Source organism: Nerophis ophidion, linkage group LG01 (genome assembly GCF_033978795.1).
Source record: "Nerophis ophidion isolate RoL-2023_Sa linkage group LG01, RoL_Noph_v1.0, whole genome shotgun sequence".
In the NCBI taxonomy this organism is placed as follows: domain Eukaryota; kingdom Metazoa; phylum Chordata; class Actinopteri; order Syngnathiformes; family Syngnathidae; genus Nerophis; species Nerophis ophidion.
Window position 1 is genome coordinate 70,887,703 of NC_084611.1, and position 72,089 is coordinate 70,959,791.

Consider the following 72,089-nt stretch of genomic DNA (forward strand, 5'->3'; position numbering starts at 1 on the left):
CGGTCATAACCCAAAGCTCTTGACCATAGGTGAGGATGGGAACGTAGATCGACCGGTAAATTGAGAGCTTTGCCTTCCGGCTCAGCTCCTTCTTCACCACAACGGATCGATACGGCGTCCGCATTACTGAATACGCCGCACCGGTACGCCTGTCGATCTCACGATCCACTCTTCCCCCACTCGTGAACAAGACTCCTAGGTACTTGAACTCCTCCAATCAGATTCGACTATGAAAATTATTTGTCCAAGGCAGCCTTACGCTGGCGTCTTCAAAGTGATATTGTGTAAAGCAAACACTGTGCAACAAAGTAAGCAAAACAATTAACAACGCATCAACACAACACTTAACGCAACTGTGAATTCTTGTAGAGTCGGGATAAAATATACCAAAATGTTATGTTCCATGAAAAAGGAAAACGTTTCCTCCCAGTTCATTTAGAAATCAGCCCGGTCTTGTTATGTTAAAAGACCTGGTCGGAGGTGTTGCCAGGAGGGCTGGCCAAAGAAATTGTTTAATAAGAACAATTTGAAAGTCTTGGTTGGTGGTGAACATGGCAACTGATCAGTCGTACAACCTCACATATTCAGTATTTAAATATTCCCACTAAAACAACATCAAACGATCAAAACCATCTGCAATGTTTAATGACCCCCATGGTGGTCCTGCAACGTGAGACGAGCTGCACGGTTGCTTTCAAAGAACCGTTCCTTAAACATACACACTGTAAAGGTGTTTCATCCAACTGATGTTCGACCAAAAACAACATTACAAGATAGAGTGTTCTCTGTGTTTGGATCAACTCTGCTGTTTTCTTTTGTTTGGCAATTTTACGACATTTATTCCAAAACAAAGACTGGACTCCACAAGGGGTGTTGAGAAAGGGGATATAGCAGAACTTATGTTAAGGAAAGGAAACTCACACGCAAAGCAGTATAGAGGAACACTTGCACTAGACCAGGCGTGGCCAAAGTGCGGCCCGAGGGCCATTTATTGTCAAGCTTTCCCCTGACAGTTTGTCTATGTTTTAGTGTTTTCCTCTGCATTTGTCTGTTTCCTCTGTTTTGTATTTCCTGTCTACTGCTCTTATTTTGTCAGCTTCCTGTCTTGTTCCCTGAGTGCTGTGTTCCTCCTCAGCTGCGGCTGATTGGCACCTGGCCACAACTCTTGCCAATCAGCCTGCTCCTATTTGTACCTGCTTTGTCTTGTGTCAGTTGCTGGATCATTGTATTGTCGCTGCCACATATCACTCTTGTGTCTTTGCTACCTGTCGTGTCTGGCATCATTTCAGCTATTACCTGTCGTGCTACATCTTGTCCTGGTCGTCGTAGCGGTAAGCTGTTTTTGTTAGCCATTAGCTATTTCCAGTTTTTCTCTTTGTTATCCTCTAGCTTCCATGCTAAAGTTCCTTTTGGTTTTTCTAGCTCCCAGTGCTAGCTCTCTTAATTTGTTATTCCGCCCACGTGCGTGCTTTTTTTTTGTTCTTGTGTAGTTTTAATTAAATCATGTTTTCTTGCTCAATGCCTGCCTCCTTCTCTGCATCTTGGGGTTCATCACCAACTAACTCTGACATTTATGGCTCCCAGCTAATTTTTTAATGGCCCTCGGCCCATTCTAAAAAAACACTATAATAAAAATTTAAAACATAAAAGAGTGTAATAAAAGAGTAAACAGTGACATGTAACAAGAAAAAGTTGCAAGTTGACACTAATAACACAAACAGGGGCGCCGAAAAGGGGGGGGGAAGGAGACGGATTCTAGGTAGGGGCCCATGATGGAGGGGGCCCAGAGAGGCCCCTAATGATGATGAAATTTTGTGTTGGAGGCCCTGTAAAGATTCTTTTCATTGGGCCCAAAATCCCTAGCGGCGCCCCTGAACACAAAGCTGCCATGCGGACTGTTATTGACCTGCTGAAGGCTCTAATTACTTCACTGGAACAATTTCAAATATTTTGGGGGGATAATATTGCATATTTTTTGCGAAACAAAGTTTTCTTTCACAAAAAGGGCATCAAACAAAAAGTATGAAAAAAATTATAAAATCTTATAATCTAGAAATTTACAGACTTAAGCGTTAAAAGTAAAAAAATATAAATATACATTTGGCTTATTTTCAGCACAAATTCTTTTTTTATTGTTATGAATTATTGACCTATTTACGGTTCTAATTACTTCACGTCAAATATTCCACTTTGAAATGTTGCATAGTTTGTGTGTTTGCCATATAAATAAGGGTTTTGACATAAAGTCCATAAACATAAAAAAAATAAAAAATGTTATAACGACAGACAGACCTGAAGTTGATCTCGAGATTCAAGCATTAAATGAAATAAATAATCATTTATGACTTATTTCTAACATTTTTATGACTGAGACCCTTCAGGAGACCGGGGACCAAACATGAGGAAAGCCATGAAGGTAAAAAAAACAACAACTATTGTATTGCTTTTAAAAAAGAAAAATATCAAAATGGCTCCCGCATGCTTTGATTTATTAGTCTGCGGCCCTCAGTGGAAAAAGTTTAGACACCCCTGCACTAGACCATTCGAACCACTCATCTTAATCATGTATTTTAATAACCAGTTGAATTAATGCAGAATTCTAGAGCCATCAACTCATACAGTGGTCTGTACTGATGCATAGATAATTATCAAGTTCTAAATACAAAAGTACAACAGTCGGCCCTCGTTTTTCGTGGCCAATTGGTTGAAGGCCTTCCATCCATTTTTTTCCCAACGCTTGTCCCATTCGGTGTCACGGGGGGTCGCTGGAGCCTATCTCAGCTGCATTCGGGTGGAAGGCGGCGTACACCCTGGACAAGTCGCCACCTCATTGCAGGGCCAACACAGATAGACAGATAACATTCACACTCACATTCACACACTAGGGACAATTTAGTGTTGCCAATCAACCTATCCCCAGGTGCATGTCTTTGGAGGTGGGAGGAAGACGGAGTACCCGAAGGGAACCTACACAGTCACTGGGAGAACATGCAAACTCCACATGGAAAGATCCCGAGCCCGGGATTGAACCAAGAACCTTCGTATTGTGAGGCACATGCACTAACTAACCCCTGTTCCACCGTGGTAAATAATTTCCACAAAGTAGGATTATAATGATAAATTGAATATTTTTATAGTTAAAGCTTTAAAATATAGTTTACGGCCTTCCAAATGTGTTTTCAAATATAATTGGAGCTCTCTAAACATTAAATAACATTCATACTGTCATCTTTACACTCATTTCCACCATCAGTGTGTGAATGGGTGTGTAAATGGTTGAATGTGATGTATAATGTGTATCGTTTCAAGAATAGTAAAGCGCTATATAAATAAAGACCATTTACCAGCTTATCTTTGTGTTCTATTGAGTTGGGAAATTGTGTTAGATGTAAATATAAACGGAATAAAATGATTTGCAAATCCTTTTCAACCCATATTCAATTGAATGCACTACAAATACAAGATATTTGATGTTCAAACTCATAAACTTTATTTTTTTTGCAAATAATAATTAACTTAGAATTTCATGGCTGCAACATGTGCCAAAGTAGTTGGGAAAGGGCATGTTCACCACTGTGTTACATCACATTTTCGTTTAACAACACTCAATAAACGTTTGGGAACTGAGGAAACTATTTGTTGAAGCTTTGAAAGTGGAATTCTTTCTCATTGTTGTTTTATGTAGAGCTTCAGTCGTTCAAAAGGCCGGGGTCTCCGCTGTCGTATTTTACGCTTCATAATGCGCCACACATTTTCGATGGGAGACAGGTCTGGACTGCAAGCGGGCCAGGAAATTACCTGCACTCTTTTACTATGAAGCCACGCTGTTGTAACACGTGGCTTGGCATTGTCTTGCTGAAATAAGCAGGGGCGTCCATGATAACATTGCTTGGATGACAACATATGTTGCTGCAAAACCTGTATGGACCTTTCAGCATTAATGGTGCCTTCACAAATGTGTAAGTTACCCATACCTTGGGCACTAATACACCCCCATACCATCACAGATGCTGGCTTTTGAACTTTGCGCCAATTACAATCCGGATGGTTATTTTCCTCTTTGTTCCGGAGGACACTACGTCCACAGTTTCCAAATATAATTTGAAATGTGGACTCGTCAGACCACAGAACACTATTCCACTTTGCATCAGTCCACCTTAGATGAGCTCGGGCCCAGCGAAACCAGCGGCCTTCCTTGGTGTTGTTGATAAATGGGTTTTGCTTTGCATAGCAGAGCTTTAACTTGCACTTACAGATGTAGCTACGAACTGTATTTAGTGACAGTGGTTTTCTGAAGTGTTCCTGAGCCCATGTGGTGATATCCTTTACACACTGATGTCGGTTTTTGATGCAGTACCGCCTGAGGGGTCAAAGGTCTGTAATATCATCGCTTACGTGCAGTGATTTATCCAGATTCTCTGAACCTTTTGATGATTTTACGGACCGTAGATGGTAAAATCCCTAAATTCCTTGCAATAACTCATTGAGAAATGTTGTTCTAAAACTGTTTGACAATTTGCTTACTAATTGGTGATCCTCGCCCCATCCTTTTTTGTGAATTACCTAGCATTTCATGGAAGCTGCTTTTATACCCAATCATGGCACCCACATGTTCCCAAATAGCTTGCACACCAGTGGGATGTTCCAAATAAATGTTTGATGAGCATTTCTCAACTTTATCAGTATTTATTGCCACCTTTCCCAACTTCTTTGTCACGTGTTGCTGGCATCATTTTCTAAAGTTAATGATTATTTGCAAAAAAAAATGCTTTATTAGTTTGAACATCAAATATGTTGTCTTTGTAGCATATTCAACTGAATATGGGTTGAAAATGATTTGCAAATCATAGTATTCCGTTCATATTTATATCCAACATAATTTCCCAACTCATATGGGTTTGTAGATTACAGTATTCACCAATACCCCGAAAGATCCTCCAAGCGCCATTGCTATTGTCTGGCCACGACGTGGAAATAATTTGCCACATCCTGAGTTATTCCTCTAAGTTAGAACTGGGCTTCCATGTGCTGAAACCACAGATGTGTGTTGTTCTGCCAAAAAGCTGGTGATCTTGACAGTTGTAGCTACGACCATTAACCGTGCTAGCATTCCGCATTAGCATTTCGTATCAGCGTTGTCATTCCACGTGGATCACATCAAGACTGTGTTATTGTTGTCGGACATTAAGTTCTTTATGACAAGTTCATCTCCAATTTGCATATTCTGCTGATGGCAAATTTGTTAGCAATAATATCGTCCCATCGAGTCCTGGTTCGTCCTTTGACATCTCTCACATCAAAGGCTCACCAATGTAGAGATGTGTTATTGATGAAGCAGAAGTTGAAGATGAAGTGCTTCAAGAAGTTGTTCTGACAACGGTTGGTCAACTTGATTGTTGCTGAAGATAGAAAAGTGCAAAGATTAGCCAGCTGTTGAAAAAGAGAAGTCAAGTAGATATCTGTGTTGATCGCCCCAACATAATATAACATTAGACAAATACTACACTTTAAAGGCCTACTGAAACCCACTACTACCGACCATGCAGTCTGATAGTTTATATATCAATGATGAAATATTAACATTGCAACACATGCCAATAAGGCCTTTTGAGTTTACTAAATTGCAATTTTAAATTTCCCGCCAACTTTCCTGTTGAAAACGTCGCGGAATGATGACGCGTGCGTTTGACGTCTCGGGTTGTAGCGGACATTTTTTTCCATCCCGATCCAAGCTATAAGTAGTCTGCTTTAATCGCATAATTACACAGTATTCTGAACATCTGTGTTGCTGAATCTTTTGCCATTTGTTCAATTAATAATGGAGATGTCAAAGTACAAAGATGGAGGTTGCAAGCTTTAGCGTTTAGCCACACAGACACAGCCGGTGTTCCCTTGTTTAAAATTCCCGAAGGTGAAGCTTTACTACGGAACAGAGAGGTCAAGCGAACATGGTTCCCGACCACATGTCAACCGGCTGGTTTCGGTGAGAGAATTGTGGTAATAAGTCGGCTCTTACCGTATTTATGAGCGGAGCTTGCGTCCTCCTGCAGCTGCTGCGGACTATTACCTCCTCCCGCCGGAGACAGTGGAGGTCACCACACCCGTGGCCACACCCCTCTGACTTTCAGGTACCATATAATCTCACTAAAACACTAGTAACACAATAAGCAGATAAGGGATTTTCCAGAATTATCCTAGTAAATGTGTCTAATAACATCTGAATCGCTCCCACGGTCTGCGTCTTTTTTTTTCTTCTAGTCTTTTACTCTCACTATCCTCATCCACGAATATTTCATCCTCGCTCAAATTAATGGGGAAATTGTCGCTTTCTAGGTCCGAATCGCTCTAGCTGCTTGTGGCTATGATTGTAAACAATGTGAGGATGTGAGGAGCGCTCACACCGGTGACGTCACGGGCACATCGTCTGCTACTTCCGGTAAAGGCAAGGCTTTTTTATTGGCGACCAAAAGTTGCTAACTTTATCGTCGATGCTCTCTACCAAATCCTTTCAGCAAAAATATGGCAATATCGCGAAATGATCAAGTATGACACATAGAATGGACCTGCTATCCCCGTTTAAATAAGAAAATCTAATTTCAGTAGGCCTTTAATACATATAAGACAGTGGTTCTTAACCTGGGTTCGATTGAACCCGAGGGGTTCGGTGAGTCGGTCTCGGCAGCAGTCAAGACATACCAGACTCATGAATTGATTAACGTGGACCCCGACTTAATTAAATAAATTGATAAACTTATTCGGGTGTTACCATTTAGTAGCCAATTGTACGGAATGTGTACTGTACTGTGCAATCTACTAATAAAAGTTTCATTCAATCAATCAATCAATCGCATAAATAAAAACTTCTCCCTATTGGCGTATCTGTACTGTAAAGTTACAATTTGAATGACAATACAAAAGAAGTCTCAGTCTTAGTATTATGGATACCCCCAAACAATGTTCCCTCTAAATTTCCATTTGATTTGCAAGTGTGTAATTTGTTGTGAGTTCATGCACTGTGTTGGTTTTGTTCTTCGAACAAGGTGATGGTCATGCACGGTTCATTTTGTGCACTAGTAAAAAAAACATATAACTTTGTACTGAATTTGAAAAAAATAAAATAAAACATTTTATTTTTCACTAGAGAAGGGTTCGGTGAATGTGCATATTAAACTGGTGGGGTTCGGTACCTCCAACAAGGTTAAGAACCACTGATATAAGACATACATAGGAATTTATTTTAAGCAAGAAAATGTTGAATATGGTTTGAAAAATATTTTTTTATTTGAAACGGCAATATTTGAAGCGCAATGTAGTGAGGGACGACTGTATTTCAATGCAGGGAGGCGTAAAAAAAATTTTTGGACCCCTTGGGGGCAATGCAGAAAATTATTGAGAACCAATGATTTAGCAAAACATGCATGTTTTAGGGATAACTGAAGAAGGCGGAGTATCGGCAGAAAATAATCATGCAAATGTCTAGACTGTTAGACAAAAAGGGTAACCACCAGGAACTGGTGAGGAGCAATCGCATTCGTCAGTCTATGACACGACTGCCAGTATTTGTGCGTGCATGACCAATCATGCCCACCGCTTCAAATAGTGCCAGAGGAGGGAAAGCATATCAACCTATCATGACAAAAATATTCCTGAGACAACAAAATTCCACATTAAAGTCCTTTGGCCAATACGACAAACAACCTCCTCGGTGAAGGTGAAAAATAGAACCACTAAAAAATACCGGAGAAGATTTAAAACTTCCTCTGTGTGCCCATGCGATTTGTAGCACCTCTGTGACCTTCGGGTTTTAAATTCTCCGCAGATTTTCTTCTGGTAAAGGTCAGCAACGAGTGACCAGTGCTTGTCTTTCAAAAGGCAACACGTTAGAGACACACTGACCACTAAACCACAGTGAACCCTCAAGAAAAACAAACTGCTACTCTGCTGTTTGTACTGTTTTGTGTAAGTGTGTGTGTGTGTGTGTGTGCGTGTGGGTGTGTGTGTGGTGTGTGTGTGTGTGTGTGTGTGTGTGTGTGTGTGTGTGTGTGTGTGTGTGTGTGTGTGTGTGTGTGTGTGTGTGTGTGTGTGTGTGTGTGTGTGTGTGTGTGTTGTATTTCTACCCTTCTTGAGACATCAACAAGGAAAAGTACCTTCCATATGAGGACCAGTGAACAAGTTAGGAAATAAATCACGGTTCCAATACAGAAAACCATTGCATCTAATAGAGAATGTCTCATTTGCACCCCTGGTGGTGAAATCTATCAAAATTAGAGTGGTCTCAAAAATAAAGGATTTTTCAAATTGACTAAGTGTCGTATTTAAAAGTGCTCCCCCTCTGGCCAACATATGTAATAACAAGTGTGTGTAAGAAATTGAAGTGCTCCCCCTCTGGCCAACATATGTACTAACAAGTGTGTCTAAGAAATTGAAATGTGCCCCTTTTCGCCAAAATTTATTCATAAAAATAAATAAATATGTTTATAAAGACATATTGTAATAACTTGGAAGTAAATAATAAAGATTGAAAACCAATTACAAACAAAAAAATTCCAAAAATTGTAAATGAACTAAAAGCAGTCTTTTTCTCACAATATGTGTCGACTTTTTTCTTATAAAATTGGGAACAATTTGTCATATTCGTTCTGTTTCTGTAATATTGCGATATTTTCTTGTAAAATTATTATTTTTTTAATGCAAAATGGCGACATTTGTCAAATAAAATTCGGACTTTTATCACAATATTGCCAATTTTTTGTTGTTCTTGTGAAATTCTGACATTTTTTGAGTAATCGGCATTATTTTGCAAAGTAAAATTCCGATTATTATAATACTACCAAAATTTCTAAGTTTCCTTATAAAATTGAGACTTTTGTCGAGTAGAAGTACGACTCTTTTCATAAAATTGCCAAAAAGTAAAGCTTTTTCTTATAAAATTGCGACTGTTATCGAGTAAAATTCCAAATTTTATCATGACATTGCACAAATGTTGAGTTTTTCTTGTAAACTTTTGACTTGCATTGAGTAAAATTATGACTTTTATTATCACGCTGCTAAAATTCGAAGTTTTTCTTGTGAAATTCCAACTCATTTTTCACAACTTTTTTTTTTATATTTGCATGATATGTGTATTGTCATGGTCCATGTCTTGGACCATGTCATATTCTGGGTTTTGTTCTATTTTGTTATCATCCTGTGTTGTATTTGACGTCTTTGGTTCCCTGTGGCACTTCCTGTTTGGTTTCTGTTGTCATGGTAACTCGTTAGTGTCACCTGTCTCTCGTTTGTCGTTGCGCACCTGATTTGTGATCATCTCCTTATTTAAGACCACCTTTGTTTGACACTCGTCCTTGGACTCTTGTTTGCTTCCACGCAACAGATGACGTCGCTCTTCCCGCATTGTGGTAAATTACTTTTGTGTACGTTACCTTCCACGCTATTCTGTTGTTTGTCCCTAGCTCATGCTAGCGCTTTCTGTTTGTTTTGTTTGTTAGTGCCTTCGAGCAAGTGTTTTTGGTTCCTAGTCTGTTTTATATAGTATAAATAAATTATTATTCCTACCTGTACGCTGTGTCCATCTTCGCTGCACCCACGGGAGAACGCAAACACCGCCACGGACATATATGTTATTAATGTTGTAAATTCAAATCTTTATATATCTAGAATGGGTGGTCCTACAGGCGTAGGCATTATTCAGAGGTCTCAAGAAGGTAACAAATGTGTGTGTGGGGGGGGGGAGTCATTAATTGCAAACACTGGACACCCAATAGTGAAAATGTCCCATGGCCGACACATAAGTATCACAGCAATTTGACTCAGATGGTTTAGGCCCAGAGCTCCCGTGATGCTCCGCTTAGTCGCGCTGACTGACAGGAAGTTTCCCTTGTGTCTGCTCAAGAAACAACCTTTGATTTGACGACCTTTCTTGTTAGAGACTTGTCTGAGTCATCTGGGCGGAAGATGTCGAATAGCCTGAATATTGTCTTAACATTTAAAAGCTGGGCACCCAGACAAAAGGGAAACTCACTAAATGGACTTTCAGTGTCTCGAGTCTTTATGCCTTTCCGGCTTCCTGGCTGCTTTCCTCCAAAACTTCCCATCTGACATTCATCGAGCGCTGAGCAGGCCCGGAGGAGAGTCGTAAAACAACTGAGACGGATTAAAGAACCGCTGTCATTCAAGTGAGTCGTGTAATAGATGGCCACACCTGATAATGTGAAGCTGACACAACATTAAAAAGGGGAAGTAAAAATGTGGATGCAATTATGGTACGCACTTGCAATAACACACTAGGGAAAACAACTATACACCATTTTACAAAATATGCAGCTTGCATTTTGGGTACTTTTTAAAAGCTTATTTGGTTTTCTTAATCAAAGATATAGTATGTTATTTTAGTTTTATTGTGTCTTAATTATATTGTGAAGTACACACTTATGTAGGGCGAGTCAATTGTGACCAAATTAAATAAAAAAAAAATACATCTATAATTAATCAAAACTGGAATAAAATACATACGTGTTATTAAATGTCAATGATTTGATGCAAAATTGTATACATACGATGTAATTAATCAAAGACTTCAACTTTATCTCTTAAACTAACCCATTAAAGTCAGTGGGAGGGGCTAACACAAATATAGTCCAATAAATGCGTTGGTCTTAATTGGGCTGCAACAAGTAATTGATTAAATTATTAGAAAAAAGCTTTGATTAATCGTTATTAAGTGCAACCTGCTCAGTGTCCGCCCTAAATTCGGTAGGTCGTGAGTTCAAACCCCGGCCGAGTCATACCAAAGACTATAAAAATGGTACCCATTACCTCCCTGCTTGGCACTCAGCATAAAGGGTTGGAATTGGGGGTTAAATCACCAAAATGATTCCCGGGCGCGGCCACCACTGCTGCTCACTGCTCCCCTCACCTTCCAGGTGGTGAACAAGGGGATCGGTTAAATGCAGTGGACAAATTTCACCACACTTAGAGTGTGTGTCACAATCATTGGTACTTTAACTTAAACTAAACTAAATTGTTAAAAATATGGACAGCATGTATACCAAAATAGTTTCCACCTGGCCGCTGCAAGAGAGCGCACATGAGAGCGATGGAAAGTGGGTGTTTTTATTTATTCTATACGAAGGCACATATGTTGAAATTGCAATTTCAATGTTGATGATGTGCATCCATTACAAACACAGAAGGAAGGCTACTAAGGAAGGGCAAAAAAAAAAAACATTGTTTATTTCAACCATTTTAACTGAAATACGCATTGAGGCTATACATCTGATTACTAGATTAATCGAACAAACTAATCGATAGGTTACTCAATGACTAAAGTAATCAAAAGTTGCAGGCCTAGTCGCCTAAAACTTTGGAAGTCTTTGAAAACATGGCGGCGAAGGAGGATATATATTCATTCTTCTTTGCAAAGCTACCTTAACTTTGGGCAGTTTCGACCATTCCTCTTTCTGTCTTTCTTTCTTTAGTTTATTTTGAACATGAACACACTTACAGCATAATAAATCACACAATTTCATATCATTTCACTTTACATCATGTCCAAAAAGGAGTAGGAAGGAGCAAAGCTAATTTAATCCTACCTCTTTCCCACTTCAGAGTGTTTACAAATATATACATTCTTTCACTGTCTTCTTTTTGTAGCACAATGACATCCGTGAATGAAAAATACAGCAGTTTTGTAATATATAATTAAGTCAGTCATGATACACATACTGAGATTAAGAATATATTATTTTTTTCATGTCTGATCTTGATTTTGTATGACTATACTACTCTGAGCATCCCCAATCTTGTTAGTTCTCGAAGCTAAGCAGAGTCCAGCCTGGTTAGTGCTTGGATGGGAGACTGCCTAGGAATACCAGTTGCTGTTTGACCTTTGGACTCTTTAAGTTACTTTTTTTTTCACTCCCTGTTTTGTCACCATGACAACCAATCAGTTCACCTGTCATGTCTCACACCTGCTTTCAATCACCACATCTCTATTTAAGCCTGTCATTTTATGTTGGTCATCCTGGCGTCATTGTGTTTCTTTTCATGCTTTGTCCATGCCAATTTTTTTCATGCCAAAGTCCTTGCTACTCTTGTCCAGCCATAGTAAGTGTTATTTGCATTACGTTCATAGTTTGTTAAAGTGTTAGTTTTGTCTCTTTACCCAAGTTGTGCCTCTGCAGCGAGTGCTTTTTGTTTGTACATTTTTTTAGTTAAAATTAAATCATGTTTTTACCTGAAAGCCATGTTTTGAATAGTCTGTCTGCCTTCCTCGGAGAACGACCCCGCAGCAAGCTGCGACCCCCCCATCCTGACAATTTTCAATAAGGTTGAAAGTTTTTCTCAAAATAATTCTTCTTTGTATTTTGTAAGCACTATTAATTTGAACAACCTCTTAAACTGGATCATATCCGGACATGGTTTAACTTCTTTACTTAATCCATTCCAATATTTAATTCCACATACTGACATGCTAAAGCAGTAATTCTAAAATGGGGTATACGTACCCCTGGGGGTACTTGAAGGTATGCCAAGGGGTACGTGAGATTTTTTTTTAAATATTCTGAAAATAGCAACAATTCAAAAATCATTTATAAATATATTTATTGAATAATACTTCAACAAAATATGAATGTAAGTTCATAAACTGAAAAGAAATGCAATATTCAGTTTTGACAGCTACATTTTTTGTGGAAATGTTCCATAAATATTGATGTTAAAGATTTCTTTTTTTGTGAAGAAATGTTTAGAATTAAGTTCATGAATCCAGATGGAACTCTATTACAATCCCCAAAGAGGGCACTTTAAGTTGATGATTACTTCTATGTGTAGAAATCTTTATAATTGAATCACATGTTTATTTTTCAACAAGTTTTTAGTTATTTTTACATCTTTTTTTCCAAATAGTTCAAGAAAGACCACTAGAAATGAGCAATATTTTGCACTGTTATACAATTTAATAAATCAGAAACTGATGACAAAGTGCTGTATTTTACTTCTTTATCTCTTTTTTTCAACCAAAAATGCTTTGCTCTGATTAGTAGGTACTTGAATTAAAAAAATGTTCACGGGGGTACATCATTGAAAAAATGTTGAGAACCACTGTGTTAAAGGTTCTAAGTGTACATGCCATCCATCCATTTACCACTGCTTGTCCCTTTTGGGGTCGCGGGAGGTTGCCGGAGCCTATCTCAGCTGCATTCGTAAGTGTACATGCACTCAAATATTTTAAATTACATTTTTCTCGAAGGTTATATTTCTCCTCTTTAGTCGAGAAGAATTGTACATTACTTGGTAGCACGTTATAGTTTGCTTTGTACATAATTTTAGATTTTTGCAATTTTATCACATCATCGAACTTCAATATTTTTGATTCAATAAATAAAGGGTTTGTATGTTCTGTACATCCAACATTATGTATCAGTATAATTGATCTTTTTTTGTAAAACAGTTAACAAATGAAGTGCATATTTGTAGTTATTTCCCCATATTTCTGCACAATAACTCAAATATGGTAACACTAGTGAGCAGTAGAGTGCCCATTTCCCTTTAAACAACCTCTCAAGCTCCATCAGGTTGGATGGGGAGTCTTGGGTTTCATCCAGGATTTCTCTGTACATTGCTGCATTCATCTTAGTCTAGTCAGGGTGGACACCAAGAACCAAATGGTCACTCTGTCAGAGCTACAGCGTTCCTTTGTGGAGAGAGGAAAACCTTCCAGAAGGATAACCATCTCTGCAGCAATCCACCAATCGGGCCGGTAGGGTATAGTGGTCAGACTAAATCAATTTCTTAGTGAAAAGTTTGCCAAATTGCACTTGAGAGACTCTCAGACCATGAGAATTAAAATGTTGTGGTCTGATTAAACGAAGATTAAACTATTTAGCGTGAATGCCAGCAGTAATTTTTGGAGGAAAGCAGGCACCGCTCATCACCAGGCCAATACCAACCCTACAGTGAAGCATGGTGGTGGCAGCATCATGCTGTGGGGATGTTTTTCATTGGCTGTAACTGGGAGACTAGTCAGGATAGAATGAAATATTAATGCAGACAAACTGGATGAAAACCAACACTTCCCATCCAACCGAATGGAGCTTGAGAGGTGCTACAAAGAGAAATGTGCGAAACTGCCCATAGACAGCGTATTCAAAAATACTTGAGCGTGTAATTGCTACCAAAGGTGTATCAACAAAGTATTGACCAAAGGCTGTAGATATACATGTATGTTTTTATTTTTCATAAATTTGCAACATTTGAAAAAAATACTTTTCACATCATCATTATGGGGTATTGTGTGTAGAATTTTGATGGCAAAAATGAATTTATTAAATTTTGAAATGAGGTTGTCACATAGTGTGAATATTTCTGGATGTACTGTATTTTAGACTTTGCAGAGTATGTGGAAGCAAGACATGCTGACTCAGAGCATGTAGCCGTTACAGCAGAGGCATTCGTTGAAATTGTTGGTGTTATTTCCGCACTTTAAAACCAAGATACTGACCGTTTTTTTCCCCGCTTCTCTGGTTGAAGAGGTTACACACACGGGAGAAAGTGCCGGATAACCAATCAGGTGTTAGGATCCGCCCACTGGCTTTGATGGCTGGGTTTTGACAGATAAACCTTCTTGACTGCACTTAAATGTAGAATATACGTATAATATATTTATATTATTCACATGTGAATAATGCTGTATAGTATTTATTGTCTATTGTGAGCGAACTGTGGTGCTGAATTTCCCCCAGGGATCAATAAAGTACTTTGTATTCCATTCTATAAAATACAATTTAAGTGCTGCCACATAGGTTTATGAAATAAATATTTTGTCTCATAAATAAAGAAATCATGAAATGATTATATCATTAAATAATTAGTTGAAACATGAAATTATTATGGCTTCACGGTGGAAGAGGGGTTAGTGTGTCTGCCTCACAATACGAAGGTCCTGAATAGTCAGGGTTCAATCCCTGGCTCGGGATCTTTCTGTGTGGAGTTTGCATGCCCTCCCCGTGAATGCGTGGGTTCCCTCCGGGTACTCCGGCTTCCTCCCACTTCCAAAGACCTGCAACTGGGGATAGGTTGATTGGCAACACTAAATTGGCCCTAGTGTGTGAATGTGAATGTTGTCTGTCTATCTGTGTTGGCCCTGTGATGAGTTGGCGACTTGTCCAGGGTGTACCCCGCCTTCCGCCCGATTATAGCTGAGATAGGCACCAGCTTCCCCCGCGACCCCAAAGGGAATAAGTGGTAGAAAATGGATGGATGGATGGGATGAAATTATTAAAATCCTAAAATTAATATTGAAATTTTGAAATAATAAAATAATCAAGTGAAATAATTATTCAAATTGATTGAATATTGAAAGAATTACATAAATAAATATATTCATATAAAACTATCCATCCATCCATCCATCGTCTTCCGCTTATCCGAGGTCAGGTCGCGGGGGCAACAGCCTAAGCAGGGAAACCCAGACTTCCCTCTCCCCAGCCACTTCATCTAGCTCTTCCCGGGGGATCCCGAGGCGTTCCCAGGCCAGCCGGGAGACATAGTCTTCCCAAAGTGTCCTGGGTTTTCCCCGTGGCCTCTTCCCGGTTGGACGTGCCCTAAACACCTCCCTAGGGAGGCGTTCGGGTGGCATCCTGACCAGATGCCCGAACCACCTCATCTGGCTCCTCTCGATGTGAAGGAGCAGCGGCTTTACTTTGAGTCCCTCCCGGATGTCAGAGCTTCTCACCCTATCTCTAAGGGAGAGCCCCGCTACCCGGCGGAGGAAACTCATTTCGGCCGCTTGTACCCGTGATCTTGTCCTTTCGGTCATGACCCAAAGCTCATGACCATAGGTGAGGATGGGAACGTAGATCGACCGGTAAATTGAGAGCTTTGCCTTCCGGCTCAGTTCCTTCTTCACCACAACGGATCCGTACAGCGTCCGCATTACTGAAGACGCCGCACCGATCCGCCTGTCGATCTCACGATCCACTCTTCCCCCACTCGTGAACAAGACTCCTAGGTACTTAAACTCCTCCACTTGGGGCAGGGTCTCCTCCGCATCCCGGAGATGGCATTCCACCCTTTTCCGGGCGAGAACCATGGACTCAGACTTAATTAGGTCATATAAAACTAATGAATTACATTTAGTGACATGTATTTATTTTATTCTGATTTCAATTTATTATGATCCATTTAAGCTATTTTTTAAAGATGCATTTATTTGCTGTATTTCTTTCCGTCCCATTTGACCATAAGCGAAATTGTTAGTCTTTTATATTGGAACAGATTAAATGAAAGTGTCAATATCCATCCATCCATCTATTTTCTACCGCTTAGTCCCTTTGAGGTTGCGGGGGCTCTGGTGCCTATCTCAGCTACAATCGGGTAGAAGGTGGCGTACACCCTGGACAAGTCGCCATCTCATCGCAGAGTGTCAATATTTGTTATGTAAAAAATGTTTGTTTTTTTTTTTTTTTTTTATGATTTTGGTAAACTTTGGAGGGTTTTTTCCATGGATCCATTTTACTACACAGACTAACTTAAAAGGAGGCATATTGTTGAATACTGTCCTTTTAATTTCTTGCGTACACGTGTGTTTGATGCGCCTGCCCAATCATCAGATATAAAGTATGACATTTTGAGTTAGCTGCCTGTTGCAGAAAATAAAATGTTTAAAGCAAAGACTAAGCAGAGCTGCAGTGTTGTTGGATGCACAGATGGTCACACATCATTACATCACATGAACTTGATTTGATTTATTGAATGAGACTTTTATTAGTAGATTGCACAGTACAGTACATATTCTGTACAATTGACCACTGAATGGTAACACCCGAAAAAGTTTTTCAACTCTTTTAAGTCGGGGTCCACGTCAATCAATTCATGGTAACTAACTCTAAATATATCCAAGAAAACAATAATGCAGGGGTGTCAAACTCATTTTTGTTGTGGTCACAGTAGCCCTCAGTGGGCTGGCTTTATGACATCAATCAGTCCCTCTAGGGTTGAATCCAGGACAATGTTGCAACCTCGCCATTTCACACAAATTCAACTAACTCTCACAGGTTATGTGTGGCCTGGCAACTTTGGCCAATCCCCAAAATTTCCCTGCACCGTTTTTGGCCAATCATCAACAATCGAATTTTCACCAGCAGCACTCAAATGCAACACAACTGTCTAACCAAGCAAACGTCTCTTTGCACTACCGGGTCGATTTTGCTTCAACTTGTACTTATGCTGCAGAGAACTCAAGCATTTTAGCCCGCAGCAATCACAAAAAAAGTCCACAAAAATATTTTTTCCACAGTTGGCCCCTTTATTTGATTATTATCATTTATTCCCAACAAACTGATGGAAATCTTCCATCCATCCATTTTCTACCGCTTATTCCCTTTGGGGTGGCGGGGGGCGCTGGTGCCTATCTCAGCTACAATCGGGCGGAAGGCGGGGTACACCCTGGACAAGTCAAACCGCATTGCAGGGCCAACACAGATAGACAGACAACATTCACACTCACATTCACATACTAGGGACCATTTAGTGTTGCCAATCAACTTTTCCACAGGTGCATGTCTTTGGAGGTGGGAGGAAGCCGGAGTACCTGGAGGGAACCCATGCAGTCACAGGGAGGACATTCAAACTCCACACAGAAAGATCCCTAGCCCGGGATTGAACCCAGGACTACTTCGTATTGTGAGGCAGACGCACTAACCCCTCTCCACTGTGTTGCCCTGATGGAAAACTTGAAATTTTAAAATCAGGAGTTAAAGTGAAAAGCACATATTTAACTTCAGATAGTGTATGATGTCATTTGATAAAGGGTTTTAATTACAAAATGATAAATTACAAACTACCTGCTTGGTGGCCTTGGGCTTAGAGTGGTTAGTCGTGAGTTCAAACCCCGGCCGAGTCATACCAAAGACTAGAAAAATGGGACCCATTACCTCCCTGCTTTGGCAGTCAGCATCAAGGTTTGGAATTGGGGGTTAAATCAACACAATGATTCCCGAGCGTGGCCACCGCTGCTGCTCACTGCTCCCCTCAGCTCCCAGGGGATGAACAAGGGAATGGGTCAAATGCAGAGGACAAATTTCACCACACCTAGTGTGTGTGACAAGCATTGGTACTTTAACTTTAAAACGTAAAAACTAGGAATAGCTTGTTTCAAATAATAGTGTTAAGAACTGTATTTGCATGCCCTATTTATTTTTGTCAAAAATGAAATGCAATAATGAAGAAAGAAAGAAATGCCTGATTGACACACATAAAATGATGTGACGGGCCAGATGTGGCCCCCGGTCTTGAGTTTGATACCTGTGCAATAATGGAAGGACTGAAATAAAATGACTACTGGAAAAAATTATATGTGGTTTTTTTTTACCTCTTCATCCATCACTGTAAACACACACAATGGTTCATATAGTGCATACACACAGTGTGTTCCCGGGGGAGAGATTGCACTGATGGCTTTATCATACCTACGCACTTTTTCCTTAAAGCTGCATGACTGATGTGCTTTAAGGAGGTCTGGGACTTTCTGCGTTTATGTGGGGGGGATGTAAGTTAGTCAGCAGGATGTGAGGGGAGTACAGTATATCGAAAAAGAGCAGTCAGGGGCTACTTTACATCCAAATGTGTTACAATCTCCACCCGGCAGACCACTAAAGACACACAAACCACACACACATGTGGGAAAAAAGTCTCAATTACAAACAGGTGCTTCACATTCATCGAAAGGTAAACAGTCCCTGGGCACTCATCCTTCGCAGGTGTAATGATTTATAATATATATATACAGTATATGTATATGCTTGCGATTAAATACTAAATTCAACATGGGAGGAATCTCTGCGGCCAAACGGGAGGCAAGTATATTCCTAAAAAACAACTCTAGGTCAGGCCTTGAATCCCCAAGTGCAAGTCATTATATATATAAAAAGCACGATAAGAAAAGAAGGAAAAATTATAGTGTGATCTCAATGGGACGGCTTGTCGGTCATTATAGTCACAGAAGAGTATAAATCTTTTGGGGAAATGTCAACATTATGCTCTTCTAACTTTTACTGTTCTCTCAAGGCATCCGATAGCAAATCTCTCTGTCAACTTTGTCAAGTGAAAGAGAAAAGCCAGACTGCACACTTCTTCACCTGCCCTAAAGGGCCCCTCTAATGCAATAAATGCATTAAACCGTGGCACTTATTTCATAGTTCTGGACCTAAAAATTATGTCTACAGGTAAAATTCCCCCAAAACTAGACACAGTAGTGATTTTCGGCTTTTTTTGCTCATGAGTTTCAGCACATTTTGGAACACCCACTATTGGCTCCAAAATATGGGCGGGCCTGAATCAGCCTGTTGGCGTCACCAAGACCGGAGGCAGTTCAATATCGCGTGATATATGTTTTGGTGTAGCATCTTCACCCTGAATCACATTATTTTTCCGCATATTTTGAAAGACTTATCAAATAAGTCTGCCTGATGCGTTGTTGCAGGTTGTAGCAATCCAATTAAAGAAGGGGCCAGCCTGCATACATTTCCAAATGATGGGAATATGAGAAAGTTTAGTTTAGTTTAGTTTAGTTTAGTCTTTATTTGAAAGGACAATTGTCAGGCTTTCCCCTGACAGTTTGTCTATGTTTTAGTTTTCCTCCGCATTTGTCTGTTTCCTCTGTGTTTAGTATCTCCTGTCTTTAGTTCCTGTCTAGTGCTCTTATTTTGTCAACTTCCTGTCTTGTTCCCTGAGTGCTGTGTTCCTCCTCAGCTGCGGCTGATTGGTACCTGGTCACACCTGTTGCCAATCAGCCCGCTCCTATTTGTACCCTCTTCGTCTTGTGTCAGTTGCTGGATCGTTGTATGGTCATTTGTATTGTTGTTGCCTCATGTCGTTCTTGTGTCTTTGCTTGTGTCTTTTTTTTTTTTTTTTTTTTACCTGTCGTGTCTGGCATCATTTCAGCTATTACCTGTCATGCTACATCTTGTCCTGGTTGTCTTAGCTTCTATGCTAAAGGCCTTTTGTTTTTTATCCGCTCACATGCGCGCTTTTAGTTTGAACCCTTCGTTTGGTTTTGTCTTAGTATTTATATTAAAATCATGTTTGCTCACTCCATGCCTTTCTCCATCTCTGCATCTTGGGGTTTGTCAACAAATACCCCTGACAACAATGCACAGAAACATTAAGCTCAAAGACACATATGTACCAGATTATAGCTAAATAGCTCATTTCCATCTGCAGTCCCATGGTTACCTAAATTAGAGGGATACAAAAATCATGCAATAAAATTATTACAATAAAATCATACCATATCACGAAATCAAATTAAGAAAAGTCATAAAATGCCCTTTCATGGACACGTACTTAATATACAATACAACCACGTATCATTTACATCATCAAACAAAGACAATACATGCTCCTGTTCACATCCGTCATCATTTGTAAATCAACCATGATTTTAACACACACACCTCACAATTTACAACAAAAATGCTGTCATGGATAAATATAATACACATTAAGTTGATCTGTCAAACATAGTGCCCACCTTAGTGACCGTGTGAGCAGCTTTGATTGCTCCAAAGCCACTTTTTAACTTCAATTGTAAATATAGAGTAATCTGTTAACCTTTTCAAGTTTTTTGTGAGGTCGTTCCATTCCTTTATGGCTTTATATGAAAAGGCTGATTGTGCAAAAGATGTTTTACATCTGGGTACGCTACACTGCCCCCAGGTGGAGGCTTGTGTGTTTCTAGTTGTCACAGCAGATGTAAACTGGACAAAGTGCTTAAGTGGCGCTGGTGCAGTGTTATTTAGGATTCGATGGGCCATTCGTATTGATGCTAATTTTTTAACATTAGCTATGTTTAACAATCTATATTTTTGGAGAACTAAACAGTGATGGTGATGTTGTGGTTTGCGGTCAAGGAAAAGTATGGACCTCTCCAGTCACATGGACTCGCCCAAAATGTGACGGACCAAACAAGTTTTGAGACACTCGTGATTTAGGGCTATATAAGTAAACATTTTAACCATTCGGATTTGGAAGAAGTCTCACGAAATGCACACTTTTGTACATTCTCCTGTAAATTTTGCATGTCTGAATTTGTATTTTATGTTTTACCAGCTATCACACTGCATGGTTCAGAAAGAAACATGTTTTAGATGTGCCTGTATGTCCAGCACATGTTGAAAAACTGACAATAAAGAGGACTTCTGACTTTTGACTTTGGTTGGAGTTTGAATGAAAAAACTTTAAAAGACTCCAGCTAAATTTGATCCTGAAAATCAGGAGCATCCTTGAAGGGAAGAAAAATGTATTCAGAACCTGCAGAAAATCAGAAAAAGAACAACAAAATTCTAGTATTATTTTTTTGCGTCCTCTTCTACTGATGTTTTCATCACAGGCTGTGGTATTGCCGGAAAAAGCAATTCTTGAGTATTTATTTTTTGCACGTAATGTTAACAATTTCAGTTTTGAAGTAATAATGGACCAGTGCAACAAAAGCATGCAATTAGGTGATCAAAATAATTGTTTTATGTGCCTTTATCCACACTGTCTAAGTAGGGAAATGGACTCCACTTCTGTCGATAATGTCACACCAAAAGGGCGCGACATTGAGTCTGGCGATAGAAAGGGGACGTTCCAAGTATAGTTACTGAAAAAAATATTGGTGTTCTGGCAATTACACAAAGAGAACTTGTTAATTAAATTTCAGGTAATCTGGACTCTGAAGATCCTTTTAAAGGGGTCATATGATGATTTTTTTTGCTACATTTAAAACACTTCCTTGTGGTCTACAAAACATGTAATGGTGGTTCTTTGGTCCAAATTTTGCATAGGTTATGTTTTACAGACTATTTTCAAGATGCTTTCTGCCCGTCTCATCAGGATGTGCATTTGGTGGGCAGTCTTATTCACGTGGCTCCACTTTGATTTTGTCTTCTCCTACCCATCATTGTTGCAGTTTTTAGGGCTTCCATAGCAAGTCTACTGACAGATTAAGTTTAAACTATAAAAGGCAACAGCGGAGGATGCATGTGCATGCACGAGTCAGTCTGTCCCACAACAAGAGGATAGCGAAAAAGAAGGAGCTTATTGACCACAGCGCGTACAACAATGGCAGACTGGCACTAAGCTCTCTGGGTAAAACTTTACCATATATGAAGATATTCGCTAAGGACCGAGCAAATTCCATTTCGTTTTGCGGCAGTATGAAGTAAGAAGATTGTATAATATTTCTGCAATGCCTCCACAGTTTGATTTCAAATTTTCTTGATTCATGCAGATTCCAAATATACATAAGCCGGTATCATGAGGTGAGAAAAGTTGGTTTTGTATAACAGGGCCCCTTTAAGACACAACATCTCTTTTACATCTTCACATATACCATACTTACCAACCCTCCTGGATTTTCCGGGAGACTCCCGAAATTCAGCGGATCTCCCAAAAACCTCCCGGGACTTATTTTCTCCCGAAAATCTCCCGAAATTCAGGCGAAGCTGCAGGCCACGCCTCCTCCAGCTCAATGCGTACCTGAGTGACGTGTAGAAAGAGCGTGTCTGCCCAATGACGTTATAACTGTAGAATGATCGAGGGCGAGTTCTTGGTTTCTTATGTTGGTTTATTGTTAGGCACTTTCATTATCGACCTCCCAGCGCGGTAAAACAACGCATAACAACACCAGTCCGAATTCGTCTACTTACAGCAGTTCGTCTGCCAAACAGCAATGTGTTGTGACACTCTTAAACAGGACAATACTGCCATCTAGAGTACATGCATATGGTTAGAAAAACAAGGATGAAATATTCAACCCTCAACTCAACAATGGGTAGATGAGTGTTATGTGTGTGTAAATATGTAGATAAATGAACACTGAAATTAAAGTATTTATTCTATTTATATATATAACACCGAAATTAAAGTATTTATATATATATATATAAATACTTTAATTTCGGTGTTATATATATAATATATACAATAAATACTTTAATTTCAGTGTTTTTTATATATATATATATATATATATATATATATATATACAGTATATATATATATAGTATATATATATATACAATATATATATATATATATATATATATATATATATAGTATATATATATATACAATATATATATATATATATATATATATATATATATATATATATATATATATATACAGTATATATATATATATAGTATATATATATATATACAGTATATATATATATATATATGTATATATATATATATACAGTATATATATATATATATATATATATATATATATATATATATATACAGTATATATATATATATATATATATACCGTATATATATATATATATCAATCAAATATGAAATATGAAATTCTTGACTTGGTGAATCTATGAATCTAGCCGTAAATATACTCCTCACCTCTTAACCACGACCCCAACCATGCTTCCCGACCACGCCCCCACCCGTCATCCCCCCCACCTCCCGAAATCGGAGGTCTCAAGGTTGGCAAGTATGACATATACTATAATACATGACCAGCCTTCATCAAATTCCTTGTTTAGGTATGTCTCCCTCTGGAGCAGACAAAAATAAAGTAAGGCAGATTTGGACCGATATACAAAATCAGCAAGTGATCAAATATTTATTTTCATTCTTTGAACTCGGCGGAGAAGGGCTGCCTGTGCTTCTTTAAACAGAGACATCTGCCTAACAGTTTTCCAACAGATGCCTGCAGCTTGAACTTATTATAGTAGCAACAGCAACACGTGTCAACACATCCAAATACTCGATCATCACAACTTAAAGTCCTGCATGTAGAGTACTTTTAGATGCATTTTCCCTACCCCCTGTCCGCATTACGGTCACGACTGAAATGGAGCTTATCCCAGTTGACTTTGGGGCAAGATGCGGGGTACTCCCAAGTCTCAGTCACAGTGCACACATCACAGACATATTTTGGGGATTTGGGATGAAGCAGGGGTACCTAGACCAAACTCACGCAAGCAAGGGGAGAACATGCAAACTCTCTGGACTATGGGACAGACATGCAAAGCACGGCATCTCGGAGCTGCAACATACAGTAAAGTATGTGCATCTGGAAAGTAAGTGCATCTGGAAAGTATTCAAAGCGCGTCACTTTTTCCACATTTTACGGCGTTAATTCAAAATATAATAATTAAAAAAAAATTCTCAAAATTCTACACACAGTACCCCATCATGACAATGTGAAAATGTTTTTTTTTATTTGCAAAGTTATAGAAAATAAAAGAATCACAATACTTTGTTGATGTAGCTTTGGCAGTAATTACAACGTCCAGTTTAATTGAATGCAAGGCCACAAGCTTTTCACTCCTATTTTTTTTTTACCTAGGATGTCTCTGTACATTGGGGCATTCATATTTCCCTCTATCCTGACTAGTCTCCCAGTTCTTGCTGCTGAAAAACATCCCCACAGCATGATGCTGCCAGCACCATGCTGCACTGTAGGGACGGCATTGGCATGATGATGAGCGGTGCCTGGTTTCAATCTTTGTCTCATCAGACCAGAGAATAGTGTTTCTCATGGTCTCAGAGTCTTTCAGGGATGAAAACCAATGCTTCCCATCTAATCTGATGGAATCTGAGAAGTTTGAATGGACAAAGAGCAGGGGTGTCAACTAATTTCAGATTGGGGGGCCACATGGAGAAAAATCTACTCCCAAGTGGGCCGGACTGGTAAAATCACGGCATGATAACTTAAAAATAAAGACAACTTCAGATTGTTTTCTTTGTTTGAAAATAAAACAAGCACAATCTGAAAATGTACAAACCACCATGTTGTTGTTGTTTTTTACACTTACATGTTGCGGTTTATAGTGGTCTACCTTTATTTGTCATTTTTTTAAACTTTCCGAATACATTACGTGATAATGTTCATCAGTCAACTCATTGGTGTTAACCTTCAATCCATCAAATAAAAAAACAATAATATCAAAATCAAATTACAGGATGTTATTTATGTAGTTTGTTCATTTTCCTTGACTGGACACATTTAGAACAGCAGTTTATTTTATTCAAAAGTTTTGGCTCATTTTTATAATTGGCAAACTCATCCTGCAGGGCGGACAAAACTTGTTCTGATGTTTGACACCCCTGACAAAGAAGAATGAGCGAAACTGCCCAAAGATAGGTGTGCCATGAAACTATGGAAATGCTGCTGATGGTGTGTTTGACAAAGAATCAGTTGGAAGGAGATACCATAGAATTCCACTCTCTGAAGTAAATATTGTACATTACTATTACATTATTTATAATCTACTGTATTTGTAATGCATTATATTGTTTTTTATACAATATTTATCATCTAAAATTGTGTTTTTCTTTCTAAAATACATGTTATGTGTTAAAATAGTGCTGTTTTGCAGGGGCTAATCACCAATTAAAATAAGTTTGATTAATTTCATTGGGAGACATTGACTTGAGATACAAGTGTCTTGAGTTAAGGATTCTGTCACAAAATCAATTAACCTCGTAAGTTGAGGTACTACTGTATAAATCATCATACTGTATACAACTGAGGCTGCGTTTACACTGTTATCCAGGGTAAATCCCACCTAACCTTATCCGTGTCCACACACAACAATGCCACCGTTGAAGACCCCTCCCTACTGGGATATGTGCAGAAAAAGTGCACGTCAGAGTCACCTCCAGTGTTGCTTTGTGTGCAAGTTCTTAAATTTAACTTATCTGAACAAGTTTCAGTGTTGTGGTATTTCAATTATCTGGACTCCAGTGTGCTGTGGGGCCCTATTGTAGTGAATCACACATGAGCCATCATAAATTAATCAAATCTTTATTAGACACATAAAGCAATATGATAAAGAACATTTTACAACAATCAATATAGGGATAAGAAGTGTTCCGTGTGGGGCGCATTCTTTCTGGCATCATTTCCTCTCCTGACTTTGATCTTTGTAAAAGATCAAAGACTCCATACAAAGCTAAGAGCCGGAGATTCAAGAAATACATGGCGCACTTACCCGTGTAAAAAATTATCCAAGGAGGGTTACCTTAAACCATTGGTACCAAACTCTGGCCCGCGGGCCAAATTTGGCCCGCCGTGTAAAACAATTTGGCCCTGGAGGCAATATCAAATTAACATTAGTACTGGCCCGCCGGTATTATACAGCTGCATTCACCGCTAATACTCATACTTGCCAACCCTCCCGATTTTCCCGGGAGACTCCCGAAGTTCAGTGCCCCTCTCTAGTATCTCCCGAGGAAACCATTCTCCCGAATTTCAACCGATTTCCACCCGGATAACAATATTGGGGGCGTACCTTAAAGGCCCTGCCTTAAAGCGTTCTCTACAACCTGTCGTCACGTCCGCTTTAACTCCATACAAACAGCGTGCCGGCCTAATCACATAATATGTGCGGCTTTTAAACACAAACATAAGTGAATGAAAGGCATACTTGGTCAACAACCATACAGGTCACACTAAGGGTGGCCGTATAAACAACTTTAACACTGTTACAAATATGCGCCACACTGTGGACCCACACCACACAAGAATGACAAACATATTTCGGGAGAACATTGGCACCGTAACACAACATAAACAAAATACCCAGAACCCCTTGCAGCATCAACTCTTTCGGGACGCTACGATATACACCCTCCGCTACCACCACTATTAAGATTTTGCACTGTTAAGTTATATAAGTGTTGCTTTTTCCATATTTAGTGTTAAAGCAAATCAGCTAAGCAAACTGAGCAATAATTAACATTTTATTTGTGCACTTTCTCTTGCTACTTCAAGACTTGAATGCTTGATTCATTCATTATTGTTATTTTATTTTCAATTTTATTTTTAGCCTGTGAAAAAAGTTTATTTTGTTATTTACCTGAGAAGGCTGCAAATAGAAAAGAGGCATTAAATTTTTCTTTAAATTTTATTTGATATGCCATTGAAATTATTTTAAATTATTATTATTATTTGAAACTCGAGTTTGCATGTCTCTATAAAGTTATATAAGGCTTGCTTGTTCAGTATTCAATGCAAAACTTGTTTGGGTCCCTATTAAAAGGTTAATTTGTTCAACCTTGGCCCGCGGCTTTGTTCAGTTTTAAATGTTGGCCCACTCTGTATTTGAGTTTGACACCCCTGCCTTAAACGATGGTTTAGTGTGGCTGAAACGGGTTTAGGCTAAATAATTATTTGTTTAAGGGTTATACGGCTTAGTGTAGACATAGCCTAAAATACAAACAACTTCAACACTTGACATCTGCAATGGTTGGCTGTAGTGGAACTGACTAGTACCACTACACCACCAAGGAAATATAACTACTGAAATATTTCTCCAAAAGAAATTACACCCAATTATTGCAACTCGATGCAATGCAAGATCTTGATTATAAAGAAAGGTTGATCCGCTTTATAATACAATATTTATAGATGGATGAATATAAAAACAGTATATAGGTATATTATGATTAGATACTATATTAGCACAGGGGGCAAGGGGTTATTGCATGTGCCTCACAATACTTGTCCTGGGTGTACGCAGCCTTCCGCCCAAATGCAGCTGAGATAGGCTCCAGCACTCCCTACGATCCCAAAAGGGACAAGCGGTAGAAAATGGATGGATGGATGGATGAATATAAAAATAGTATATAGTTATAGGCCCTGTGATGAGGTGGCGACTTGTCAAGGGTGTACACGCCCGACTGCAGCTGAGGTAGGCTCCAGCAACCCCCGCCATCCCAAAGCGGACAAGTGTTAGAAATGATTAACGTGGACCCCTACTTAAACAAGTTGAAAACCTTATTCGGGTGTTACCATTAAGTGGTCAATTGTATGGAATATGTAATGTACTGTGCAATCTAATAATACAAGTTTCAATCAATCAATCAATCAATTGATAGCTAGATGAATATAAAAACAATATATAGGTATAGGCCCTGTGATGAGGTGGAGACTTGGTCAGGGTGTACACCGCCTTCCGCCCGAATGCCGCTGAGATAGGCTCCAGCGACCCCAAAAGGGACAAGCGGTAAAAAATGGATGGATGGATATATAGGTATATTTTGATTAGACATTATATTAGGAGGGCAGCACGGTGGACCAGGGTTTTTTGCATGTGCCTCACAATACGAAGATCCAGAGTAGTCCTGAGTTCAATCCTGGGCTCGGGATCTTTCTGTATGGAGTTTGCGGGTTCTCCTCCGAAAATTGTATGGGTTCTCTCCGGGTACTCCGGCTTCCTCCCACCTCCAAAAACATGCACCTGGGGATAGCTTGATTGGCAACACAAAATGGTCCCTAGGGTGTGAATGTGAGTGTGAATGTTGTCTGTCTATTGGCCCTGCGATGAGGTGGGGACTTGTCCAGGGTGGACGCTGCCTTCCATCGGAATGCAGCTGAGATAGGCTCCAGTACCCCCCGCGATCCCAAAAGGTACAAGCGGTAGAAAACGGATGGATGGATTATATTAGGAAGTCCTGCAGTGACTCCAAAAATATTGCACTTTTTATTTAAGAATAGTTGCTGCATGTCACTGATTCCAACTTAGAATTACAGCGCCCTCTAGCGTCATAACAACGTCCTTTAACAGAGCCCTTTTCCTATTGGCCGGGGTCGTTCATGTGATCAAAACACAGACATGGCGGCCTCCGCTGCGGTTCGCTCCAGCATGGGGCTGACTTTGAGACTTTCCCGAGTTCGACCAGACTCTATGACACGTCCCCTGTCCAGGCTGAACACCCACATCGCTTATTTGCAAAGGAAACACTCTGCAGGCAGTTTCCGAACCGCCCATCGATACTTACAGACGAGTATAGGTGAGTGAATCGGCTTGCTAGTTTCAACCAGTTTGTGATTGTTTGGCGCCGCTTGCTTTATTACGTCTACGTATGCGAGCTACTTGTTGCTTCAACGTCTTACTCCGCACTTTTAAGCGCTAAAACTACAAAATGCACTCAATGACAATTGTGTAACTTCACTCACACGGCATTGTGTAACATCCAGTTAAAAGTCATATGTTGTCATGGCGTCTGCACCTCCCAGGGAAAGATTACTTACTGGCCGTGTGCTCTTTTGTTTGCCGAGGTTTGTACCACAACGAGGAGACCAGCGCCGTTGAAGACATCTCAGAAGATGTGTAAGTGTGCATTTTTTTTTTTATTGTGAAAGGAGACGGAAGTTGTACTTTTGGGTGAAACGATGGACACCGGAAAGGTTGATGTCATGCTTAGTTTTGACAGTAAAAATCAACATCGCTCAGCTATTGTTTGTCGAACTTAAAGGCCTACTGAAACCCACTACTACCCACCACGCAGTCTGATAGTTTATATATCAATGATGAAATATTAACATTGCAACACATGCCAATACGACCTATTTAGTTTACTAAATTGCAATTTTAAATTTCCCACCAGTTTCTTGTTGAAAACGTCGTGGAATGATGACGCGTGCGCGTGACGTCACATGTTGGAGGGAACATATTAGCGCAGCACCAAACACGGCTAAAAGTCATCTCTGTTCATGGCGTAATTACACAGTATTTTGGACATCTTTGTTGCTGAATCTCTTGCAATTTGTTCAATTAATAATGGAGAAGTCAAAGTAGAAAGATGGAGTTGGGAAGCTTTAGCCTTTAGCCACACAAACACACGGTGATTCTTTGATTAAAATTCCCGGAGGTGAAGCTTTCCTATGGATCAGAGCAGTCAAGCGAACATCGATCCCGACCAAATGTCAACCAGCAGTTTTCGGTGAGAAATTTGTGGTAAAAAGTCGCCACTTACCGGAGATCGGCTGAGCTTGTGCCGTTCATAATGCTGCCGTCGGCTTCCATCAGACACTAGCCTCAAGACACCCGTGGATACACCCTTCCGACGATCAGGTACTATTAAACTCACTAAAACACTAGCAACACAATAGAAAGATAAGGGATTTCCCAGAATTATCCTAGTAAATGTGTCTAAAAACATCTGAATCTGTCCCAATGCAATCGCGTTTTTTTTTTTACTTTTTTTTTTTGTAGTCCGTCACTATCAATATTTTCAAACACAAACCTTTCATCCCCGCTCAAATTAATGGAGAAATTGTCGTTTTCTCGGTCCGAATAGCTCTTTTTGTCGAAGGCTCCCATTAAAAACAATGTGAGGATGTGAGGAGCCCTCAACGGGTGAGGTCATCGTCTGCGACATGTGGTAAAGGCAGGGCTTTTCTGTTAGCGACCAAAAGTTGCGAACTTTATCGTCGATGTTCCCTACTAAATCCTTTCAGCAAAAATATGGCAATATCGCAAAATGATTAAGTATGACACACAGAATGGACCTGCTATTCCCGTTGAAATAAGAAAATCTCATTTCAGTAGGCCTTTAAAGGCCTGAAATGAGATTTTCTTATTTAAACGGGAAAAGTCCTGCCTTTACCGGAAGTATGTGCGCGTGACGCCACGAGTTGCAGGGCTCCACACATATTCACATTGTTTATAATGGGAGCCTCCAGCAGTAAGAGCAATTCAGACCGAGAAAGCGACAATTTCCCCATTAATTTGAGCGAAGATGAAAGATTCGTGAATTAGGATATTGATAGTGAAAGACTAGAAAGAAAAAGAAAAAAAAAATGACGGCTCCGGGCGGCGGCAGTGTGAGCGTTTCAGATGTAATTGACACATTTACTAGGATAATTCTGGAAGATCCCTTATCTGCTTATTGTTTTAATAGTGTTTTAGTGAGATTCTAAAGACATACCTCGATGTCGAATGACTGCGGTGAACACGCAGTGTCTCAGAGAGAAGCCGAGGAGTCAAGCTCACAGCTGCCTTTTAAACAGCTGCTGTAGGAGGAAGTCCCATAATCCACTGATTTCTCCGGTAAGACTTAATATCACAATTTTCCCATCCAAAGACATGCTGGTTGACATAGAGAAAACATGTTCGCTTGACCGCTCTGCTTCACAACAAACAAAGAAACACCGGCTGTGTCTCGGTGCTAAAGACAGCTGCAATCCACAGTTTTCCACCATTAGCATTGTTCTTTATAGTCTCCATTAATAAATGAACAAATTGTAAAAGATTCAGCAACACAGATGTCCAAAATACTGTGTAATTACGCCATGAACAGAGATGACTTTTAGCCGTGTTTGGTGCTGCGCTAATATGTCCCCTTCAACACGTGACGTCACGCGTACGCGTCATCTTTCCGCAACGTTTTGAATAAGAAACTCGCAGGAAATTTAAAATTGCAATTTAGTAAACTAAAAAGGCCGTAATGGCATGTGTTGCAATGTTAAGATTTCATCATTGATGTATAAACTATCAGACTGCGTGGTCGGTAGTAGTGGGTTTCAGTAGGCCTTTAAAGGCCTACTGAAATGAGATTTTCTTATTTAAACGGGGATAGCAGGTCCATTCTATGTGTCATACTTGATCATTTCGCGATATTGCCATATTTTTGCTGAAAGGATTTAGTAGAGAACATCGACGATAAAGTTCGCAACTTTGGGTCGCTAATAAAAAAGCCTTGCCTGTACCGGAAGTAGCAGACGATGTGCGCGTGACGTCACTGGTTGTAGGGCTCCTCACATCCTCACATTGTTTATAATCTTGGCCACCAACAGCAAGAGTGATTCGGACCGAGAAAGCGACGATTTCCCCATTAATTTGAGCGAGGATGAAAGATTCTTGGATGAGGATATTGAGAGTAAAGAACTAGAAGAAAAAAAAAAGATGAGGGCAGTGGGAGCGATTCAGATGTTATTAGACACATTTACTAGGATAATTCTGGAAAATCCCTTATCTACTTATTGTGTTACTAGTGTTTTAGTGAGATTATATAGTCATACCTGAAAGTCGGATGGGTGTCTCTGAGGGAAGACATGGAGGAGCCAAGAAAGTCGCAGCTGCCTCTTTGACAGCTGCAGGAGGATGCAAGCTCCGCTCATGTCACCGGTAAGAACCGACTTATTACCACAATTTTCTCACCGAAAACCGCCTGTTGATATGTGGTAGAGAATCATGTTCGCTTGACCACTCTATTCCATATTAAAGCTTCACAACAAAGAAACACCGGCTGTGTTTGTGTTGCTAAACGCAGCTGCAATACACCGCTTTCCACCAACAGCATTCTTCTTTATATTGTCCATTATTAATTGAACAAATTGCAAAAGATTCAGCAACACAAATCTCCACAATACTGTGTAATTTTGCGATTAAATCGGACGACTTTTAGCCGTGAGTGGTGCTGGGATAAAATGTCCGCTACAACCAATAACGTCACAAGCACGCCAACATAAGCGTCATCATTACGCAACGTTTTCAACAGGACACTTTGCGGGAAATTTAAAATTGCAATTTAGTAAACTAAACCGGCCGTATTGGCTTGTGTTGCAATGTTAATATTTCATCATTGATATATAAACTATCAGACTGCTTGGTCGGTAGTAGTGGGTTTCAGTAGGCCTTTAATTTTAAACACCTGTGCTACATTTTTCTTTGTGCATAAACTTATGTTAAATGACCGTGTAGTCAAATTTCTACTGTTCTGGAAATTATTGAAAATAATACATTGGCACCTCTGTTTTTGTTATTAAACCTTTCCAAAAAGTTGAGGTTTGTCTTTGGTACACTAATTCAGTGGTTCTCAAATGGGGGTACTTGAAGGTATGCCAAGGAGTACGTTGGATTTTTTAAAAATATTTAAAAAATTGCAAGAATTCATCCATCCATTTTCTACCGCTTATTCCCTTTTGGGGTTGCGGGGGGTGCTGGCGCCTATCTCAGCTACAATCGGGCGGAAGGCGGGGTACACCCTGGACAAGTCGCCACCTCATCACAGGGCCAACACAGATAGACAGACAACATTCACACTCACATTCAAACGCTAGGGCCAAATTTAGTGTTGCCAATCAACCTATCCCCAGGTGCATGTCTTTGGAAGTGGGAGGAAGCCGGAGTACCCGGAAGGAACCCACGCATTCACGGGGAGAACATGCAAACTTCACACAGAAAGTTCCCGAGCCTGGATTTGAATCCAGGACTGCAGGAACTTCGTATTGTGAGGCAGACGCACTAACCCCTCTACCACCGTGAAGCCAGAATGCAAGAATTCAAAAATCCTTTATAAATATATACTTCAACAAAATATGAATAGAAGTTCATAAACTGTGAAAAGAAATGCAACAGTGTTGACAGCTGTCAGTGTTGACAGCTAGATTTTTTTGTGGACATGTTCCATCAATATTGATGTTAAAGAATTATTTTTTTGTGAAAAAATGTTTAGAATTAAGTTCATGAATCCAAATGGACCTCTATTACAATCCTCAAAGAGGCCACTTTAAGTTGTGTAGAAATCTTTATTTATAAATGAATCACTTGTTTATTTTTCAATAAGTTTTTAGTTATTTTTATATCTTTTTTCCAAATAGTTCAAGAAAGACCACTACAAATGAGCAATATTTTGCACTGTTATACAATTTAATAAATCAGAAACTGATGACATAGTGCTGTATTATCTCTTTTTTTTCAACCAAAAATGCTTTGATCTGATTGAATTAAAAAAATGTTCACAGGGGGTACATCACTGAAAAAAGGTTGAGAACCACTGCACGAATGTGTATATTGTTGGCCAGTGTTTTTCAACCTTTTTTGAGCCAAGGCACAATTTATTTTTTCTTTGAAAAAATTCGGAGCCACACCAACAGCAGAAACATTAAAAAATTAAAGTCAGCAGCCGATATTGAGAGTTAAAATTCGTTCTCGCAATTGTTGGATATGAATTCAAACCATCAACAACCATCCATTGACCTTCTTCCGTTTATCCGAGCTTGGGTCGCGGGGAAGCAACCTAAGCAGGGAAGCCCAGATTTCCCTCTCCCCAGCCACTTCGTCCAGCTCCTCCCAGGAGATCCCGAAGCTGTCGTCCAGCATTCTGTTTTTGTTTACTTTGCAGCCAGTTCAGTTTTAGTGTCGTTTTGCATAGCCTTCCCTAAGCGTCAATGCCTTTTCTTAGCGGCACTCGCCTTTTGTTTATTTTTGGTTTAATTATTAGATACCCTTTTACCAGCACACTGACTCCTGTTTTTGTCTGCATATTGGGATCACGACACACCGTAGTCATCATTCCGGGCCTCTACAAAGCATTAGCTACCTGCTGCCACCTACTGATATGGAAGAGTATTTCATGGTTACTCTGTCGAGCTCTAGCTAGTACAGACACTTAACAACGGCACACTATTTACGAATTATAACTACTGGTTTGCTAAAAATATTTTGAACCCAAATAGGTGAATCTACATTCACGGCACTAGTGTACCCTCATGAGCTTTGGGTTATGACCGAAAGGACAAGATCACAGGCACAAGCGGCCAAAATTAGTTTCCTCCGCCGGGTGGAGAGAGGAGCCGGATCAGGTGGTTCGGGCATCTGCTTAGGATGCCACCCGAACGCCTCCCGAGGGAAGTGTTTGGGGCACGTCAGACCGGTAGGAGGCCAAGGGGAAGACCCAGGACACGTTGGGAAGACTATGTCTTCTGGCTGGTTGGCCTGGGAACGCCTCGAGATCCCCCAGGAGGAGCTGGAGAAAGTGGCTGGGGAGAGGGAAGTCTGGGCTTCCCTGCTTAGGCTGCTGCCCCTGCGACCCGACCTCGGATAAGCGGAAGAAAATGGATGGATGGATAGTGTACTGCGGCACAGTGGTTGAAAAAAACTGTTGTAGGCCATTGATTCTTTGTTTTATGTTTGCAAAAAATATATATCTATTTTTATATTGCTCTTTTTTTTTCCTCGGTGTGAACAATTTATCAGATAGGCGCCAGCACCTCAAAAAAGGGAACAAGCGGTAGAAAATGGATGGATGGATGGATTATTATGTAAAGTCCAAGTTATGTTTTTTTTGTTTTTGCTATTTTTGTATTACAAAATGTTATTATTTATCATGTTGTACTGCATTATAATCTTTTGTTTTTTATAGTCTTTTGTTTGATTGTGTTATGTTTTTTGCCTGGACCCCAGGAAGAATAGTCTCCACTGCGGTGTACTCTAATGGGGATCGTCAATCCAATAAAATACAATTTAAAAAAAATAAAAATAAAATAAAAAATAGGTCCCAGGCAGATGTTCCCATGATATTGAATTTGTTCAGGACACCCAGAAATATAAACAAAACATATTTTGTAGAGAATAATTACTTTTATTTGCATAAAACCTAAATGCAAAATACATAGGAATGAAATGGATTAATTAACATTTCATAATTTCGTTTAAGACTCTTATTAGAGAAAACAGCAATTAGCCTAGTTGGTACAGATGCCTTTGTAGTTTACTACACATTCTTTCTTTATTTCAAATATGTTTTTCTCCTTTTCTAAGCACTGGCATTTGCATATTTATTTGGCCGTATGGAGGGTTATTTTGCAGCTGTACTCCATAAAAGTACGGACAGTCATCAACATGTGGAATATTTTTGCTTGGGCCCCCCCATATTTTGTGGAAGGATACAAAAGCAAATACACAATTTTTTTGATTGAACGATAATGGAGGCAAACTTCTGGCAAAAGACATACTTCAAAACCAAAGCAAAAAGTGGGGTGTACGATAGCCAAAGTGCCACTGTACAGCCTTATTGTTCTTATGGATTTTTAGTGTTGAAGCAAAATAATCTGAATATCAATCTGTGTGTGCGTGTAATCCGTGCTGTAATTTGTGTGTCTGTGTTTATATTTGTGTGTAAAAACGATTTATGTGTGTGTTCAGTATTCTGTACGTGCAAAAAAGATTTGTCTGTAACTTCTCCTCTCCTTTGCCTATAATGGGGGTCAGCAACCCGCGGCGCTCGAGCCGCATGCGGCTCTTGGAGTTTTTTAAAAAATGGAAAAAAAGGGACAAATATATTTGTTGTTTTAATATATTTTCTGTAGGAGGACAAACATGACACAAACATTCCTAATTGTTAGAAAGCCTACTGTTTAATATGTTTGTGTTTATGCTTCACTGATGACAGTATTTGGCCAGTGCAGTTTTGATCATCTAATTTTGGCTGCCCTTGAACTCACCGTAGTTGGTTTATATGTACAACTGTGTTCGTCGCTGCCACAAAAAGACGTGGTTTATGCCACCCCTTTGTCTCATTTTGTCCACCAAATATTTTATGCTGTGTGTGAATGCACAAAAGTGAGTTTTGTTGATGGTATTGACTTCCGTGGAGTGCTAATAGTTCATGCTAACATGCTATTTAGGCTAGCTGTGTGTACATATTGCATCATTATGCGTTGTTTGTAGATAGGGCTGGGCGATATATCGATATACGCAATATATCGCGGGTTTGTCTCTGCGATACAGAAAATGACTATATCGTAATATTCGAATATACGTTCTCATGCAGTTGTTTTTAGCTGCGGGCATTACACTACAGGCTCTTGCCACTCCTTGTGTCTCCTTCTCACAGACAGCAAGCGCACAAACTTACATACGTCACATACTGTCACGTCATACGTCAGCGTGGCAAACGTTAATTGTGATGCTAGTGGAGTGTTGCGAATGGTAATACGAGAGAAAGAAGGTGCGAATATAGTAACAAATGAAGAAATAATTAATTCCCAAGAAAAACAGCAGGGGGTCAATCGTCTGGCGGTAGTTTGGCTTCAAGCGGGAATATTAGCATTACTGCTAATATGTAGCATTATTTGAAAAGTCACCTGCTAATAACTGTTTAATAAATACAGTTTTGGTCAATTGACTTAGTTGTGCTTTCTTTCTCTGCATGAAAGTTTAAAAGTAGCATATATTAATGCAGTATGAAGAAGAATGTTTTAATGTAGACACATAGAATCACCATACTGCTGTGATTATATGCATCAAGTGTTAATTCAAGGCTAATGCAAAATACCGAGATATATATCGTATATCGCGATATGGCCTAAAAATACAGAGATATTGAAAAAAGGCCATATCGCCCAGACCTATTTGTAGGTGTATTTGAATTAATTAAATATGCTTTACTTATGTCCTTTGTGTATTTAATTTATATTTGCACATCTCATGACACATTATTATTATTGGCTGCATTTCTGATTGTGTGCCATGTGGTTCCAGACCAAAGCAATTGTTACCATGTTGGTTTAGACCACAACAAACGTTACCATGTTGTTCCAGACCACAGCAAACATTACACAGTTTGCAATGATTGTAATAAATCCATTAGAAGAAGACAGCCTGTCCTTTCCTTTAACTTGGGCCCACGCATCTATAACTTTGGCAGTTTTAAGCCAATAATTTCCAGGAGTTATCTCACCCTCTGAGACACTAACTTAATGTGTTGTCTTCATAATAACACTTACATAAGGCTTCTCAATGTTTGCGGCTCCAGACGGATTAGTTTTTTATTTTGTGTCCAATATGGCGCTTTCAATATGTTGGGTTGCCGACCCCGGGTGTTTACTCACCACTGGTCAGCGCCTAGGAACCAGGCTGACGTTTGCTTCGATTGGAATGGTGGGCGATAGTGATAGCCGATGCCTAGGAACCAGGCTGACGTTTGCTTCGATTGGAATGGTGGGCGATAGTGATAGTCGATGCCTGACTGATACTTTTTGCTTAAAATATCATGATCATTGGATAATGTATTACTACTGTAGAGCAAAATAACATAAAAACAGCAATTTAACCAACATTTGAATATAAATGCTGTGTAAAAAATCCTTATAACAAAGTTTATAGTTTGTGAGGATCGCATGAAGACTAATGTAGACCACATTACATACATACTGTATGCATATAAAGTTCTTAAATCTGGACTAGATTATCCTACAGAAATGCACAATTTGTGATTTGTGAAACAATTAGTGTTATCTGTTAAATTAATGGCATTTTTTTAAATACAGCTGGCTTGTCCTGGGATGTGTTTTCCGCGTTGAATAACTGGAATGTGTAATATTAAACTAATAGCAACAGTCACTGCATGAAAAGAGACATGTGATTGATCAGGTTATTATGGCTATAAATATACTCCATATTAAGTATAAAGAATAGAAATATTGTCTTGTCAACAAATTAAAACTATGTTATTATTGTCTATATGTATTTTTATTTTTGCACTACATTGATGAAAAAAAATGATTCAGTGATCATAACATTTCAAGGAAAAAGTATCAGTCTGTTATCAACTATCACCATTGGAATCAGAAGCTAACTTAAGCTTAGTGGGCATCACCGAGTGGTAAACGCCTACTAGTAATGAGTTAAAAATGAAACGATACGCGATAACAATGATAGCATTGGTAAAACTCCTAGCAGTTAGTATAACAGTTTTTAATAAAATTATGGAAAAATCATGATCAATAACTGCACTTTGATAAACTCACTGACTGACTGGTGCAAGCTTGCAATCTTAAATGCTAACATGAAAACAAGCAACATTAACGTATTTCCTCATTAAGAAACAACATACCCCAATCTCAATTTATATACACACATTACTGTCCGAGCAACTAAGATGTTCAATTGTGTACATTGAACCTACAATCTTTACTCATTTACAACAGAGTGGTCGGTCTTCAGTCAGTGAAATACGAGATTGAGGACTTGTATTTCCGGTGCGTTCTAGGACTGCTATACTGAGTAGGACGGCCGCCAGAAATAATCAATCATAATAATAGGTTAAGTATTTGCTATGCATTTTTCATTTAAATAAATCTGAAAGTGCTACAGTACAAACCAGAATTTAGAACAACAAAAGCTTAGCTATTAAAACAGATAAAATACTAAGATTAAAACACTATCAGTGGAGCATAAGAAATAGTGGGTTTTCTGACATTGTGTATAATTATTTTAGCCAAAAAAATAAATAAAAGCGCACAGATGGTTTTACACACACACCGATCTAAACACAGACACAGAAATGAGAAGACGGACACGCAGATCTCATTACAAACACACAGAATGAGTTACGCAATAACAAATTTGTTTTGCTACGAGAATACTTCCACAGGCCTTCCCTTAAAATGTTTTTACTGCCTTCCAGGGTAAATGTGGTGTACATAGACCGGTCTGGCCAGAGGATCCCAGTTAAAGCCAAAGTGGGAGACAATGTTTTGTACTTGGCTCACAAGATTGGAATTGAGCTAGAAGGTAGGTGTCTATAATGTATTCATGCAGAGGCGGACTGTCGTTTATGTATATATTTGTTTGCTCTGTCTTGCCTTTTATATACGACAACGCTATCGGTGTAGCCCAGGGACATGCATCTGCAGACACACTTGAGAACCAAAAATAGCTTATAAAACACCAGATAATAAACAAGAGGGCACTTAACGTAAAATTTTATGACAGACTTATTCCTAGTTAAATCGTGTCAAAATAATCAATCAATCAATCAATGTTTATTTATATAGCCCCAAATCACAAATGTCTCAAAGGACTGCACAAATCATTACGACTACAACATCCTCGGAAGAACCCACAAAAGGGCAAGGAAAACTCACACCCAGTGGGCAGAGAGAATTCACATCCAGTGGGACGCCAGTGACAATGCTGACTATGAGAAACCTTGGAGAGGACCTCAGATGTGGGCAACCCCCCCTCTCTAGGGGACCGAAAGCAATGGATCTCGAGCGGGTCTAACATGATACTGTGAAAGTTCAATCCATAGTGGCTCCAACACAGCCGCGAGAGTTCAGTTCAAGCGGATCCAAGACAGCAGCGAGAGTCCCGTCCACAGGAAACCATCTCAAGCGGGATCAGCAGCGTAGAGACGTCCCCAACCGATACAGGCGAGCGGTCCATCCTGGGTCCCGACGAGCGGTCCATCCTGGGTCTCGACTCTGGACAGCCAGTACTTCATCCATGGTCATCGGACCGGACCCCCTCCACAAGAGAGGGGGGGACATAGGAGAAAGAAAAGAAGCGGCAGATCAACTGGTCTAAAAAGGAGGTCTATTTAAAGGCTAGAGTATACAGATGAGTTTTAAGGTGAGACTTAAATGCTTCTACTGAGGTAGCATCTCGAACTGTTACCGGGAGGGCATTCCAGAGTACTGGAGCCTGAACGGAAAACGCTCTATAGCCCGCAGACTTTTTTTGGGCTCTAGGAATCACTAATAAGCCGGAGTCTTTTGAACGCAGATTTCTTGCCGGGACATACGGTACAATACAATCGGCAAGATAGGCTGGAGCTAGACCGTGTAGTATTTTATACCTAAGTAGTAAAACCTTAAAGTCACATCTTAAGTGCACAGGAAGCCAGTGCAGGTGAGCCAGTACAGGCGTAATATGATCAAACTTTCTTGTTCTTGTCAAAAGTCTAGCAGCCGCATTTTGTACCAACTGTAATCTTTTAATGCTAGACATGGGGAGACCCGAAAATAATACGTTACAGTAATCGAGACGAGACGTAACAAACGCATGGATAATGATCTCGGCGTCTTTAGTGGACAAAATGGAGTGAATTTTAGCGATATTACGGAGATGAAAGAAGGCCGTTTTAGTAACGCTTTTAATGTGTGACTCAAGGGAGAGAGTTAGGTCGAAGATAATACCCAGATTTTTTACAGAGTCACCTTGTTTTATTATTTGGTTGTCAAATGTTAAAGTTGTATTATTAAATAGAGGTCGGTGTCTAGCAGGACCGATAATCAGCATTTCCGTTTTTTTGGCATTAAGTTGCAAAAAGTTAGCGGACATCCATTGTTTAATTTCATTAAGACACGCTTCCAACTGACTACAATCCGGCGTGTTGGTCAGCTTTAGGGGCATGTAGAGTATTTAACTTAAATTGAGATTTAAGTTAAATAGTTGGGTGTCGCGATCTGATATCAACCAAAAAACTTGGCTTGCATTTAATACAAGCACAAGGATTACGGTTGGTCTTTTCATGTATTTTAGTCATTTGTAAAAGGTAAACATGGTAGTTTATAGGGTGATAGGAGCAAGGGGCTACAAAACAGCCCAAGCACACAATAGCACCCAAGCTAGATATACGTAATTACTGGCCATAATTGAACAACATCGTAGTATAAAACACCACATTTTTCAATACAAAGAAGTATCAAATAATAATAGTTGCATATTACAGATACAAAGTCTCCAAGGCAGGTGCGTTTTAGAAAGAATGCAGTAACAAACATGTCCGCATCAATTTACTTTGGCATGAGTTTAATCTGATCATCAAATCACTTTATTTTTATAGCACTTCACACACAGGCAAGTGGCAAACAAAGTGCTTTACACACCAAAAAAGAAAGAAGAGATACATACAAATGCGTGCACGGCACGCACACACGGCACTATTGACAGTAACAAAACAAAACACGGCATGGCACCAAGGATTAAGGAAAACGACAGTTTAGAGGCGTCCACACTATAGAATAACCCAAATTAAAGCCATCTAAAATAGTATGAAACATGACAAAATCTATCCATGCATTCATCTTCTTCCGCTTATCCGAGGGGGCAGCAGCCTAAGCAGGGAAGCCCAGACTTCCCTCTCCCCAGCCACTTCGTCCAGCTCCTCCCGGGGCATCCCGAGGCGTTCCCAGGCCAGCCGGGAGAAATTTTCCCAACGTGTCCTGGGTCTTCCTGGGTCAGACGTGCCTGAAACACCTCCCTAGGGAGGCGTTCGGGTGGCATCCTGACCAGATGCCCAAACCACCTCATCCGGCTCCTTTTGATGTGGAGGAGAAGCGGCTTTAGTTTGAGCTCCTCCCGGGTGACAGAGCTTCTCATCCTTTCCCTAAGGGAGAGCCCCGCCACCCGGCGGAGGAAACTCATTTCGGCCGCTTGTACCCGTGATTTTGTCCTTTCGGTCATAACCCAAAGCTCATGACTTCGGTGAGGATGGGAACATAGGTCAACCGGTAAATTGAGAGCTTTGCCTTGCGGCTCAGCTCCTTCTTCACCACAACGGAGCAATATAGCGTCGGCATTACTGAAGACGCCGCACCGATCCACCTGTCGATATCACGATGCACTCTTCCCTCACTCGTGAACAATACTCCAAGGTACTTGAACTGCTCCACTTGGGGCAAGATCTCCTCACCAACCCGGAGATGGCACTCCACCTTTTTTCTTTGTGGACTTGGAGAACGCATTTGACCGTGTACCGGAAGTCTTGTGGGGAGTGCTCAGAGAGTGTGAGGTAACTGACTGTTAGATTGTGGCGGACAAAATATGTGTATAAATAAAACGTTAATACGTTACTAAAAACATAACAATGACAGAAGAATATTAGTAATAATAGAAAAAAACACAATAAAAGCATAAGAGGTTACCATGATCAGTTAAGACCCTGCTTAAAAAGGTTTGTCTTCAGCCTTTTTTTTTTTTTTATTATTCAATGGTTTCTGCAGTCCTAAAGGCTTTCCAGCATGTGGTCCTACAGGTGGGGGCCATAGTGGCTAAATACCACCTTACCATGTGTGTTTGTTCTGATGTTTGGTCAAGATAAAAGTTTGATGCCAGAGGACCTCAGGATCGATCTGTGAGGGTTCCATCCATCCATTTTCTACCGCTTATTCCCTTTCGGGGTCGCGGAGGGCGCTGACGCCTATCTCAGCTACAATCGGGCGGAGGGTTGATACGCTAAAAGCATGTCAGATAGATAAGAAGGCGCAAGGCCATTGAAACTTTTAAAAACTAATAATCGAACTTTAAATTCGACCCAGAAGCGAAGGAGGAGCCAATGCAGCGACTTTAAAACTGGTGTAATGTGCTCCCACTCTATGGCTCTCTTCAGGCCGCCTGCAGTTTATTATATTTGTAGAGATCTGATATTCTTTTTGGAAAGACCAGAGAGCAGGGCATTACAATAGTCTGAATGACAGAAAATAAATGCACATGTTAGCTCCTTTTTGTTGGTTTGAGAGAAACTGGTTATGTTCTTGAGATTATAAAATATAAAACTATTTTTGTAATATTTTCATGAATTATTGTGAACAAAAAAATGAAATCACCACTCCACTTCAACTTAAAGAGAGCATACAGCGCACCCAGAAAATATTTATCAATGCTTCACTTGTTCCACATTTTATGTCACAGCCTTATTTATGCCTTATGTCCTCAAAATTCTCTACACAATGCACCTGTTATAACAATGTGAAAAAGTTTTTTTATTTAATTTTGCAAGCTTATTAAAAATGAAAATAAAAATCACGTGGTCAATAAGTATTCACAGCATTTGCTCAAGACTTTGCTGAAGTCTTTTTGAATACAATGCCACAAGCTTGGCCCACATATCTTTGGGCAATTTCGCCATTTTAAGTATTGAGCAAAGGATGTGAATACCTACAGTCGTAGTCAAAAGTTTCCATACACTTGTAAGGAACATAATGTCATGGCTGTCTTGAGTTTCCAATAATTTCTACAACTCTTGTTTTTTTTTATATAGAGTGATCGGAGCACATACTTGTTGGTCACAAAAACATTCATAAAGTTTGGTTCTTTTAAGAATTTATTATGGGTCAACTGAAAATGTGACCAAATCTGTTGGGTCAAAAGTATACATACAGCAATGTTAATATTTGTTTACATGTCCCTTGGCAAGTTTCACTGCAATAAGGTGCTTTTGGTAGCCATCCACAAGCTTCTGGTTGAATTTTTGACCACTCCTCTTGACACAATTGGTGCAGTTCAGCTAAATTTGTTGGTTTTCTGACATGGACTATTTTCTTCAGCATTGTCCACACATTTAAGTCAGGACTTTTGAGAAATCCATTCTAAAACCTTAATTGTAGCCTGATTTACCCATTTCTTTACCACTTTTGACCTGTTGGAACACCCAACTGCGCCCAAGACCCAACTTCTGGGCTGATGATTTTAGATTTTGGAGGTAATCATCCTTTTTCATTGTCCCATTTAAAGCACAAGTTCCATTGGCAGCAAAACAGGCCCAGAGCATAATACTACCACCACCATGCTTGTCAGTAGGTTGGTGTTCCTGTGATTAAAGGCCTCACCATTTCTCCTCCAAACATATTACTGGGTATTGTGGCCAAACAGCTCAATTTTTGTTCCATCTGACATCACATGGACAAAGATAAGACCTTCTGGAGGAAAGTATACATACAGCAATGTTAATATTTGGTTACATGTCCCTTGACAAGTTTCACTGCAATAAGGCACTTTTGGTAGCCAACCACAAGCTTCTGGTCAAATGTTTGATACTCCTCTTGACAAAATTAATGCAGTTCAGTTAAATGTGTTGGTTTTCTGACATGGACTTGTTTCTTCGGGATTGTCCACACGTTTAAGCCAGGACTTTGGGAAGGCCGTTCTAAAACATTAATTGTAGCCTGATTCTGACATCACATGGACAAAGATAAGACCTTCTGGAGGAAAGCTCTGTGGTCAGATGAAACAAAAATTGAGCTGTTCGACAACAATACCCAGCAATATGTTTGGAGGAGAAACGGTGAGGCCTTTAATCCCAGGAACACCACACCTACCGTCAAGCAGGGTGGTGGTAGTATTATGCTCTGGGCCTGTTTTGCTGCCAATGGAACTGGTGCTTTACAGAGAGTAAATGGGACAATGAAAAAGGAGGATTACCTCCAAATTCTTCAGGACAACCTAAAATCATCAGCCCAGAGGTTGGGTCTAGGACGCAGTTGGGTGTTCCAACAGGACAATGACCCCCAACACACGTCAACAGTGGTAAAGGAATGGCTAAATCAGACTAAAATTAAGGTTTTAGAATGGCCTTCCCAAAGTCCTGACTTAAACCCCGTTGAGAACATGTGGACAATGCTGAAGAAACAATCACATGTCAGAAAATCAACAAATATAGCTGAACTGCACCAGTTTTGTCAAGAGGAGTAGTCAGAAATTAAACCAGAAGCTTGTGGATGGCTACCAAAAGCGCCCAAAAATGATTCCCGGGCGCGGCCACCGCTGCTGCTCATTGCTCCCCTCACCTCCCAGGGGGTGATCAAGGGTGATGGGTCAAATGCAGAGAATAATTTCGCCACACTTAGTGTGTGTGTGACAAGCATTGGTACTTTAACTTGTTTAACTTTATTTCAGTGAAACTTGCCAAGATACATGTAAACAAATATTAACATTGCTGTATGTATACTTTTGACCCAGCAGATTTGGTCCCATTTTCAGTAGACCCATTATAAATTCATAAAAGAATCAAACTTCATGAATGTTTTTTGTGACCAACATGTATGTGCTCCTATAACTCTATCACAACTAAATAGGAGTTGTAGAAAGTATTGGAAACTCAAGACAGCCATGACATTATGTTCTTTACAAGTGTATGTAAACGTTTGACCATGACTGTACATGTAAGTTTACATTTGTTTTGATGAATTTGCTCAAAAAAATGTAAAAAAACGTTTTACATGTATTATGGTTATTGTGTGCAGAATGTTCAGGATAAATTCCATTTAGTAAGAAGATTGAAGCCTTTTCTATTCCACACTACAAAATAATACCAATACATGTGAACATGCAATCTCTCCTGTTTGTGAGGCAGACATGCAATCCGCTATGTGGACGCTGTACACTTAATTGAAGCTAACTGTTGCTTGTGCTGTATGCTTTCTCCTCAGGTGCATGTGAGGCATCCCTGGCCTGTTCGACATGCCATGTGTATGTAAGCAGTGACCATTTGGACACACTACCTGAACCTCTCGAGGGGTACGTGTGCCTTTTGATTTAATTATTATGTGTCTTAAAGTGAACAGAAGCTCTACTATGTGTCATTGTTGTTTTAGGGAGGATGACATGCTGGACATGGCCCCCATGCTCCAGGAGAACTCCCGGCTGGGATGTCAGATCATTCTCACTCCGGAGCTGGAGGGTATGGAGATAACTTTACCCAAAGTCACTAGGAACTTCTACGTGGACGGCCATGTTCCCAAACCTCACTGAGAGGATGCACTACAGGCGGGATGACGCCGTGCACAAGGGAGAAAAAGCAGGGCTTGTGGGAAGTCCGTGGCAACTCACCCTGATGAAATTGACTGACACATTCACAGAGGTGGGAGAGTAGGACTCTCCCAGAACGGAACCAAACCATTGGTGATGTCTAAAACATGCTTATTTATTTATGTGGAAGCTTTTCGGGCAAGTACAGTGGCACAAAGTGTTCTTTGCTAAAAAAACAAACAAAAGAAAACACTTAAACAGTCAAGGTTTGAGACATTTTAGACAAAGTCCATTTTGTTTACAAGGGGAGTACGAGGACCACACTGAACAGGGAAATAAAATATTACAAAACAGGGGAAAAGAAGTAGTAAAGTTATAAGAGAATGAAGCAATATTGGAAAGATTCAAGCCAAAATACAGTGGAGCCCAAATCTTTGCGCATATTATGTTCCAAGAACCCAAATGTGAATTATCAACGCACCCACAAAAAGTCATAATAATATATCTTATACTTCTAAACCAGGGCTATCCATCTGGTGCAGTTCAATTCAAAACTTAAGAGACAAACATTTTTGCAGCACATTTCTAAAAAAAACACTCGAGTGCTCATGTCACATTGAGGAACTTAGACCACGGTAACCGCAGTGTTAGATACTTGCATTGACATTTTAACCTTGCTAGCAAACATTAAACACTGAGGTCCAAACTCGTGCTTGACACAACTGAGGTGTTCCTCAAGGCACCCCTTTAGGTCCTCTCCAATTTGGCATTTTTTCGTAACTTAGGTGTTGCTATAGCTCGTTTACGTCAAATGCTGTCAGTAGTCATTTGTTAACCTTCTTCAGTTATACCTGTGGTGTTCCTCAAGGTTCCAATTTAGGTCCTCTCTTTTTCATAATTTGGGCTCTTCAGCGGGTGGCACACAAGTTCAATTAAAAAAAAACTTGTGGGGACTCACATTTTTGCAGCAGATTCTTAAAAACACTGGAGTGCTGTCATAGAGATGATCTTTGACTAGCTTTTTTGCAGGAGGTCCTTACAAACAGCAAAGCGCTCCTGTAACTGACAAAACAAATACCCCAAAATCAGATATCCACTGGTTCTCCGGAATATAAAAAAATAGGACTAATACTGAAGTCCTGGAAATGTGGCCCCCATAACATTTCATCAGATTACCACGAAAATTCACTATCCTCGTTTTAAACCCTAAAATATGCCTCTCACAAGTATTCAACACATTTTAAATTCAGTTTTACACATTAAGAAACAGTTACAGGTATTGTAGCGTACTGTACTGATCTACCTACTCTATTATGAGACAAAGCGTTATGTAAATTTCAGAGAGCAAATTTTAAAATGTTTAGACATTTAGATTTTGAGGAAAGTGATGGATCTTTACAACTTTACAAAGTGTATTATTTCTTGATTCATCATTATGTTATTTTCTCTTACCCATAAAATATAGTCCAAAAAGTTAAGATCACTTGTTATAATCATGAAATTATTTTTAAGTATAAAAACTGTTTTGCTTCTCAAACTTATACTAGTTTTGCGATAATATGGCCATATAGTCTTGGAATATTACCACTTTTTTCTTTATTATAACACCATTTTTGGGGGGGGAGACAATGACACATATTTTTTGTAATATTACAACTTCATTCTACTTGTAATTCTATCACTTTTCAAAATTTTCAGCGAGGCCCTCTAATACTCCTTTGTGTGCTAGATGGAACATTCCAGGTTACAGCTGACAAACGCACAACTACCGCCACATCTAGCTCTTTGTCATTTCACTTTGATTACCTTTATCTTGGCTATTTACGCACACATATTATGTAATATTACGCCATATTGTGTATTTGAAGGGTTTGTGGCTGATCTTTAATGGACTCCAACTTCCGACTCGCTATGAACATTTCAAAACTTCCTACTGAAGGTTTAACATCAAAGCAGTTTTCTAATGAAGGTTTTTTTTATTATAATCCGGTTCCAACCAGCTTTATGTCAGCATTGCTGCATCGAACCCATCAATTTGTTTATTTTACTGTACTGGTTCAACTTGTGCACACATGTAAGTCACTTATATATGTCATATTGTGTCCTTAAAATCAAAAGTATTTGAAATTGTGCAATAAAGTACATTTTAAAGCTGATTTCAGTCCACTTTTTTGCATACGACATACATAATGAACATGTTATTTTGCCAAACAGAACTACATTGTTATTATTAGTAGTATAACACAAACAAAGTCAAGTGGTTGATGCAAAAACATGCTTAGTGCAGGTGAAATGTTGGGATATCTTTTTTTTTTTTTTTTAATTAAATCCAACCTTGGTAGCGCTGCAGTTGAAGCATCCTGCCCCAAATGATACTTTTCATTGGGAGCTATTTAAAAAAAAAAAAAAAGAGGTATTGTTTTGCTCATGTTTATAAAACAGATTTTAGGCTAACAAAAATATTTGTGTCAATACCTTTTATTTGTGAACAATATTTATTATTCAATTGTGTGACAGATTGAGCACAATAAATGAATAAACAAACAGATAACAATGGAATGGAAAAGAGGTTGGATTAAATAACTGCTTCTTCCTACTCCTTTTTGGACATGTTGGAATGAGAAACTGGGATATAGAATATACCATATTTGTAACTATATGCATGCTTGAAACAAACAAGATAGTACAGTGATTCTCAAACTGTGGTACACCAAAAAAAATCACTTGATTAAAGTACAGCGTTTTTGCTACATTAAAACACAGTGTCACTGTTCAAACTGTGTGTAATGTTACAGCGATTAAAACTATTAAATATACTTGTTAAATAAAAACCCCTGCTTTGTTTTAGTGATTACTTATGCATACTGCGCTACTGTATTTTAATGTTGGTCATTATGGTGGCACTTAGCCAAGTTTTTTCTGAGGTCGTGCTTGGTGAAAAAAGTTTGAGAACTATTATGATAGATAGCATTTAAGTCCCATCTTAAACTAATTTGTTTACAGAAGCCTTTAAATTAGGGGTCTCAAACTCAATTTACCTGGGGGCCACTGGATGCAGAAACTTGGTGAGGCTGGGCCGCAAGAAAAGATTTCTTAAAAACTCCGCACGTTTTAATGAATTCACCTTCTTTGAATGACTTGCCAACTCTTGAGATCTTTCCGGGAAACATCCGAATATCAGCCTCCCAACAATCTCCCACGGAAATCATTCTCCCAGTTTTCTCCCCTGGGCTACAATACTAAGGGCGTCCCATGATGGCACTGCCTTTAGCGTCCTCTACAACTTGCCGTATCGTCCTCTTTTCCACCATACGATCAGTGTGCCAACCCAGTCACATATTGCATGAGGCTTCTGCAGACCCACTGAAGCGACTGCAAGACATAGTTGATCAACAGCCATACAGGTCACACTGTGGGTGGCCGTATAAACAACTTTATCACTGTTACAAATATGCGCCACACTGTGAACCCACACCAAACAAGATTGACAAACAAATTGGGGGAGAACATCCTCTCCGTAACACAACAGAAAAAATACCCAGAATCCAATGTATCCCTAACTCTTCCGGACTACAATAAGAGACAGGGTTGGGGGGCGGGGGGTTATATTGTAGCCCGGAAGAGTTAGGGCTGCATGGGATTCTGGGTATTTGTTCTGTTGTGTTTATATTGTGTTACGGTGCAGATGTTCTCCCAAAATGTGATTGCCATTCTTTGTTTGGTGTTGGTTCACAGTGTGGGGCATATTTGTAACAGTGTTAAAGTTGTTTATACGGCCATCCTCAGTGTGACCTGTGTGGCTGTTGATCAACTATGTCTTGCAGTTGCGTACTGCGTCTATAGAAGCTAAATACAACCTGTGGTTGAGCTGGCGAGCTATTAGTACAAACTATAGAGGACACTAAAGGAAGTGCCTCCACGGTGCCCCTTAATATTGTTATTGAGGTGAAATCCGGGAGAATGTAAACCCCTGTAGGGGCACTGAAAATTGGGAGTCTCCCAGAAAAATTGAGGTTATACAGGAATGACGTTGTAAAACGCCATTCATATAAAACTCGCGGGCCGCACCAACATTAAATTTTCACATCAAGGTGCGGGCCGCAAAACAACATCTCGCGGGCCGCAATTGACCCGTGAGCCGCATGTTTGAAACCCCTCCTTTAAATAGACCCCCCTTGTAGACCAGTTGATCTGCCGTCTCTTTTATTTTCTGCCCCTCTCCCCTGCGTGGAGAGGTTATTAGCTGACCACAGAGGAGTCGCCAGCTGTTGAAGTCAGGACCCGGCGTGCACCACTCATCTGTGCATCAGTTGATGACGTCTCTGCGTTGCTGACTTGTCTCCACTCAAGATGACCCCCTGCTGGCCCCACGATGAACTGGACTCTCACAGTATTAATCAGATCCACTCGACCCTACAAGGTTTCTCATTGTATCCCATTAGGTTGAGTTTTCTCTTGTCTTGATGTAGGATCTGAGCCGAGGATGTCGTTGTGGCTTGTGCAGCACTTTGAGACACTTGTGATTTAGGGCTATACAAATAAACTTTGATTGATTGGGATAGATCAATACATGTTTCATCTCCAAAGACAAAGTCACATTTCTAGCAGATTGTAAGGGTAGAAACACACAAGAGCATGCAAAGTTTAAATGAAATAAAATAAAATAAAAGGCAACCAATATTTTATGCAACAATATAATGTTAACTTATCGCCAAAATGCTGGACTCTAGAAAGAGGTTCCGCAGCTTCTGTAGCAGAAACTCCAGGTTCTGTAACAGCTTTCTCCCTCAGGCCATCAGACGCTTGAATGCATCATAATCCATCCATCCATTTTCTTTCAGGGTCGCGGGGGAGTGCTGGAGCCTATTTTAGCTGCGTTCAGGCGGAAGGCAACGTACACCCTTGACAAGTCGCCACCTCATTGCAGGGCCAACACAGATAGACAGACAACATTCACACACTAGGGCCCATTTAGTGTTGACAATCAAGCTATCCCCAGGTGCATGTTTTTTGGAGGTGGGAGGAAGCCGGAGTACCCGGAGGGAACCCACACAGTCACAGGGAGAACATGCAAAGTCCACACAGAAAGATCGCGAGCCCGGGATTGAACTCAGGGCCTTTGTATTTTGAGGCACAGGCACGAATTCCAAACCCCCAAAAACGAAATTTCATTCTTATCTGTACAGTATAGTTCAAATTTCAATGACAATAACAGGAAGTCTAAGTTTAAAATAATACAATTATTCACTTTTGCACAGTGCATGTGCCTCACAATACAAAGGTCCTGGGAAGACCTGAGTTTGAACCCGGGCTCGGGATCTTTCTGTGTGGAGTTTGCATGTCCTTCCCGTGACTGCGTGGGTTCCCTCCGGGTACTCCGGCTTCCTCCCACCTCCAAAGACATGCACCTGGGGATAGGTTGATTGGCAACACTAAATTGGCCCTAGTGTGTGAATGTGAGTGTGAATGTTGTCTGTCTATCTGTGTTGGCCCTGCGATGAGGTGGAGACTTGTCCAGGGTGTACTCCGCCTTCTGCCCGAATGCAGCTGAGATAGGCTCCAGCAACCCCCGCAACCCCAAAAATTGACAAGCGGTAGAAAAATGGATGGATGGACAATAGTTTGAGCAAAATACATTAAAACAACAGCATGACAAATGCCCGCAATTTTCTAATTCCTAGAATTGTCTAACACTATCTAAATATTAACAATATATTGGAACAAAAATACATTCTTAAAATAAGAAACAAAATATTGAAATCGTAACAAAAATTTGAAAAGGAATTTTAACCTTTGTAACCTCATTATTCTATTGGCTAAGTTTTGTATTCATAAATGTATTTTTCTCAATACCCGACCTGTCTTATGTGCCTTCAAATTTTTTTTAGAACTCTACATTAAAACACTCCACCTTTTAACAACAAAAAAGCTGTGATAACGATGATGCTGTGTTCCAAATTTAAGTTATTTACTGAAATTGAGTGAGCCTATGGCTTTGCACTTTGTTTATTTTATATATATATATATATATATATAGATCCATCCATCCATTTTCTACCGCTTATTCCCTTTAGGCTCGCAGGGGGTGCTGGTGCCTATCTCAGCTACAATCGGGCGGAAGGCAGCGTACACTCTGGACAAGTCGCCACCTCATCGCAGGGCCAACACAGATAGACAGACAACATTCACACTCACATTCACACACTAGGGCCAATGTAGTGTTGCCAATCAACCTATCCCCAGGTGCATGTCTTTGGAAGTGGGAGGAAGCCGGAGTACCCGGAGGGAACCCACGCATTCACGGGGAGAACATGCAAACTTCACACAGAAAGTTCCCGAGCCTGGATTTGAATCCAGGACTGCAGGAACTTCGTATTGTGAGGCAGACGCACTAACCCCTCTACCACCGTGAAGCCAGAATGCAAGAATTCAAAAATCCTTTATAAATATATACTTCAACAAAATATGAATAGATTGAACCCTGACTACTCCGGACCTTCGTATTATGAGGCAGACACACTAACCCCTCTTCCACCGGGAAGCCCCATATATAAATATGTATATATATATATATATATATATATATATATATATATATATATATATATATATATATATATATATATATATATAAATATATATATATATATGTATATGTATATATAAATTATTTTTTTGTATTCTATTTTAGTTACTTTGAATTTACAACCCCCGGGCGCTGTTCTGTTTTATTTTGTAATGTTTTTGAACATATTTTGATCATTGTTTCTCGTCTGTTTGTTTGTAAATGTTGAAATTTATAAATAAAAGTTAAAAAAAAAAATATATATATATAATAATAATATTGATATTGTGCCAGTATTGCTGCGATGCCGATATCATCCTGCCGATACCGACATTTGAATTGTTCCGTGCGGCTGTAATTAACATGTAGAACAAGGGATGCGTTGAATTGTGTTGAATGTAATTATAAAATAAACCAGTAATGGTATCATTACTTAGGATCAGTGGATGAACCTCGATCCTGTTTGAGTTTCAATAAAGTTTTGTCTTGTTTCTTGTTTTTTTTTTAATATATATATATTTTGCATGTTGCTGCTTCCAGAAGTGTATATAAAGTTTTACAGACGGATTTAGTGTAAGGATTAAGGAAAGTGTAATTTGTCTAAGCAGCATCAGCTGCGTGTCACTCAAGCAGCTAGCCAGCAATGGCATCCACGATCTAGCACATTTATGCCAAGCACCGATGGAAGGTGAGCAAATTATTCCAACGCGAATCCGCGATTGTTTGTGTCTTCATGCGACATTGTTTTGAGCGCATTCGATCATTTCGGTGCGGTTTGGAACTTTAATTTTTCGCGCGTGCGTGAGACCCTTGGACATCAAAGGGCGGCCGCCAAGTGATCACTTTGAAGAAAATCAACCTGACATTTCAGATCAATATTGAACATCTACCGGTATGTCGAATGTTTTGCCACTTTTTTCCCGGTAAGTGACGTTTTTGCATGGAAAGTTACATTGTGTTAAGCCGTAAGCATTTTTATCTGACACAAAAAAAGTAAACAAAAAAAGCTATCATTGTTTCACTTTTTACTAATATTTCAAATGTAGCTTACTCCGGAAACATTTTACAGTACAATGTACTCTTATCAGCCACAACTTACACAATATAACGTCATCCAATACTATAGTTTTATATGTACAATATAGTGTAAGTGTACTTAATATTGTGAGTCTGTGTACATTTCATTTGATACAGTTTTCTTATGTCAATGATATTTGAGTATTGCCATATCTGTTTCTATTAATTTGTATTCATTATTTTTTATCATGGTCTGGTTGTATTGTCAAATGTATCCCTTTTTAAGATTTGACGTATTGACGCAGAGAAACCTTAAAGGCCTACTGAAACCCACTACTACCGACCACGCAGTCTGATAGTTTATATATCAATGATGAAATATTAACATTGAAACCCATGCCAATACAGCCGGTTTAGTTTACTAAATTGCAATTTTAAATTTCCCGCGGAAGTATCTTGCTAAAACGTCACGGTATGATGACACGTGCGCGTGACGTAACGCACTGTAGAGGACATTTTGTTCCAGCACCGTTAACAGCAATAAGTCGTCTCTTTTCATCGCATAATTCCACAGTATTATGGACATCAGTGTTGCTGAATCTTTTGCAATTTGTTCAATGAATAATGGAGACGTCAAAGAAGAAAGCTGTAGGTGGGGAGCGGTGTATTGCGGCCGCCTTTAGCAACAAAAACACAGCCGGTGTTTCATTGTTTACATTCCCGAAAGATGACGGTGAAGCTTTACTATGGAACAGAGCGGTCGAGTGCACACGGTTGGATTGGACCACACACACAAAGTACAGTGTATTTTGCAGCGATCATTTCGAAAGATCGTGTTTCGAAGAGGGTCCCTTGCGAAGGGCAGAGATGGGCATCGCCACCACCCGTCGACTGGTGCTGAAGAAAGGTGCTGGGCCGACTTTTAGGTTGTACAGGTACGACCATATAATCTCACTAAAACACTAGCAACACAATAAGTAGATAAGGGATTTTCCAGAATTATCCTATTAAATTTGTCTAATAACATCTGAAACGCTCCCACTGTATAGTCTTTTTCTTTTCTTTGTTTTTCTAGTCCTTCACTCTCACTTTCCTCAGCCACGAATCTTTCATCCTCGCTCAAATTAATGGGCAAATCGTCGCTTTCTCCGTCCGAATCGCTCTCGCTGCTGGTGGCCATGATTGTAAACAATGTTCAGATGTGAGGAGCTCCACAACCCGTGACGTCATGCGCACATTGTCTGCTACTTCCGGTACAGACAAGGCTTTTCTATTAGCGACCAAAAGTTGCAAACTTTATCGTGGATGTTCTCTACTAAATCCTTTCAGCAAAAATATGGCAATATCGCGAAATGATCAATTATGACACATAGAATGGACCTGCTATCCCCGTTTGAATGAGAAAATCTCATTTCAGTAGGCCTTTAAATAACGACTGCATTTTTTTACGACTTAACTTTCGCCTCTCCCAATAGACACACCAATAAGCTTGATTATGGATGTACAATAAAACTCCTTATAGGCAGTTGCTGTTTGTTATATATGTTATAACTTTGTGACATGATACAATGCACATTAATGAGCATATGAAATATAAATGTGACAGATTATAACCAAAGGCGGATTTACATCTGCAGTCCCCAGCAGGTTGATGGTAACTTGCTGGGCATCTCATTGCAAAGAAACAAGCCCAGGGCTCCCACTAATTCAGCATTAAAGTGAGTTGTATTTTTCATGTACGTATTTTTGCTGTATTTATCTGGCACAAGTGGAAAGCAGGTCCCTGAAAAATAATGCTTAGATTAAACCGCGCAGTGGTGCAAAAAAGGTTGGGGACCACCGTATTAGGGTTTCAAGCACACGTTTACATCGGGGGCTCTTTAGCCCTTTTGACCTCGGGGCCCAACCTTTCCACTACAGGGTGGCCCTAGGCCTCAAATATTAACATTTAATTGGCAATTTTACTTTTGTTTTTTAATGATATGAAACAATGTGTTAATCACAGAGATTATTATTTAACACATAAACCTTAGACTTAGGTCAGACAGATTAGACAAATACACACCAATTCAACAAACTGCAATGGAAGAGACTGATGAAAAATGTATTTAACAGTGAAGGGAAAGTTATTTCAAAAATGTAGTAAGCAGAACTACAAGTCTTGATTAAAAGTAGCTGAGCTACAGGGGACGTTATCCCCGGAGAATTGTAGCAAGCTACATGTCAAAAGTAGCTTGCTACATTTAAATTTATGGGTCCACATGTAAAATATCAATGTTGATGTAACTGAGAGTGTACAAATTGAACTAATAAGGGTCCATTACTATCAACTAACTATCATTTAGCTGGGGAAACGTTTACAACTACCTGTGGGGATCTCCAAACCCCACTCTATGCATTTATTTAGTTTGCCTTTTCTTTGTCCCACCCCTATAATGTTATTAATTTCTTCTACCTACAGTAAAAAAACAGCATTTATGTATATCATGGCAAAAAAAAAAACAATGACTTGTTTGTTGTTTGGGAACCGTTGATAATGGTTATGAGCAGTAAAACTTTTCATGAACTCAACTCACCTTAATGTGTGTTCCTAAATTTGTTCTACGTTTTGGATGAAGAGAGCTTGCCTATCACTGCATGTATTTATACATTTATTTAACCTATTATCCGGGTTGGGCAATTAAGAACATATTTTCATTTGTAATGCTGACTTAGCAAAGGTGCAGTATTTACATATTTGATGTGTTGAAGTGTGATGATAGTCGTTACTCCTCAATCAAGGCAAGTTACCGCTATAGATCATTTTCAAAAGTTAATGCCCTGACGTGTGGGGTTAAATGTGTATGAACATGAATTAATGTTTAAGATGGACAAACACTTTTCAAGTGTAAAATACACATGGAGAATGTCTGCAACTTTTGAATGACATCCAATAAGGAAGTATTTGGTGTTGGTTCTTTCTATAATTATAATTATTACTTTTAGATATAATTGAATAAAAAATAGTATCAACGCATTATTTTTTTTAATTTTTGTTGAAGTGTTGTGCTTTGTGAGGTCAAGGTTACAAAGTATACTTAAAACACTAAACACTAAAAAATATATTTGAAAAAAAAATCACTGGAAATAAGCCTCAAAACGTTTATTTCTGAACAGCTAAATAATAATCATCTCAATTGTGGCAAACTGCATGTTTTTGTCTCAAGTACTATTATCACTGGGGATGAAGCTTAAGATGGTACACACAGAGAAACCCAGGAAGCAAATCGCTAAGCTAATGCCAAGAATTAAGTGCTTATTAAAGTTTAAGAAATGTAGATGGAACCACATTACACAGCCAACAACATGAACTTGATAAGTAGATTAAGAGTCAAGGAGAGGAGACTATAAATAAAAAATAGGATACTATATGTTGACAAAGTCTGTCTAATTCCCTAAACACAGGTGGTCTTTGAGAGCAAAAATCTAATTATTTAAATGAGTAGTAGATAGTAGTTTTTGCTTTTGTTCAGTTATTGTGTACTATTGACTTTGTTTTGCTCAAACAATTATATGTAATGAAAGAGAATGAGGAACTATTTTAAATATTGATATTGTTACACTGTCAATAGCACTTACCTTAAAGAAATTTTAAAAATTACAATTTATACATGTGATCGATATTGGTATCAGCCAATCTCATTCCTGGATGATCATATCGGCAGTGTAAAACCCTGATCGGAACATCCATATTAAAAATGCTTAATGTAGGACCAAAAAATTTTAGAATGTGCTTTAAAAAAATTGCAAACCGTAAACCACAATATTTGAAACATTGTGTGGTTAGACAACTGTATACACTTTACTCAAGCAGTAGCTTATTTAATAAACTGCAGAGGAAGTGCCAGGCTACTTGGACTAAGGCTAATATTCAGGAAGGGGTTTTTATTTTTGTAAAAAAAAGCTTGTAAACTTCGGCTTTAAAATACTGTCAGCAGTAAAAGATGTGGTTTAAAAAAAAAAAAATCTATTTGAGGTGTTTATCCAAGCAACTAAAACTGAGGCACTGTGTCTATTTGATGAAATGCACACTTTTCTAAAAGCTGTTTATGTCCACCATGCAGGCGTTGCTTCAACATGAGCACGGGTCAAAATTCACAGGCCGGACACCAGAAGACGACAGAACAAGGTGGCTCGGAATCCGCGCTCCTCTACCTATTCCAGGAAGTCTCCAAACTCGGGTCCCCCGTGAACAGCAGTGTGCCGGACATCGGTGCTCTGCCGTCCTGGCGATGCGTTGACGAGATGAAATATGGCGTACGTTTGCTTCAAACCTCCAGCTCCCCGTCCTTTCCGCCACTTTTTGAGCGTGACGAAAACATGGCGACGGAAGTGAACACACAAGTGGCGGCCGGCGCCCACAGCCCTTGGAGGGTTCTGAGTCTGATTAACCTGCAGTGTAACAGGCTCATGGATCCAAATGTAAGACCGCTGTCATCTGCCATGAAAAGTGCGCAATATTCGGAAACTGCTGAAAGTTTTGAGCGTGCCTGGAAAGCGGCGCATGTTTCAGCGGCTTCCGCTGGTATCGCACCAACAGATGGCGAGGAAGAGGAGCACTCTGCTTCCAAATCATTCAATCAATCAAAAGCGTTGTCTCCGCAAAGAATAGAAACTAACTTCAGTGTTGACATGTTGTTGAAGAGGCAACCTGATGCTGATCACCTTCTTCGTGCTGGAAGTTCTTTGTCACCGAAGCACGGTTGTGAAATTGATTTTGACATTGTGGATCTATCAAAGCCGGCGATCACCCTCGACCACAACGCAAACAGCACATGGCAGCGCCATGCACAGCACTTGCCCTCAAAACCGGGTGACAAAAACATGTCATCGAAATCAGAGAGTACACACGATGCCATTGAGGAGAAACCTCATCACTGCCACAGCCAAAAGCAACGACCTCCTACCTCCACCGTGACCTCAGAGCAGAGGCCAAAGGAGGCAAACGATCCGCTGGCAACTCGTCACGGTCCCTCCAAAAGGGCCAAAATTCCCAGAAAACAACCCAAACCCAGCCGCAGCGTGAACATCCAAGACCCGAATTTGCAGGGAGTGATGTTCAGGATGGACACTGGGCTGGACGGCAGCAGGGAGCAATGTCGGCTTCTCATCACCTCAAAATACAGGTGAGGACACGCTTGGCTGGACTGTGGTTTACTTCCCATCAACACTCCCAACTTTTTTCCACCAAGGAGTTGCAAACAGAAACATTGAAGAATGTGGATTATCCACTTACATCACAGCAGTGTTTCAAATACATTTCATGAATTTAAAGGTGGTTAGATTTTAGGCTGCCTTGAATAGATTTGGCGCTACCGGTTAGACCAGTGGTTCTCAAATGGGGGTACGCGTACCCCTGGGGGTACTTGAAGGTATGCCAAGTGGTACGTGAGATTTTTTTTAAATATTCCAAAAATAGCAACAATTCAAAAATCCTTCATAAATATATTTACTGTATAATACTTTAACAAAATATCAATGTAAGTTCATAAACTGTGAAAAGAAATACAACAATGCAATATTCAGTGTTGACAGCTATATTTTTTGTGGACATGTTCCATAAATATTGATGTTAAATATTTCTTTTTTTGTGAAGAAATGTTTAGAATTAAGTTCATGAATCCAGATGGATCTCTTTTACAATCCCCAAAGAGGGCACTTTAAGTTGATGATTACTTCTATGTGTAGAAATCTTTATTTATAATTTAATCACTTGTTTATTTTTCAACAAGTTTTTATATATTTTTTTCCAAATAGTTCAAGAAAGACCACTACAAATGAGCAATATTTTGCGCTGTTATACAATTTAATAAATCAGAAACTGATGACATAGTGTTGTATTTTACTTTATCGCTTTTTTTTTTTTTCAAACAAAAATGCTTTGCTCTGATTAGGGGGTACTTGAATTGAAACATTTTCACAGGGGGTACATCACTGAAAAAAGGTTGAGAACCACTGGGTTAGAAGGCTGTACGCTTCAAAAATTACTCGATAATCAAATACAATACAAGCTTTGATTTATATTGTTGCTTCGATTAATCCTTTAATTAATGTAACTTGGGATGTAACGATATGAAAATTTCATATCACATTTATCGTGAACAAAATTATCGTGGTATCCACTTCCAAAGACATGCACCTGGGGATAGGTTGATTGGCAACACTAAATGGGCCCTAGTCTGTGAATGTGAGTGTGAATGTTGTCTGTCTATCTGTGTTGGCCCTATGATGAGGTGGCAACTTGTCCAGGATGTACGCCGCCTTCCGCCCGATTGTAGCTGAAATAGGCACCAGCGACCCCGAAGGGAGTACGCGGTAGGAAATGGATGGATGGATTGTTAAATGTGCTCAAAAAGTACTTCTACACACACTGACATCTTTTGACCAAGTTTTTTATTTAATTTTTTTTACACATAACTACAATAGACACTGTTAGAAAAGCCATTCATATCGCATGTTTTGGGTTTTACTGTACGCTTTGCTTCAGTGTTTTAGTGTTAATTTTTTACTGTATCTGCTTTAATATTGTTTTAAATATTGGTTTGCATGTTCTCCCCGTGACCGTGTGGGTTCCCTCCGGGTACTGCGGCTTCCTCCCACCTCCAAAGACATGCACCATAAGTTAATTGGCAACACTAAATTGGCCCTAGTGTGTAAATTTTGTCTGTCTATCTGTGTTGGCCCTGCAATGAGGGGCGACTTGTCCAGGGTGTAAGCGCCTTCCGCCCGAATGCAGCTGAGATAAGCTCCAGCGACCCCAAAAGGGACAAGCAGTAGAAATTGGATGGATGGATGGAGGGTATGTATTGTAGCGCTTTAAGATTTATTTAAATGAAAATTGCATAGTAAATAAAATCTATTTATTATTTTTAGCGAGCGTTGTGGAGTTCCACTATTTTCAGCAGTCGTTGAAAGTACCATTAAAAACACCTCCCCCTCATATTCCTGAGTATAGATTGATCACTCTACTCGAGGAGGACACAGCTTGCAGGTTCAATGTGCACAATTGAATAGTTAGTTGCTCAGACAGCAATGTGTTTATATAGGTTTACCAGGGGTGTAACGGTATTATAAATACAACAGTATTTCCGTTTCAAAGTCGTCACAATAATACCTTGACGGTATCAAATAAAAACTTGCCGGGTCTGAAAATGACCTTGTAGATCTCCCAGGATCAACTGTGCAGCACGGGGTCGGTCGGAAAGTTGGGGGCGAAAACAAAACTTCTTTGGCGGAGGTAAGAAAGTCTGAGTTCTGCAAAGCAAAGTGTGCCACTTTTGTCTCGAGCGTGTCCAAGGTGACACAGAGCCAGCAGGTCGCAGCGCAGAGAGGGGAAATCCATCCATCCAATCATTTTCTACCGCTTTTCCCTTTTTGAGGTTGCTGAAGCCTATCTCAGATGCATTCGGGCGGTAGGCGGGGTACACCCTGGACAAGTCGCCACCTCTTCCCAGGGCCAACACCGATAGACAACATTTACACTTGCCAATCAACCTATCCTCAGGTGCATGTCTTTGGAGGTGGGATGACGCCGAAATTCCACAGAGGGATCCCACGCAGTCACGGGAAAAACATGCAAACTCCACACAGAAAGAGCGCGGAGATCGAACCCAGGAGAGAGGGAAATCAACTTTTTTTTCTTAAATAAAAAACCTACAATGTGGGAAATTTGAGTAAACTGAAAAAAAGTCTGCTGCATTCGAGCGATAGGTGGTGTACACCCTGGACAAGTCGCCACCTCATCGCAAGGCCAAAACAGATGGACATAAACTGAGATAAGCTCCAGCGATCATGAAATAGATACGCGGTAGAAAATGGATGGATGGATGAAAAAAAAACTACTTGATAAATCCTCAATTTGTCTACCGCTTGTCTCTCTTTGTCTTGCGGGGGACGGTGGCGGAGCGTGTCCAGCTACACTCGGGCATAAGGCCAGATACACCTTAGACAAGATACACCTTAGACAAGTCGCCACCTCAGAAACAATTACCCAGAAGAGATATTTGAAGTCAGCAAAGCCAAACATCACTTTGTGAGGTATATACAATATTAAAAGCTACATTTTGAGTGAACTTTTCTGTGAAACTGCATTTTCCCATCTTATATAAAACCTGTCCACTGTGGAGGATACTGCATCTCAGAAAGTAAAAGTTGAAAGACGCTAAAGTGAATATCATTTTTTACATAGTCCCTTTAAAGACACTCGATTATAAAAAAATGTTTAAATATTTGCTTGAAACAGTTGATATTCCTGCACAATTATTTGCACTTAAAATACATGTTTGTAGTAATAAATGTGATTAGAACATTTGAATGTTATGTTTGTTCAATTGGAGTTAGTGTGTTTATCCTAATTATTCCTACCACTTTATAAATTTCAACATTTGTTAAACACTTTTTTTTTTACTTATACCACTATCATACTGTGAGATTTTGATATTATTACATCCCTAAAGTTGAGATTTGTGTATGTTGTTTCTTAATGAGGAAAGACGTGAATGTCACTTGTTTTCATGTTAGCATCTAAGCTGGCAAACTGGCGCTTCTATAAAAGTGCAGTTATCAATCTTTGTTTTTTGATAATTATTACCGTTTATCGCTACATCCTCAAGTCTATTTCATAAAAAATTATAAAATACAGACCGCATGGAGTGCCTGTAACCTAAAATATGCAGACGGCTGCTGCAATACAGCACATATGAGCGCGGTCCTGTGGTGGCAAACCAATGAGTTTTTTTATTTGTATTATGTAAGTGCAATTTCAATGTTTTTATTAGAAAGAAAGAATGAAGGTTATGGAAAGCAGAAAAATAGTTTTCCTCTCTAAAATACGCATGGAGGCTGTAAAGTATGTTCTATCCGATTACGCGATTGCTAAAATAATTGATAGCCGTAGCCCTAGCACATTGTACAAATAATAAAAAAACGGGCATAAATAGAGCAACGAGGCGTTAACTGTTGTCTTTGAATAGATGTACCGTATATTTCGGACTACAAGGCTCACTTAAAATCCTTTCATCTTCTCAAAAAACGACAGTGACCCGTATAACTTAGTGCGCCAAATGTACAGAATAATTCTGGTTGTGCTTACTGACCTCCAAAGCAATTTTATTTGGTACATGGTGTAATATGTGTGAACAGTAGTAGTTACACATAAGAGATACGTGTAGACTGCAATATGACGCCAGTAAACATCAAAACTTTTAAAATGTTCCATTGTAAAATTAAAAAAACATTACACACAACGCTCGAACATCCGTCAAAATGTTTTAGTATGACTTTGAAGACGCATTACTTGATTGTCGGCCCATTACGGCAACCATAGTCAGGGATACAAGTATTACTATGGTACGTGTACAAGGGCCGCAAAATAGCATCTGGCGTTTTGTTTTACAAAATTATGCAAAAGCAACTTTTCTTACCTTCTGGTACTTGCTGATGTGTATTTGAGATCTGTATAAGTCCTTAAAATTTGCGCATGTCCGCCACTGGAGTCCGTGACGATGCCGTAGTCGAGAAGCTTTTTCTTGTTCACTATCTTCTTGTTATGGGGCATTCACCCTCTTCTGTTGCCATTTCTAATATAAAGTAACGTAAAGTTCTAACTTACATCTCACATGGAAGCGCTAAAAACTACCGGTGTCGTGAGTTTCCATAATTCACCCACGGAACTTTAGTTATTGGAGAGTTAGGATCGAACGGTTATTCAAGGGACCAATTTCCTGTGTTGTTGCACTAGTGATCCACGGATGAGGAGATGCTGATCTGCTGTTGATTCAAGTAAAGTCTGAATGTCATCAAAACGATTAGCGCCATCTTTTGACACTTCTTCAACAAGCGGTATAACAAAGATGTAAATAAGAGCGCCCACAAAGCCACGCATTCTGAAGCGACTTGAAAAAGGTTTCTTTACATGTTATGTACACCACACGGAAATGTTTTGAATTTAGAAAAAAATCATAATTGACCCCTTTTATGCGCCTTCTAATCCGGGGCGCCTTTTGTATGAAAAAAGACCTTAAAGGCCTACTGAAACCCACTACTACCGACCACGCAGTCTGATAGTTTATACATCAATGATGAAATATTAGCATTGCAACACATGCCAATACGGCCTTTTTAGTTTACTAAATTGCAATTTTAAATTTCCCCGGAGTTTCGTCTTGAAAATATCGTGTAATGACGTGTACGCGTGATGTCACGGGCTGTTAGGAAATATGGGCGCTGCGCACACACACAGCTAAAAGTCGTCTGCTTTAATCGCATAATTACACAATATTATGGAGACCTGTGTTGCGGAATCTTTTGCAATTTTTTCAATTAATATTGGAGAAGTCAAAGAAGAAAGATGGAGTTGGGAACCTTTAGCCTTTAGCCACACAAACACACGGTGATTCCTTGTTTAAAATTCCTGGAGGTGAAACTTTACTATGGATCAGATCGCGGTCAAGCGAACATGAATCCCGACCGAATGTCAACCAGCAGGTTTCGGTGAGAAAATTGTGGTAAAAAGTCGCTTCTTACCGGAGATCAGCTGAGCTTGTGCCGTCCATAAAGCTGCCGTAGACTCCCTTGAGACACTGGCGTCAAGACACCCGTGGACACACACCTCCGACTATCAGGTACTGTTAAACTCACTAAAACACTAGCAACACATTAGAAAGAAAAGGGATTTCCCAGAATTATCCTAGTAAATGTGTCTAAAAACATCTGAATCCGTCCCAATGCAATCGCGTTTTTTTTTTAACATTTTTTTTTTGTTCCAGTCCGACATTATCAATATCCTCAAACACAAATCTATCATCCTCGCTCAAATTAATGGAGAAATTGTCGTTTTGTCGGTCCGAATAGCACTTTTTGTTGAAGGCTCCCATTAAAGACAACGTGAATATGTGAGGAGCCATCAACCTGTGATGTCATCATCTGCGACTTCCGGTAAAGACAAGGCTTTTTTGTCAGCACCAAAAGTTGCGAACTTTATCCTGGCTGTTCTTTACTAAATCCTTTCAGCAAAAATATGGCAATATCGCGAAATGATCAAGTATGACACATAGAATGGACCTGCTATCCCCGTTTAAATAAGAAAATCTCATTTCAGTAGGCCTTTAATAAACCCGCTCATTGGCAGTGCGCTTTATGATCCGGTGTGCCCTGTGGTCCAGAAAATACGGTATATCAATTTTTTTCCCTTTTTAAAAAAGATGACATGCACATATGCAAAGTGTCATCTATCATGCAGGTGACTATTTTCACACAATATACTTATTTTATGGCACAGTACATAACCTTGTTGTGAACAACAAGGGGATGTGTTGTGGTTGCCCACCACGAATTTCTACTCAGTCATAGGCACCTTGCCTTTCTGGAAAACCGCACTGTGGATTACATTGTCTGATATGTTTCCACCTCAGCAAGGAGTGCCACAAGGGAGTGCGCAGACCCAGGATCAGGAATCGAACCTCCCAGATGACCAGCAGCTCAGAGGAGGAGGCAAACACTCAAAGTTTGTAATAAACACATTTTATTTTTTATCACGGACCTAATTTTTGGGACAAAATGTGCGTCTTGTACAGTTAGTATTTGTGTGAAGTATACTCTCCCCACAGTGGGGCGCTGTACGTACATTTGAAAACTGGCTTTCACTTGCATGTCACAGTATACGCTCAAAAGTATAACACGTGTTTCAATATGCTTCTCAAACTTTTTTGTCGTGACTCCATGGGCACATAAACATTACATTGTATAAAGGTAGGATAAAAATAATCGCTTGATATTTTTAGAGAGTTCCTGAAGGAACTCTCCTGACGGAATAAATAAAGTACTATCTATCTATCTATCTATCTATCTATCTATCTATTGTTTGCAGTTGGGATGAATAAGCATTTATTGTCGGATTGAATATTGCCGCTGTACTATTCATCATTAAATACAGTCCAAAATGGCCGATGCACAAACTTAAGTACTTCTCTCTGTCTCACTAGGGAGCAAAGTTTGTGCATCTTGCTGCACCACAACCACCCCTATGTGGAGAGATGCAGAGGACGGGACACCTCTCTGCAACGCTTGTGGCATCAGGTAAAGTCCTTAAAGTACATGTTTCACTTTAACACAATTGGTATTTCCAAAATGATTTTTTCTTTTAATTTCTCATAGGAACTTTTTGAATATTACGTGCAAGAAATAAAGCTATGCTGTCAACGTAAAACATTTTGGCTGCCGTATATTTAGGCTTTTTGGAACCAATTCTCATGCCTAACCACTTTAGTGTTAAATAAAAATGCTGGAAAATACTCTACTTTTAGGTTATTAAATCAGTTGAAAATGTTAAAATGTTTCTGAAATTTATAGGCACATGTAAATAAAGTGCTTAGTGTTTAAAGGCCTACTGAAATGAGATGTTCTTATTTAAACGGGGATAGCAGGTCCGTTCTATGTGTCATACTTGATCATTTCGCGATATTGCCATATTTTCGCTGAAAGGATTTAGTAGAGAACATCCACGATAAAGTTCGCAACTTTTGGTTGCCAATAAAAAAGCCTTGCCTCTACTGGAAGTAGCAGACGATGTGCGCGTGACGTCACGGGTTGTAGGGCACCTTACATCCTCACATTGTTTATAATGATAGCCACCAGCAGCAAGACCTATACTGATCGAGAAAGCGACAATTTCCCCATCAATTTGAGCAAAGATGAAAGATTTGTGGATGAGGAAAGTTAGAGTGAAGGACTAGAAGAAAAAAAGTGAAAAAAAAAATTAAAAAAGGCGATGTTCAGTTGTTGTTAGACACATTTACTAGGATAATTCTGGAAAATCCCTTATCTGCCTATTGTGTTGCTAGTGTTTTAGTGAGATTAAATAGTACCTGAAAGCCGGAGGGGTGTGGCCACGGGTGTGTTGATCGCGAGTGTCTCTGAGGGGAAGTCACGCAGCTGCAGCAGGACGGAAGCTCCGCTCATGTATCCGGTAAGAGCTGACTTATTACCACAATTTCCTGACCGAAAACTGCCGGTTGACATGTGGTCGGGATCCATGTTGGCTTGACCGCTCTGTTCCATAGTAAAGCTTCACCTTCGGGAATTTTAAACAAGGAAACACCGGCTGTGTTTGTGTGGCTAAAGGCTAAAAGCTTCCCACCTCCATCTTTCTACTTTGACTTCTCCATTATTAATTCAACAAATTGCAAAAGATTCAGCAACACAGATGTCCAGAATACTGTGTAATTATGCGATTAAAGCAGATTACTTATAGCTTGGATCAGGCTGGAAAATAATGTCCGCTACATCCCGAGACGTCAAACGCACGCGTCATCATACCGCGACGTTTTCAACACGACACTTCGCGGGAAATTTAAAATTGCAATTTAGTAAACTAAAAAGGCCGTATTGGCATGTGTTGCAATGTTAATATTTCATCATTGATATATAAACTATCAGACTGCGTGGTCGGTAGTAGCGGGTTTCAGTAGGCCTTTAACTGACCTCAATGTGCGAAATAAGCTTTTAAATCTCAACTTTTAAAAATGTTTTTCCTCTATCTTGCCTTCAAAGGTACAAGAAGTACAAAGTGCGATGTCACTACTGCTGGCATATCCCGAGAAAAGAAAGCAACTCCAGCTCGCACTGCCTCAAGTGTGGAAACCTGGTGAAGGTGGCCTCCATTCAGCACAAACACAACACCTAAAGAGAACATACACAACTATGTAAACACTTGAACGCCACATTTCAACATACACCTTTCCATGTTTAAGTAAAATATGTTTTAGATGCCTGCTAAACTAATTGTCAGTTATCTGTGCTATGTCTGAAAATGTTATTAAAAAAAAAAAAAAAAAAAGTACAAAATGTCTGGTGTGTTAAAGGAGGTGCTTTTTGTTGCACCCATTAACGTATTTATATATTTTTTTGTATTTGGAAGTTTTCTGTGTTTGGGCCAGTGTTTGTTTTGAGCCAGTATTGTTTTTTTCTGCTTGATGAGGTGCACTGATATTTTTTTTTAGCATGAGAGTTTTTTCTGTGAGGATTTAAAAATATAATTTTGTGTGAGCACTAATGGGATTTTTGGTCTGCATTAAATGCTGTGTAAATACCCTGTTTGGTTTACGTGTCTACAGCCCTGATGATGATATTCCTACAACAGTATGGAGTGTTTGAGGGAAGTATTAATTAGTCCATGTGAGACCACGTGCAGCGTTGACGTCTCTCCACAGTGGGCGGCCTCACGTGGACTTGGGCCTAATAAAACATGACGTCAGTCTCTAATTGTAAACAGCTAGAGACTTTCTGGCCTTTGCTTTGGCCATGAGCCAAGAACTTTAAACTAACCTGTTGAATACATTTCTCTTCAGGGAATAAGCGGTAGAAAATGGATGGATGGATGGTCAAAAAACACATTTCTTCAAATAGACTTGCCCCAAACAATTGTAATGGTTTTATTTTTTACAAACATGCTTACTGTGCGGGCCGTCACAAATAAATTTAGACCGTTCTCCTACGCAGGTTTGTGTGATCTCCAAGTCGCTGTCAATTTTCAGATTCGCGGTCTTGGATTTATTTTACAGTGTGGTTGTTTCAAGCAAAGAAATGCAACTTCCTCCTGGCCACAAGTAGGGAAAGGGAGACATCCTGCTTTCTTTGGCTCCTCGCAAAATGTCCGTCTTCTCATTCTTCCCAAGGACTGATATTCTTTTCCAAAGCAGGTTTGTGTTGTGTTTGTCCCATCTGACTCCGGTTTTCATGGTAACTGCTCCTTCGCTGGCTTATCTTAATGATCATTGCAAATACCTCTCACCCTCATGTCAGGGTTCTATTGTGTATGCCTTTGTGTTATTTTAGAACTAACCATTTACAGTAATTCCTAATGATATACTATATTTATGTGATAATATGCTGAAATATGTTGGGATGATCGATATACTCATTTTCATAGGTGTATGCTAGCAATATGTAGTTAGTAGGGGTGAAACGGTACGTGTATTTGTATTGAACCGTTTCGGTACGGGGGTTTTGGTTTGGTCCGGAAGTGAACCGAACGAGTACACATGTTAGCTGCGACCGGGCTATGACAACATGCTAGCTGTGACCGGGCTAGGACAACATGTAAAAGCCAGAGCTGGAAGACCCTCCTGCCTCGTTAAGATCTCCCGTTTGGGAACACTTTGGCTGCGCGATTGAACAATGGAGGACGGAGGTTTGCCGACATTATTTAGCAACTGCTTCTGACAACACGTCAAACGTGTTGCACCTTTCCTGCTTCCGGCTCCCAGACCGTAGTCGAGGAGCGCAGGGGAGAGAATCCTCCAGGGCTGATGTATTCTCGGGGGCAACACCCTTCACTCTACCAGGCAGTGGGTCTCCACAGCTCTGGACTCCAGGATAAATGAAGAGTCCGGCGATTAGTTGCAAATTGTGGCTTTATTGAGGTCTTGCACACAGCCAATCCAACAAAACACTAGCCACTCCCGCACTCTACCGCTCCCTCACCTCGCTCACCCACACACTCACCTCACGTGCTATCACATATTAAAGGGCCACACACACATATGCTACTCTCATAACACATGCTAACCCATTTGAAGCATCAGCACCGCATTCAAGCAGCCTCTCCTCGGCGAGTCAGGCAGAGCTAAAGCAAAAACAAATGTTTTTATAGCAGCAGATTTAAGTCCAAAGTGCATTAAAAACTAAATTTTGACCCACTTCTATGGTGGAAGAACAATGAGCCCATATATCCTCCTACTGCCAAGTTAGCCAGGCTGGGGGGGGAAGAAAAGTTAATCTGAGGCTGAGTGGACTTGAAACTGTTTAATGTTGCACTTTTTATATGTAGAAGAAAAGTTTTGTCATTTTATTTTATCTGAGCAACAACTTGAGGCAGTTCAATGTTTATTAACGTGGAACCTGACTTAAACAAGTTGAAAAACTTATTGGGGTGTTACCATTTAGTGGTCAATTGTACGGAATATGTACTGTACTGTGCAATCTACTAGTACAAGTCTCAATCAATCAATCAATCAAAAAAGGGGGTTGCCCACATATGCGGTCCTCTCCAAGTTTTCTCCTAGTCATTGTCACCGACTTCCCACTGGGTGTGAGTTTTCCTTGCCTTTTATGTGGATCCTACCAAGGATGTCGTAGTGGTTTGTGCAGCCCTTTGAGACACTAGTGATTTAGGGCTATATAAATAATCATTGATTGATTATGTAGAAAGGTTTTGTTAAGAAACCATTCGGAGCCTTATCTTATTTAGTTTTTATTTTATATATGTTGACCACATTAACCCTGGCAATGGACCCTGTGTGTAGATGTTTGTTATGTCATTGTTTACAAATTTGGTAAATAAATTACCCAAAAGTTTATATTTTGTTGTTTTCTTACTGTACCAAAAATGGACCGAACCGTGACCTCTAAACCGAGGTATGTACCGAACCTAAATGTTTGTGTACCGTTACACCCCAAGTAGTAAGCGTTAAAAATATTAAAATCCTTCAACCGCCACACTACTGGTTCAACCTTGCTTATAAACACATTATAATGGGACTATCTGTGAATGTAGCTTGCCGTTACAACTCTGTACAGAACATGGCAAACGTAACTCTGCTTAAAGCACTTCATTTGTTCCTGGTCTGCCAGAGAGTAAGAGGATGTAGAAGAAAGTACCGATGTTGCCAACTTGAAAGCACTCATTGTTTGTGACAAAAAGGGGCAACAGAAGAAAAGTTCATACAGTGGTACCTCAACTAACAAGCAGTTTCTCGACTTAGTGTTATGCTGTAGGTCAGCATAATTTGGGTTATGAGCCCCACCGCCGCCAGTTAAAGTATGTATGCACACCCACAACCAGAGAACAACACAATCCTGCCCTCCAATCACTAGAACTGAGAAAGTTTGGTGGAGGAGGAGAAGTGGTCGACTGAATCAGAAAAATGTCTTACCAGCAAGGCAACCTTACTCCAGAATTGTCAGTCCACATCACACAAGCTGCAGCCGAAAACACATGTATCCATTAAAATATTGAGAAGATGAAGTGGTTAGTCCAGTATAGTCCTGACTTGGCAAACTGAACCTTCGCTCAATACCTTTTTTTCGTACACTCTCAGCTTGCTGTCAACTCTAACCTCTCCGGTACATCACTCAAACACATCAGTGTGCAACATAAGCAATGATTTCTTAGTTCCTATTGTTACACGAGGAGGAGACACAAAAGTCTACACCCCAAAGTAAATGCTGAAAAATTGAAACTATGTATACATAGTTGTTTATCGGACATGCTATTGTAAGGATTTTTCAAACATTATTTATCTAAATTATGTTTTTCTTTTTAGAAGTCTTGTTACGTGTTAAAATGGTGCTGTTTTGAGAGGGCTACACGTAAATTAAATTGATTTAAATTCATTGCAATGGGTTGGCCTGATTTGGAAAAACAAATGTTTTGATTTACGAGCTCTGTCGTGGAACTCTTAAATCAAGGTACAGGACTTCTCTGGATTATTGGATTCAGGATTACTTAATCTTGCATAAAACATTTACCACACTACCTACAGCAAAGGCGTCTGAATTTCTTCTTCTTAGGGGGCAACAGACTAAAAAAATCAAAGGAAACAGGAGACATGTTGGTGTGAAATGTTTTTTTTCCATTTTCGTTTTAAATCAAATTTAAATTTGATTTGATTCGTGTTTTGTATTAAAATGAAGTCACTGGAGAGAAATTGTATTATATTTTTTTGGTGCAAAATAACAAATTAAACAGATAGAAAGCAATCCTGGCACATCCCAGTTCTTCAGTTGACTAGCCTAGCATTGACACATCGCCAACAATTGGGTGAATTTGCCAGTACGGGAAATATTTAATCAATTCATGGAAATTCAATCAATCTCCACTAAAAAAGTTTGTCCAACATACTCAACTTACCAACATATTTCGGCTAATCAGTGTCATTTTTTCCAATTGAATTTGAGTGGCGCCTAATGTGCACGTCAACTGTTTAATCAAAACTTGTTTGGTTTTTGTGTAAACAAAGCAGAAACGGTAAAGTGCATCAATATATCAACTCTTTATTCCTCATACGGCACAACTGTCATCCTCGACTTGGACCTAGGGCTGGGCGATATGGCCGTTTTTTAATATCTCAATATTTTTAGGCCATATCGCTATACACGATACATATCTCGATATTTTGCCTTAGCCTTGACTGAACACTTGATACATATAATCACAGCAGTATGATGATTCTATGTGTCTACATTAAAACATTGTTCATACTGATTAATATATGCTCATTTTAAAGTTTCATGCAGAGAGGGAAATCACAACTACGTCAATTGACCAAAACTGTATTTATTAAACATTTATTAAGCAGTGGCACAAACATTCATGTCATTTCCAAAACAGAAAGTGCAAGATTGTCAGAGACATTTTAAAACAAGTTATTAGTGCACTTTTGTGCATGATGTCACTAAGATGACATATCAAAACAACGCTAAATTAAAGTGCAACTTTTGTACAAAACCCCACTACAATAGTTTAAAACAAATAAAATGCACTTTTGTGCATGATGTCACACAAGATATTTGAATAACTGTCAAATAAAAATGAGCTGCATAATAGGAAATCGAATAGTGTTTGTCCTTCGC

The 72,089-nt window shown here is 39.6% G+C and overlaps 2 protein-coding genes across 4 annotated transcripts; both read left to right on the top strand.

The window, feature by feature from the left end:
• The first annotated feature begins 28,608 nt into the window (after nt 1-28,608).
• Nucleotides 28,609-47,994, top strand: fdx2 (ferredoxin 2). The gene is made up of 5 exons (XM_061909962.1): nt 28,609-28,808; nt 29,077-29,128; nt 38,994-39,100; nt 45,520-45,607; nt 45,685-47,994. Exons 1-5 carry the CDS (start codon nt 28,631-28,633, stop codon nt 45,839-45,841), a joined length of 582 nt encoding a protein of 193 aa, XP_061765946.1. The 5' UTR covers nt 28,609-28,630; the 3' UTR covers nt 45,842-47,994.
• Nucleotides 47,995-52,935: 4,941 nt separating this feature from the next.
• Nucleotides 52,936-67,548, top strand: zglp1 (zinc finger GATA like protein 1). Of its 3 annotated transcripts, none has more exons than XM_061880559.1 (5): nt 52,936-53,091; nt 57,524-58,585; nt 64,871-64,962; nt 65,441-65,534; nt 67,008-67,548. In XM_061880559.1, the coding sequence occupies exons 1-5, from the start codon at nt 53,072-53,074 to the stop codon at nt 67,138-67,140; spliced, it is 1,401 nt and encodes a 466-aa protein (XP_061736543.1). In that variant the 5' UTR covers nt 52,936-53,071; the 3' UTR covers nt 67,141-67,548. The 3 variants fall into 3 exon arrangements, with proteins under 3 accessions (XP_061736543.1, XP_061736460.1, XP_061736622.1); XM_061880476.1 differs by lacking the exon at nt 52,936-53,091 and adding an exon at nt 53,098-53,326; XM_061880638.1 differs by lacking the exon at nt 52,936-53,091 and adding an exon at nt 53,098-53,295.
• The last annotated feature ends 4,541 nt before the right edge of the window (nt 67,549-72,089 follow it).

Excerpts from the sequence above, each read along its gene's own strand:
- zglp1 (XM_061880476.1), top strand. The coding sequence starts at position 53,298 with ATGTCGAATGTTTTGCCACTTTTTTCCCG. Across the intron at positions 58,586-64,870 it reads CTCATCACCTCAAAATACAG|CAAGGAGTGCCACAAGGGAG; the intron begins GTGAGGACACGC and ends TTTCCACCTCAG. Across the intron at positions 65,535-67,007 it reads TGCAACGCTTGTGGCATCAG|GTACAAGAAGTACAAAGTGC; the intron begins GTAAAGTCCTTA and ends TTGCCTTCAAAG.
- fdx2 (XM_061909962.1), top strand. The coding sequence starts at position 28,631 with ATGGCGGCCTCCGCTGCGGTTCGCTCCAGCATGGGGCTGACTTTGAGA. Across the intron at positions 29,129-38,993 it reads GAAGACATCTCAGAAGATGT|GGTAAATGTGGTGTACATAG; the intron begins GTAAGTGTGCAT and ends ACTGCCTTCCAG. Across the intron at positions 45,608-45,684 it reads CTACCTGAACCTCTCGAGGG|GGAGGATGACATGCTGGACA; the intron begins GTACGTGTGCCT and ends TTGTTGTTTTAG.